Genomic DNA, 72,089 nt, shown 5'->3' with positions numbered 1-72,089 from the left:
TAATCACTGACTTGTACAGTATAGTAGAATAAATATAATTATTGCAACTAGTTACATTCATAAAGAATAAGTAAGTAGTACTTTATGTTATTCATGAGGTAATTGGTAACCAAAGCTAAACATCTGTCGCTTAGTTATCTCTGACTCGGAAAGGGTAACAGATACGGACATGACTTGTTTCTTTACATTAAGACTGAGGCTGACTGAGTAAAGCCTGAGGCATAGAAAGGGATTATAATTAGCAGCGGATCTCCTCTGGCGAGCGTGGGGTCAAGGGGGTATCTGTCCTCATTCCAGCTTGTTCATTTACTGACAAAGGTCACTGAGATGTCATTGCAGGAAAGATTTTGAAAGCAACAATATTTCCGCTGAAACAAATAATGAACGTATGATTGTACTTTTAAGGTGAAGACAATGAGATGTGATATAACTATGGAATATATTCGTTAACTTTGTCTGACTATTTTTATAAATTTTATATATTTTGTATCTATGTAAAGCATAAAATTTTTTTAGTTATTTTGTACTATAACAATTTGACCTTAATTAACAAAAGTGTCATCTTGCGTATTGTTTTGTCACGTTTGGTTTGTACCACCCAAACTGTAATTGAGAGCACATATATTAACTGTAACCTTATTAACATTTTACCTCCTACGTTGGATAGGTTAAAGATCTATTTTAGAAATTGTCCCCCATTACGCTAACTTATTTTCGAAAAATGTTCAAGGTATTGAAGAAACAGTACTTAAACTGTAAACATTACATAACATATAAGTGTATTTATTGCATATGAGTTTGGTTCATAATTACGTACCTATATTTATAAATGTGTCCAAAAATATCGTACAAAGTTATTTTAGATATTATTTTTGGATATTATACTGGGTGATATCAGATATAATTAATTATGATAAATAATTTAACTTTTTTATTGAACACGTGTAATGCTCTGTTTGTTTATTTTCAGACTCAATTTCACCGCGTAATACATGAGCAGTGTCCAACTGAGACGATCCCAAGAGGCAGTCAGACTATTAATGTTTATTATTTACTTCTAGGGATAGCAGGATTATTGCCGTTTGCAATTGTTAAGGCATGCAATAACACTTACCACTCAGCTATTTCTGTCATTACAGTATTTAATGATGGCAATTGTCCGTAATACTAAAAATCCCTACTAATAATCCATTGTGTGTAATGAATTGTAAACAAAGACTTTAAATTTGTTTGCGAAACTTGCTAGCTATCGAGAGTGAATTTTTAAACTATAGAGCGGGTTATTTATGAAGATAAATGCTGTTAAGAAGCTTTCGGGTAAAATCACTAGATATTTATACCTCTCAGACTCCTGCAGAAATGAGTCATAAAACAATACTCTTCGATCGATCCAATGAAGACAACTTATTCTAAATCCTACTACATGTTTGAAACCTTTACATTTAACTAAAGCTAACAAATATTTGATTTTTAAACAGGTTTGACGCATATCTCAAAATTTTGGAAGGTCTCGAGATACTTAATAGACTTAACAATAACACCAAATTTTCGGTTAAGTTCAAACAGTGTGTGATTGTGTCAGGACAAAATGAATTTTTTTAGGGAGAGGCAGGAAAAATGCAATTACGCACGCAGGTGGCCAGCCTGTAGTGTAGGACTCCCCTAAAAACGGGTTTACCCACTAAAAAACCTCCTCTACTCTTTAGGATTCTAACCTGGAATTGTTTGTCGCATTACGTCAGGCTAGGCCTAAATTTGGCTTAAGCCCGTGGGGCTCGCTCCCATAGATTACAATAAGAACAATTGGTTACCAATAGATTACAATTTGGTCTTATTGTAATCTATGCTCGCTTCCTTATCCAGCCGCTTGGTCAAGGGATCGAGTTTCTTTTCCAGGAGGATGCCTCTGTGTCAGGACAAAATGATTGGAGGCTTACACTATTATAATATTAAAAGTGGATATTATATCTTCTTTTAATCCGTAGACATTGTACACAGCTATCTAATACTTTTGTGAGGATTGGTCACATTATCACCAGATACGTTGCCTAGGTGGAAAGAATTTTGACTACTCAAAATATTTTCAGCATATCTCCAATATCTTAGACGAAATGTTCAACCGAATTCCATGAAACATAAACAAGGTTTAAATGAAGAAAGAATATTTAAAAACTATAGGTGTTTCAACTTGTAGCAATTGTTTTGTTTTTATATATTATAATTATTTAATTTAAGTATTGTTTGCAATTTCCGATTTAAAAAGATAGAGTTTTAGAGATATATTTAAGTGATTTATTATTGTTCTATTTTATGCATTGTTGTCTTTATTTATTACGTAAGTTTATCACCAAGCATATTTATTTATCACTATATGTGTACTATTATTTGTAGCGTATTATTGTGTAAAGCTCATGAGTGCAGTATAATAAGGGGCTTTATGACCATCAAGCGAATCATCTATACACATGATTATCAAATAATCGATGTTTATGAGTAAGGCATACTCGATATATATATATCGAAACAAAATTATGTTACAGGTATTAAAATATTAATGTATACTTCGGCTGTTTCATATCTTAAAAGGCAATAATTTGGCAATGAATAAATAGATATCTATGTTATAAACATGTATTTATAAAATGTAACAAACCAAACAATGTAACATTTAGGTACTTATTAAATTTTGAAGGATAAACGTGTTTGACACCTTGTGACACAAATAACACATGTACATTGACATTTTGCTTGCTACCGGCGGCCATTACTCTAATACCATACCTAATAAATAATTTGGAACAAAAATGTCAACCCGATTTACGTTATAGTCTATTAAGATTGTATTAAACAATAGTTTTTCTATAAAATAAAAACAGCTAACGATTATTAAATACGAATATCTATATTAATTAGTTTAGATATTTATAATCGATTGCGATTGTCGTGGTGGGCACCTGTTATACTGCAGCCTTTTGTTTTTAGGTTTTACTAAAACCCGGTATAATCGTTGTTACACTCTATAATTTGTAGTGGCGTAGCAAAGGGGGGGGGCGGGCCTTTTTTGGGGTGACACCCACCCGGTCTCTTAGCTTTAAGAACAATGTATAAATAAACGAACAAAAAATAAATCGCTAGCAGAAACATTTCTTTATCGAGGATTCCTCCACTAGCACTAGCTCAGCTCTATGTAGAATTCGGGGATTCCCGCAAAAGACCCGGACGTTGTCGTGGGGATTCCTGGTACCATAATCGCACTTTTTACTTTCGATGGGGTGACACCACCAACTTCCGGGGTGCCACCCAAGGTAGCTAAGCCACTGTTTCTATGTATACTTTTACACTTAAGACTCAATTTGTTAAATATTGCGTAGTTATTTCTTCTTATTATTATTCCGATCTCTGGCTTGAAACACTACTCACTTTAAACTATATGGCGTAGTACAATATAAAATAACTAGAATATAATAAAAACACCATATTTGTCATATTGAATACTTCATCGTATATAAATCATATCCCGAGATAACGGAGACAGATAACTAATTATAATTGAGTAAACATGTAAAGGACCAGAGGTTACCATATACTTTTAAAATGGAAAACGAAAGACAATACTAATGACTAAAGTATATATCACCATAACACTACTGACATATTCTCGTTGTGAAACATATATATATATATATATTGTACATAAAACTGCATTCTTCCCTGTAACCGGACAAATAAATATTACTCACGTTGGTACCTTATTTTTTCCAAAATTAATATATCCGATTTAAATAAGACGCTGTTGACTTCATTTCACAATTCATTAATTAGAAACTCTCAAAATACTAAAGCAATCCAAAAGTATCTAAAATCTCAACGGAAAGCCAATAAATTTCATGAATTTGTCTTCAAGAATATTTTTTATCATTATCCTCATTAATAACAAATATGGCATTATGTTGAAAATGTGTGGTTTTCAAACAATTATTTCGTATATTATCACTACAGTCTGGTAATAATCTTATAAAATAACGAAATTTAAATGTAGCTTTCAGCTTGGCATAAGCGCCATCATAAAGTTTATGGGAACAAAAGCGTTTCACGCTTGACGACCTGTTATATCTTGCCCACGTGTGTGAAGATCGTGCCCACGTGCCCATGCTCATCACATCCTTTCGTTGTGTATTCATACCGGCAAGCGCTTTACTGCTTCCACTCGTATACGTCATCACGTGAAATGTCCGTAACTGTAAATAAAGGTTTTAACATAATACGTCTAAATGGACTACCCTAAAGATGTCACAAATTGTAAGTTATTATCAAGGCTTGTCCAGCATAAGTCCACTAATAGATTTTTGTCCACATGAAATACTCTTTGATTGAGAGAATACAATTGTAATCGACTATAAGCTTTAAATATAAATATTTAATCCTATAAGATTACAAGAGTAATCAACTAATTAACAAAAGTAAGGGGACTTTTTTGTTTACATAGGATAAGAAGTACCATTTGCAGGATACGGCACTTAATCCTGTAGGGAAGGTAAGGTAAGGTTTTAGATCATGAAAGATAATATTGCAAGAGATTTGTGTATCTTACTCGAATTGTGAAGTCCAGAGCCAAAGCCGCAATGCCCGGAGTGGGTAAGAGCTTGTGGGTGTAGTCTCAGCACACGCAGCCACGCTCGTGAGATTCGTTATATTGGGTTAACGAGGGACCTCTCACCCTCTCACTTCATTCCGCCTCTCTAATTGGTTAACTTTTCCACTGAAGCTTAGCTTCTTTCATTTTGTGTTTCCATTTGGGAAATTCGAAACAAAGTGTAATCTTCCATTGATGATGCATACCATTTGAATGTAGTCAGTTCAATATTAAATTATTTAAAAATGAAATAAATATTTCGTGTTTAAGTGTTTATTACAATTGAAATCCGAGTCTCTATGGAACACGCAATTATAATGGAAACGCAGCTGCTGTCTGCTTGTTTGCCTAATATTAGTCACGATATTTATTCCAAGTGAAACCCGAGTCTCTATGGAACACTCAATTACAATGGAAACGCAGCTGCTCCTTACTTGTTTGTCTAATACCACTTCCAAACTACTTCATTGCTAACTTTGTTACGGATCTGGACTTCCTAAAATTTTCTTACAGAAACACACGATACTTGTTTGTTTCTACCATTACGTTCTAAGCAAAGGGTTATTAATTCCTTTCCTTATACGACTTATTAATAAATGTGCAATGAGTTTTTTTGTTTTACTGGAAAGTAAATTATTTTGTTTTAGTGCTTGGATAATGTATCAGAATTAAAATAAACAAAACCGTTAGTGTAGCATTATGTATTATAATGTAATCAATGATGAGAGCGTGTATTTAAACTTAATGACATTTATGATGCAGCATAGGTTTTATATTACTATCTTATTTTTTTAGTTCCCTTAACAAAATTAACAATATTAACAATTAATACATATATTGACGTTTCATAAGTAACATTTTCCTCCCAATTTCATAACCTTTAAACCATATAAATCTTGTAATCATTATTTATGATCAGTGTTTTTTAATTTGCAGATCTATCTGGAATTTTAGTTGTAATTGGATAATCAGTCGAAAAAAGTATAAATCCGATTGATTATGGTTAGTGGATACGGTATTGTGTTCCACCTCAGGCGCGTCAGAATATTGTTACGCTGAAGTAAACCTTAGCAAGTAAACTTTAGTCGTCAAGTAAATTTATCCGAAATTACTCGTGGTTCAAAATTATCAAGGCATCACCAAACGATCTGATCTCTTAGTTGTCAGATATGGCGACCACCCGTAAGGCTGTAGTTGCTAAAATTTAAGTTAAGATAATTGCCAATCACATTACTATTTTGGAATGTTGTAGTTAAATGAGAATTGCAAATTAACAAACAGGGTGTTCCATGAGAAATTGTCATATTAGCCTCCACATTGCAAAATGGCGTACAAATTATTAATTATAAATTGATTTTAAATTGTCACAAAAAGTGCTTGGAGTCCCTCATTGAAAATGTTTTAGAAAGTTTACTTATTTTTTAGATAACGATGGTAGCTCAGATTAACGCTGGTGGAACGAGTAGTAATTAAGTGTTTTAATAAAGTAGTAGGAGTCAAGAAATATATTCATTCGTTATAGTTCTTGAAGATGTTTATTGAATACTCATAGTTTATGTTAGTCATTTTTCGTCCACAGAAGATTCAATTTACAATACACATACAAAACTAGTCTAAACTGAAAATCTACAGATTTTCAGAATGGTTGGTTATAACCTTTTAGATTCCATACAAAATAATTAACGAAACGTATGTATAATGTTATATGAAGCGTCAAGTCACAGGAGATTTCACTTTCACAACGAGTTTTAGAGCTTGTATTATTCAGTGAAATCTATAATGAGATTCCGAAATTCGTACGCAACAACAGCATGAAGATTATGGAAATGTTTCTCGCGCTCAGCACAGACAGGATCTTTAGGGTCCAGTGAATCAGACGTCTGTGTATTCCTCTCACCAGCTAACTCTGCATAGAATGGAACGAAATATTGAATTGGTTGATCTTGCAGTAGGAGTCAGTAAACATTCTACAGATAAAAATATTTGAATTCGCCGTTTCAATACAGTTAATAATTAGATGCAATGCCAACAAATATACTTTAATTCAAAATACTAGTTACGTACTTTACACACTCTCGGTGCAAACAATTTATGTAACCGATTGTGAAAATTAATCATAAAAGGACCAGTAGCTCTAAAATAACGGGAGTTACTATAAAATTTCGTTTATTTCTCTGTTTAGGCGTATGAAGTTAAAATTATATGTCAATAAAAAAACGAAAAAGTTTCCGATTTTGGCGGTTTTATCAAAAACTGTAACTTTAAGAATGTATAACTTTATAATTTCAGATCCAATTAAGCCCAATATTAGTGAATATGATACAAATGCACGATTTTGCAGTATACAATTTTAGAATAATACGATTAATAAAGTTGTAATTAAATTACCAACTTAACTGTTGTTCTTTACTGAGTGGTTCCATCATTTGCTATTAATCTCGTTAAAAAAGTCTTAGTCATTACCTTTGGTCGTGTATTTTTTTAAACTAACATTTAAAACGTTTAATTTATGACAATGATGTAATTGGACAGGTTTTGTTAATTCGAGCAGTCGGTGATTGCTCATATGAGCGGGAAAACGCCTTCCGAGACAAACTGCTAGAATCGGTCATTTTTCTTCCTAAACAAATTTCTTTTAACTTCATGAAGGACCTGTACTATATCAGAAAAAAGAATAAATAAATATAGATTTTTCTGAAGAACTGTTTACAAAAATTTAAACAATTTGTTTGATGACCACAATGTCTAGCCTCGATCACACTACATCAGCTATCCTTAGCAAATAAATACATTGCTCAAACCAGAATTCGAACCTTGATCGCTGAAACGATGTTGTATCATAACAACAAATGTCATGTTACTGAGAGTGGGTTATTTTTATAGACGGCAATTTGCTAGAATATATTGCGAAATTTTACCCACTTATTTCACACCATATTGTATAAAAATATTAGTTTAAAAAATGTGTATGTTATATTTGTGTAACTTATCCATTGTAAAATTGCAATAGGAAATTTAATAAGCACGTGTTTACTTTGTTCATCGTTGATACAATTACAATTAATGGTAAACTGATAACGCTAATACAGCAGGCTCAGGTTTTGTGCACGTGGAACAAAGGTCACTTAGTGCTAAGTGATTTTCTGGATAACTGTTGCCGTTTGCACTACTCGTATTATCGGTTAACTCATTCCACATCGCTGCACATTTAACACTTCCGTCCATTTGTTGTCCGGAAATAAGTGAGTTTAAAAATAAATAAACAATAAAATAGTAAACTTCTTACACTGGTCTTCATCTGTATTAGTCCACACTGGTAGCTTGCAGGTTTTGCGTACAAACAAACCACAAGGGCTTGGGTTCGATTCTTATTTAAAAAAAGGCATTTTTACACAGTGACAACTAATCATAAGACCAAAAAGTGAAGTAATATAATATACGGTTTCAGCCTAGAATTTAAGATTACTCACAGAAACAATTAGTACATCACACAACATTACAAACAACAACATCCAACATCCTCATCCACAAACATCAGTGAAAAAAGTACACACTGTCATGTAAGGTTACGTTTTACTTGTCGGTAAACGTAAAACTGAACACTAAGGGAACTTTTACGAAAAGCACTATCGTGTTTTATGTATAAATGCTTCATTGGCTAAGCGTTTGCAAAGTATATCACTCGAGGGGCTGAACAAAATTTTTATTTCTGCCTTTATGCTTGTGTACAATATCTAGAGATCTAACTGAGCTATAGACATGAAAATTTGGATTAAGATTTATTCCTTTATTGAAAACATTGAATCCAATGTTAACGCATTTGGCTGAGCGTTAGTGAACATTTTTGCATTCGTCTTAGTTCAACCATGATGGAAATGGGAAAATCGCACTATATTAAATCCAATCTTAACCAAAACTGATTATAATCATATAACATTTTAACTTATTGTATAGTTGCCATCATTGTTACCTATAAGACCAACAAAAAAATATTTGCTAACGCTCAGCCAAATCCCATAGATTGACTTGAACCTTTAGCGAACTCAGCGTCGAGTATACAGAAATGAAGCTTTATATTTCAATTCTCGATATATCACGAATACAGAAACAGACGGACAGGATAGACAGGAATGAATAGACCGATAGACTTTGCTAAAGCTTAGGCCATTATTTATCAGTTATAATTAGTTTGGGGTTAATTTCAAGTTATGTTTTTATATACTGTATGTAAATCATTTGTAAAAATTGCCAAACCTACATTCCAAAGAAACGTTGTTCTTGACTCTAGAGGCTTCCATGGTAATATTTCATTCAGTAGGAAGGACTGTTTATACTGCAACATTGATTGATTGTTTTCAATCAGTTAACTTCAACCCATTAACTTTACGTCAGCCTTATTCATTCTAACTTGCCCACCATCTTTTACAGATTCGTGGAATCAGTGTAATCTGTAGTGGTTTATTTATTTTACAATGGCTTTGCCAATAACACAATTACTTTGATCATAATTTAATTACCATCGAATCGTTCCACGTAGAGTTCACGTTTTAATATCAGCAATATCACCATTGATAATGGTTAGAGGGGTTAGGTTATTACGGAAATAATTTTTGAGCTTTTAAGATATAATAAATATTCATACATGGAACACAATAGGTGATGTGACAAAGAGATTGTTATAAAATGAATGAATATACACACGTTTTACTCCTAGACAAAAGTTGTGGATAAACCTTATATGATGACCTAAATGTCTTAAAGGAAGCTTCTCTGGTGTTTATAGAGGATGAGCCCATCCCCTTCTCTACGTCCAGTACATAATCCCCTTAGATACCACAGTATAGTACAGTACCACAGGCATATAGGAGGTGCTTCTCCTAGGGCTAGCTTTTGTACTTCGTATCTTATTGTTTATATAATGCAAATTTGACTTCAAATACGTCATCCTATACCTCTATATAGCTTAACCTACTAACGTTTTTTTACCAAATATGCAACTGTACAATTGCCATACAAGTTTTATCGATTATACTAATTATAACAGCATAAAATAAAAATGCATGTAGTTTTTATAAACGAGGGATGAAGGAGCTTTTGAACACTTAAACAATAGCAGTGCTTAAATTTGAGTAAAAGTAAAAGGAACATAATGAAGAACTCACTGATGAAGAATAAATTCTTAACTATACGATTATAGAGAAAAGTGATGGTAACTACATTATGGGATGAATAGACTGCACTTCTTTGTTCAATGTTAGTTATTGATGATGGACTGTTTAAAGAGAGAAGAGGATTTCGAGCATTTTGTATAGTTATATGTTTTCAAAAATAGAACACCACGTTTCGAGGATTGGAAATCCATCCGCTACTCAGTCAAAATTCCATAGACATAGGTATGAGCATAAACAATAAAATAGTCTGCAATATGTGGCGATGAACTTGCTAGAGCCTAGTTTTTCAAAATACCAGTTGAATATAAACAAATCAATGAACATAGCTGCAAGTCCAGTCTGTTGAAAATTTACCGAAAGAATGTCACTAACAAGATCCAAGAGTACTTCACAAGAAAATTTAACTCATTACGAAGGAGAAAGATTAGGGAGAAACTCAATATCGGCACTTCCTGTGGAATCGAGGCACATCATGTGAAGCAAAGAGAACATGAAGACAATGGTCAGTACAGCTGTATGTCCAGTCTTTTGTAAATTATCGTAAACAACGTTACTGTTTAGAACAAAAAGTACTTCACAACACGTGTGGTACTCTTCACTGAGGGTGTAAGATTAGGGAGAAACTGAATATTGGCATTTCCTTTTGTAATACGGCATAATGTCACTATTCGGAACCAAGAGTACTAGTGACATATGACACAAATGTGGTACTCATTACGGAAAGTAAGATATTGAGGAAAAATTTAATATCGGCACTTCCTGTTGTATCGCGGCACAGTTTCACTGGTCGGAACCAAGAGAACTACACAACAAAATTGTACTCATTGCGGAAGGTGAGAGATTAGGGAGAAAATCAATATCGGCACTTCATGTGGTATCGCGGCACATCATCTGAAACAAAGAGAGCAGGAAGGCAATGGTCAGTAGGTGGTAACGGCACAAACGACAAACTCCTTAAGTTGTACGTTTTTGTATCGTTTATATTGGCTAACTTGGTACAGCATTGAATTCCAATATGGCGGCCGTTCAAGTCAAAACAAATATCCAACTCGTTATTTATGTACCTATAAAAAAGTAAACAGTGTTTTGGAATACATGTAGAATTTACTGTGCGTTTTGTTAAGCTGTGTATCTTAAACGATTTTCGAGGTCTGAATCACTTAAGATATTTTCGAGCTAGTAAGCATTAATGAAACAAGTGTTGAAAATATTTAAGTTATTACAATAACTTTTTAGACCAACTTTCACCAGATCACCAACTTATTACAAGTTCATTGCCCGATTTTGTACTTAATTTTGTTGCTGTTTAAACCAGAACAAATTTAAACTTCACTATTTATGTGCCTAGAGAAACATGTTTTTTAACTATGGTACAAATCCTGTATTTTGACAAAAAACTATATAAATATTCCATTTGTCAAAATTTTCTAACCAAGTTCTTATGACTATTTTAAGGACCTTTAAAATGTTCAATTAAATTTAGATTAAAATATCTAGAAGTTAATGCTTCTAAAATAATAAATTTCTAATACTTGTCGATCTAATTTTTTACAATTGAAATATATGCATTTATTTTGTTTAAAAATCATTACCGCTAAAAGTATTAAAACATATTAAGGTATGTAAGAGAAATGTCGTAAAATGCCGTACACTTTGACCAGTAAGGTCCTACCTTGACATTTCTCCATTTAGCCTAAACGGAGAACTTCTGAGGCCTCTTCACATCAAGATAAGTTAACGCTTCAGCGCACATCCACTTTCGCATGTCTGACTGATTCTTTACAGACAGTGAAATAGCTTTCCTGATTTCAAATGGATCTTTCGTATGCAAATACCGTACGCTTTTATTTATGGCTTACCAATTAATTTCAAACAATGCGTGTGTTTTACTCAATGTTTAAATTCTGATTGGAAATATCCTTTGTAAAAGTATTACTCCTTTCGTCTGGTAAATAAAATCTGAAATAAATTTTATTTCCCATCGGAGGGAAGGTGTACATTTATAACATTCTTGAATTTAAATAAACATTCAATAATTGTATTGATTTACGACATTTCCATGACTAGTTTTTAATATGCATAACTTTGAGCCCACTATTATATAAGTTCTTGAAATAAACTTTGTTTCTTAATTTGGACGCTGTAAATGTACATGCATGAATGATTAATAACGTATATTAAACCGAAACGGCCAATAAAATATGTTTATGCAGGGAGGTTTAAGGGGTAGTATTCTTTCTCTCAAAGCTTATATTATGAAGCAGTTTTTATAGCATGCTTATGACGTGTATCCAGATTTTAAACATGTATATTTCAGTATCATTTACCTGGCTACTAATAAAAAATGTTAACCAAGTGAACGTCTACACTACTGTATTCATTACAGTATATATACATATCGTGAATACAGTAGTGTAGACTGTTATATACATATAAGTTTTATACATATGTGTATATATATGTATATATATAATTTGTGTGTGTGTGTGTGTGTGTGTGTGTGTGTGTGTGTGTGTGTGTGTGCATGTGTATGTGTGCGCGCTTGCATGCGAGTATAATGTATCAACTTGCATTCTGACATATACAAATATTTAAGTATTTCTGAAAATAATTTCGATGGAATATGTAAGTGAAGTGTTAGAGAATTATTTGAACGACGATTATTCACATTGGAATAGAACTATACCCAACGATCAAATATGTGAATAAAACTGTATTTGACGATAAAAGAAAGTTTTGGACACGAGAAACGTTAGGAAATATTACTTGAGTAGCAAACAGAGCCGAGTGTATCAACTTTTTTTCTAGAGGATTAAGCAAACAAAAATCTCATCATAACTTCTAGCAGTAGCTGGTGTTTGTTCTGGCTTTGAAGAGAAACTATCACATAACTTTGTTCAGAATCGTGTACGTTTATATAAAGTATAATAAGTGCCATTAAATGGTGACAAAAATACTCATTAATTGTGTTGTAATACGCTTTTATCGCATTCACTGAAGTTATTTGTTTATGGAAGGAAGAGGATCGGTAACTCGGAGTCGCATAAAACTTGCAGCGTGATCGTGTTATGTAAATACAGGGAAAACTTGGAACATGTGGCGGAAAACACTGAAGTCGTAGGTAGAGTATATCAATGTTATTACGTTTATATTCATGCACTGAAATTGATACTTCAAGAAGCCATATTGAATTGAGTTTCTAAAAGATGATTAATGTCTCAGTTTAAATCATCACTTTAATACACACTATACTTCGTACGTATTAAATAGTATTTTAAGAAAGGGAGATCCGGTTAGGGTTCTGGTGGAACCTGGAACCTAACACATCGTTCCTAACAATTTATGATATTAAATTGCACCAATGCCAACATACAAAAATTATGAGCATAAATACACAAATATAGCAAAAAACATATTCAGAATATCATTTTTAGTTTTTTGTACAATTCCTTAAAATAATCATATTAGTTCGTTTATTGTTACGCAACAAACATAGTAGTCATAGGAATTCTATAGTAACAGTTCATTCGTCTGTATTATCCTGCCATATAATTTTATGTTATGTTTACAAAATCGTACATTGTCTATTAGTAAGGTTCCATACAGTAAAATAAAACATTCGGAAGAAGGTCTATAGCTAATTTCTCATAAAAAGAAATAAATTAATGACATAAAGTCAGATCAATAAATATAATAATAGTAAATTCGGACGTAATAAATTAAGAAGAGTAGTTAAACCTAACTAAATCTAATACAAAGGTCTAACAAATATTCATTCAATACAAACATCAAACCGTACATATGCCAGCCTCATCAGTATTGTTGTTGAAACTCATCCTCGAAGTTACAGAGGTTCATTCTTTGGTCTTGGAGGTCTATCTAATCCTTATTACCGAACCTTCTTCCGCTTACTCTAACCTGATTAAAGTGCATGTAACAATATATTATTTCTATAGCTTGTATAATCAATTATATTTAATAGCTAAACATTTGGAAAATATAAAAGGATTTTTATATTGCAAATGTTGTCCTCAACGCAAGGAAAAATATTTATATTTTAAAACAGGCGATACCTCTCTGTTACATGTAATAATGTAATGTAATAAACCTTTGTTGCTTTTTTATTTTTTTACCCATACTGTAATAGGAAGAGCCCTAGAAAAATTCATAAATCACCTGAGCTATTTATCATCCACATCATTATACATCCTAACCCATTTCAATTTAGACTCAGAAAATCGATAAGAGCCACCCCAAGGCCAGAAGTGCCTGCGTCTTCCTTCTTCCATCTTTACCAACACTGTCACCTCATGTTAGAACTTAACAAATAATTTTCAAGTGGATACCAATGTGCACCATTCTGTCATGAACGTGCCATGGTTACTGATAGAGGATCTTACATGTCCTGCATGGTTTGCTCTTCTCTGATGTATTCAGCTAAAATGTCTGTGAAGAGTTGTCAACTCTCATCGTTAGATGATTACTTTCCTGTCTTTTGTGTTTCACACTGAATATATAATTCGTAGTGTCAAATAATAATGAACAAGAAGACAGAAACATGTATGAAGCTAATGCTCTTAATTTTAAACTACAAAAAATTCAGACTCTATCAAAGTTACTTGTAGACAACATTTGTGAGGTATCTAACTAAACTTTCTAACTAACTTGTTGGAATAAAATTCAATTTCTTAATTATTAGTTATTTCTTTATGAGGTTAATAGTATAATGCGGTGATTTGAACAATGATATAGGTTGCAATAGTAAATATACGGGATGAATATTTAATTTAATTTTATCAAGTTTATTTCCCTGGAAAAACAATGCGGGGCTCCATGTCCAAGTCCCAGGTGAAGAATATATTACCGGTGGTGAGAGGGGCATCCTTACAACCTTCACGTATAAATTATTCAGTGCCATAAATATCTCTGCATTGCATCGGAAATACACGTGTGCGGTATTCTTACAGGACGACCGTATGTTTAGGTTAAAGTGAATTTCTCTCATGACAAGAAAAGACGAGATGGTTGTTGTGTTCATTGTTTTAATATATGTTATCTAATATGGAGAAAGGAGAAACATATTTCACACTCAGTGTTGGACACGTTAAATGGATCAATAATAACCAAGTAGTAGTCAATAGCTTCAAACGAATATAATTTTAAACACAGTCATCTGTACTTCGTAAATAGATTCGGACATAAGAATATTTATTTTCCAAGAGCCATAATTACTTCAGAAATATTTCGGCTGTACTATTTAATCCAAGTTGCAGAAATACAAAACTCTAAATATATTTAAATATCTGTTTAAACAACCACGGTTAATCTTACATGCAATTTTTATTAGTATAAAATTGATTCATAAAAAACAATAGAAGGTAATGGTTATACTACATTTATGAAATACATTTATGAACGTGTCAAAAGAGAAGCACAACCAAATTCGTGTTTAATGTTGAAGAAAGAAGAAAGTGCGATATCTAAGTCAATAATGAGCCTGAGGTTTGCGTACCAATATTGTAGCTCGGATGTGGATATTACGTTTTGTAAAATGACTTCGTCGTTGTGTTGTTAGCTTAAGTAATATACAGTAAAGAGTTGTCTTCCGTTATTTTACCTTGGAGGTAGAATACTCAATAACAGTTTGCTAAATACCTCTGACATTGCGTTCTTAGCTCAAGTATAAAATTGTTCCCTCAAAATGTTCAAATAGAGGTGTACTAAAAATACAATTTAAAATTATTATAAATATAAAAGATTAAAAAAATAAAATGTAGTCGAGACCTTATTATTCATAGAGTTCATCCAATTCCAAATCATGTTTTAATTCAGTACAAGGCTAAATAATAACTAGGATGTAAATTTAATTTCTTTACAATGGATCGAGGTTAACAAATTACATGTCCCAGATTTAATATATCATACATTTCTACCTGTTTAAATGAAATAAATTGGAAACATACAAATTTTATTATCTATAAAAATATACAGTTCAGTTCAGTGTGCCACTAGGTCTACATTGAATATTTTTTATAAAGAAAGGTCTATAAAGATTGCCTGCAAGGATTGATGAATCACTATTTTTGAAATTTGTTTGTGATTGATTATTGAAATTCTGTTTACAATGATGTGAGCGTATGCTCGCTGTATTCACTAAAGCGTCACAACTTATTACCTGGCATATGAGAAAGTATAATTAAGCTTGCAAATGAGGAGGCAATGGAATATGCCATTTTCTACAAAGGAATCTGTAATTGTTTTCCTGGAGATCTGCATTCCATCTACAGTCCGTGTATCACGAGTCAATCTCTGGGCCAGAGCGTAGTACAGTCGCGTATCGTACCGGAATGCTTTTTATTTTGAAGGCGTTTAAGTAACCACTATTGAAAAATACTATCTGAGTCGTAAAACAGGTTCAATATTTATTGTTATCAATAATGTTTAGACGATCTATAACAAATATTGACACAAATTTCCCATTCTTGAAATAAGTGTTACAGTTACAATTAACTGTCGTAGTTTTAGACTTTTAAAATTCCTAATTATATATTATACATTAACACGATCTACGCTGGTAATTTCTTTGTAATTATTTTATTAGTAATTTTTATAATGTAATGGAATAATTTTTTAACATTTTATAGTTAAATGTATAACGATTTATTAAATTTTGTTGAAGCCTAACGATCAGCTGCACCACGCCTTGTAATCTTGAAGTAGCGCCTGCAAATCCTGAATAGGCAATACGTAACTCAGGGATTATCTCGTGGGGCGTGGACAGTATAAGAGAAGCTAAAAAGTGCAATAGTGTGTTCAATGATCAATCGAGAAAACGTCAGTCCCATCGTGAGACCTAAAACCGGAATAAGAATCATGTTTCTCAATCAAATAATGGGAATGGGAAACTTAAATTAGTTTTATTATTGCTGTAAAATTACTTATTTTGTGTGATTACCTGGTAGCAACGTATAATATTTCAAACAACACCAATCCCGTATTTAATAGAGAAATGAATATAGAAACCCAAATTCATTGGTGTACATTCCAACACATCAAAGGAAGTGTTTTCCTAAAACAAATAAACAGGAAAGCTTGTTATTTTGTTCAATTTTAAAAGAGCTCGTGATGAATAAACTGCAATGCCTCTATGAATAATAATTACCTCATTAATAGTAATGACGTAAAAACTCATTGATATTTTAATTAAATTGAGGTAAAAATTTAATTCTGTTCAAATCGGGTTTACATCTAGTAATTTATTTTACAGACATGTCGATGTAAAAATTACTATAATTTACAATTAATATTAGTAAGTAGTACTCGCAATGCATCAAATTGTTTATCATGTAGGTTATACTTGATAATGGATTACGCAATTCCCTCAGGTTTTGTAAATATTTTTGAAGAATTTGTATCTCCTAATTACCAGTCCTGTTCAGCCAGAAAAATTTCGAGTCATCAAAATAACTTCAAACGTATTCACCTATCTCCATATGCCCTTGTCTGAGTATTTGTGTTAGGATTTTTAAATGGGTTTCAAACCAGAACGTGTCAGGCTAGTCTTTACGGACTTCGGTGCTTTTCGTGAGTTGCTGCTTAGAGGTGGTACTGTGCAGGGTTAGATGCTGAGAGGTGGTAATGTATGTGAGTTGCTGCTGAGAGGTGGTAATGTATGTGAGTTGCTGCTGAGAGGTGGTACTGTATGTGAGTTGCTGCTGAGAGGTGGTACTGTATGTGAGTTGCTGCTGAGAGGTGGTACAGTATGTGAGTTGCTGCTGAAAGGTGGTACAGTATGTGAGTTTGCTGCTTAGAGGTGGTACTGTGTAGGGTTTGCTGCTGAGAGGTGGTACTGTATGTGAGTTGCTGCTGAGAGGTGGTACAGTATGTGAGTTGCTGCTTAGAGGTGGTACTGTGTAGGGTTTGCTGCTGAGAGGTGGTACTGTATGTGAGTTGCTGCTGAGAGGTGGTACTGTACGTGAGTTGCTGCTGAGAGGTGGTACTGTATGTGAGTTGCTGCTGAGAGGTGGTACTGTGTAGGGTTTGCTGCTGAGAGGTGGTACTGTATGTGAGTTTGCTGCTGAGAGGTGGTATATTATGTGAGTTGCTGCTTAGAGGTGGTACTGTGTAGAGTTGCTGCTGAGAGGTGGTACTGTATGTGAGTTGAGTTGCTGCTTAGAGGTGGTACTGTGTAGGGTTTGCTGCTGAGAGATGGTACTTTATGTGAATTGCTGCTGAGAGGTGGTATATTATGTGAGTTGCTGCTTAGAGGTGGTACTGTGTAGGGTTTGCTGCTGAAACATGTTACTGTATGTGAGTTGCTGCTTAGAGGTGGTTCGTACTGTGTAGGGTTTGCTGCTGAGGGGTGGTTGTTTGGCCTATGATTGCTACATAATCTAGAATCACACGGCTACTGAAATTTTCTTGCCGATATAAATTTTCAGACTCTCAGATGATACGGTTTCTGAGTCAATCCAACAGTCCCTGAGGCAAAAATATTACAGTTACTGAACTGGAAATTATTAAAAAAACATAACATTGAATTTAAAAATTTTTAATATTCATGGTTGCACAAGGAAGTATAGTCAGTTAAGATTGCTTTCATGCAATATCGTTTGCAGAGTCGTTGGTGACAGTGGCATATGGTAAGTTGTAAAAACTGAATTCTTTGAAATGCAATCTATTCAATAATATAATGGAAAATTGACCCTACATTACGAAATAATTACATCTTTACTTTTGAACTACGAATTTAATTTCAGAAATGTACCCTCTCAATAGGGTATCTGATGAAATTAGAGCAATGTAAAATTAATCGGTTGAGAAACAATATATCCTCTCTAAACAAGTAAATTTCCATCATTCTTAGGGCGGAGTCAAAGGCATCCTCGATAAAACCTATGACATGCTCTTGAGCTTGGAAAAATAAATTTGTTATAGTTTAGGAAGTATTAAAATAACTGTTTACGAACAAATATTATGTTGTAAGGATGTATTGAGAATTTAAGGCGTTATTAATTAAAATTACATTATTATAATACTTTTGTCATACCACAAGAAGAAAAGCATACAGATAATTCTAATATCAGTTACAATCAGAGTATAAATTGATATTGTAAACAAGTCAAGAGATAAGCTACTTCCTCGTCCCTGACTTTTGTCTGGTGAGTCATTATTTTATCTTATAGGCTTCTTGCGTTTATTTTATTTTTTTACTTTCAGACCCATTAATACAGATTTTGAATCTTAGAAATTCATTACAATTTTTTCTAAGATTAGGACATATGCATCACAATTCAATCTTGTTCGAAGGTTAACTTTCGGAAAATTATTTCTACTACGCGATGATGAAAAAAACGAGAGTAAAGCTTACTATTGAAACTACATTGACTCAGCTGTGTAATACGCTATTATTACAGGTGGTAACACAGTTTATGAGAGAAATGAAGCGCCGGATTTTATCTTCAGTAAAATAAAGACACTTAAAGGGGGCTAAACTATCCTGAATTTCGTGCAGGAGAATAAGCTCCACTAGGTTGACACACATCTCTAATTCCATTACTAGAAATAGTAAACTGTTCTTTATTTCATCATAATATTTCTCAATGAAATCAAATTGTCAGAGATTGAGACGTATAATCAGCTTTTCACAGTTTATATGAAATAAGCTTAGCTGTGCGCCGCGGTCGGCTACGGTTGTGATGTGACGTTCGCCTACGTTTCTCTCCTTTACTTCCCAACCACCATCGGAAGTAATCCTTTTCTACTGTAGATTCTTGTCGGAAGACCGGATGTTATCCAATCGTAAAATTTTCCCTCCTCACTATGATTGTTGATCTGTTTATTATTTAGTTTAGTTGGTAGAAATGATTAAGATCGTATATTTAAAGGCTTAAATCAACAAGCTAACAGACTGTCAATTCTGAGTATCATGTAAAATTTAAAAATACTGTCTGCCACTATTACATCACACTTGCTATATAATGTGGTTTGTAGAAACGGTAAACGTCCGCAAAGAACTTCAAACCACTTGAAACTTGGTACATAAATAGATCTTATATATGGCTCTGCCGAGGCTTGGTTGGGATGCCATTTAATTTTAAAATGGCGGCTGCCTTTTTTTTAATAAAACAAGAACTGTTGGAATAAGCTATTATTTGTTTAATTTGACGGATTTTAAGTTACAAATTATATGTAATTCTCATAAGGAGATTACTACCACCAACCTGTCATTTAACATAAGTCTCATTCCGATTACCAAGCATTTTCTGTAACTGACTATAGGATGCTTATACAAGTTCCAGGTTGGTACAAAAATTGATCTTTCAAATACTTTGACTAAGTTCGTACACCAGCTTGGTACACTATTTTTTTCTATTAGGACGGTCGTTTCAACTTAAAAAATCACAACTCCATTATTTATGATCCTAGAGAGAAAACTGCTTTGTAATGCTTAGAACATATCATACACTTTTATTACAACTTCTTTGTGTTTCTCGAGCTACTGAGTATATTGTAATCTAAAAAAAAAAAAAAATAGTATTTCGCTAAGTACAATGCCCCATAACCTATCACTCTGTAATACATTATACTCCTACTATTTAATGAAATTATTCGTTCATCTTTCGTTTAAATGTAGGGGTATAATTATTAATAAATCTATATAACACTAACTCCCAGTTGCTTATGTATTTGCTTACGTTCATGATTAGCGTTGAGGTAATAAATTAATATAGATTAATTGGGAACATACTGGCTCAGGTAATTAATTTAATAACTCGTCACGCTATAATTGGTTAAACACGGCTTAGTGTACCTTAGTGTATTACATTGAACATTACATTACCGATTTTTGTTTAAAGCTCATCTGATAATTAAGTAAATTTCTTTCGACGGATTCTCGAATTATGAGCAAAGTGACTTAAAATTGACAATTAAATAATTTAAATATAATAAATAATTAATTATTTTCTCGGCTTTCAGAGCGTACTCAATTCTTATTGCCTCCTGAGTGACAAGTATACATATAACAAATAAGCTTGAACGTTTTCTGAAACATTCTTAATTCATTAGTCAATAGTTTTTTAGATACAAATATTGTATGCGAAATTCACGCAGATATCTAATAAAGAAAAAAAAATACGCAACACTGTTCAGGTGCAGTTGGAAAGTAAACCAATCTCTCGTTGAAAGTAATGGAACGGTGCTGTGATGCGAAAGTCAGCGGAGATTTGGTGGTTTGTATAAAGTCAAACACAGAAAGCTCAGGGGAGCTGTTTGTAGCAGTATCATTTGTACTCTCCAGACTTCATAATGTGATTGCCTCGTCTAATACAGATCGTGAGCGTAGTGATATTGAACTACTGAATCCTAATTCCTTTTTAAATCAGTTTCAATATGAAATTTAAATATTTATAGTATTATTTTCTGTACTATTACAGTAAAATGCAGAGGTTGACTTTGGATATTCGAGGAACCTTCGTCATAAGCAAAGTTTAGATATCTCAGTTCTTGTCACTGTTAATATAAAACTGGTATCGGAGGTTCACCATTAGAACCTTCAGCCAAGCCTGACTTATTCTCAGAATATTTAGTAAACAATTCTATACTCGTACGTACAGGTTCTACGAAATATTAACAGGAGGAATGAGATATTTTCAAACTTTAAAACAACTATTAAAATGTATATATTGCGTATATTACATTCAAACAGGACTATGGATGGTTGATATATAAAGGAACATTCAGGACCAATATAGCGTTGCATATGGAATTTGCTCAAGAATACATTTCAATGTGTGCAAAGAGACGTAATAACATTGTCTTACGCTACGACTCCAATGTTACCATCCACGACGCGCGAAGTTACTCTTACATTTACATAACATGATAACACTGCAAGTTTTATATGGCCTCGAGCTCCCGACCCTCTTGTTTTCATAAATATATAATATCCTTAGTTTTGTCTGGAAAATGGAGAATGTTGAAACAGGTCAATAACAACGACACGGGTCTTTAATAGTCCTGGGAGTGTTACATTCTAATGGCAGAAAACTAAACTTTGTCTGAAATTACAGTTTGATTTTGTTTAACTTTGTCTACGGTATCATTCCAAAGCCACAAATAAACATCAAGCACTGCAAAGGTGAAGTTATAATGAGATTTTTGTTTGCTTAATCCCACAGAATAAAAGTTGATACGTACTCTCAGTTCTGTTTGTTTCCAAATTACACTCTCATATTAAACGCTTGTGATGTTCTTTCTGTCACTATCGCAACACACTAGTTTTACATCAGAGTTAATTACGCATCATGTTGAAATATTGGGATTATAAAGCTTTCTGTGAATCCATTTAGTTTTACAGTATATATTTGCATCCTTCTGCCTTTTAAAAGTTAACATGAAACTAACGCTATGATATTTAAAAGCTTTAAAATTTAATACGAAATTAATATTTTATCATTCCTACCTTTATTGCTTTCAAAGCGTATTATTTATATGACATTTCTGTAATCCAATGTTCTGATTGCCTAATATTTTTATGAAATCATGTGGAAATCCTATGATATTTTTTCAAAATTTTAAACAGATACAGAATACTAGTAATTTTTGGAATAGGTGTACACAAAGAAATTTTGTCATTGACTTGAATACAGATTTCGTTCAAAATCTCATTTTATAAGTCTTTTTTTTATAAAAGAAGTATATTAAATATCATTTTAGAATATTAATCTTAATCTTGTTTTGGATCTTCTTGACACACAATAATTTAATTTACATTCTGATCCTCAAATTTGTTTTTCAAGTGGTTTATTAAAGACGGTTCTCAGAGTGGAACCGAAGCATCTTGAGATGTGAATTGTGTAAACAATGTTTGCAGTTATTGCACCCCCAAAAGCTTAAGAATCGTTATAACACTGGCCGTCTAAGAACAAGATGGCTGACATTAATAATGTTAATTATAGGTGAAGTAATGTCTTAGCTGCAATGTCTAGAGGAAAGAAGAAAGTTAAATCGGTTACTAGAGGAAATGTTGTAGGAAGATCCCCCAATACCTATAGAATGAAAGGTGATAGTTTTTCAAGTTAGAAGCATTTTCAGCTGACATCATGAGTGGGGGTCTCAAGAGAAGTAAGATGTTTGTCATCCCTAACCAGTGTAGCAAGACTAGGAGAGAAGTAGATTGAAGATCAAGTTCGTAATAAAATCGATGGGATTTGTGCATATTTCAATATTTATGAATATTCATAAATAAACTGGTATTCTATTCCATAACAAAAATACCATTCCACGCTGAATGTTAAAGCGGCTCTCATGAATTGCATTAGTTACACTGCATTAATTATAGTTTGGAGCTTAAAAGTACCAAAAATATAGTAATTGATGCTACTAGCAGTGTTTCGAGGTAAGGAATCAAACCATTATAATGACCGGCCTCAAAGGAATAATAATTAATTTAAAGAGTCCGATAAATATAACCAACTGTTCTGTGTAAACATTGTTTTATGACAGTACAAACATATGTTTAGTTAGTGTAACCACTATTTTAAATTTATTTACATTTATAGTCTTAAAAAGTATAGAGTAACAAAATTAATAGTAACAAAACTTCTTATTTTATCCTTTTCTGTAACTACCGTTGAGCACTGACAAAGAAAATATTCACATAAGACAATTAAAAGTAAAATTGTACTTTTAACTGTACATTTTAGAAAATATTTAGTATGCAGTAATTGATCAGTTCTGTAATGTACTTACCAAAGCCAAAGTTAGAACTTGAAATAAAGTATGTAGGCTTTGCATAAAGTTATATCTTGAAGATCCAGAAAAATTAGCCGATTGGGTACAACAAATTGCTTCGGATTTTCCTTTAATTTTATTTTCCTCAGCAAGATTTGCTGCATTGCAACGGTCCTGATTTTCATAAACTCCTTAATAGAATCATTAAATTCATCATTCAATCATCAAATTAAATAATTTAAGAATGGCGAAAAGAAAAACTGATAAAAATATTTATGCACCACCAAAATAAAATCCTCTAAAACACCCAAAATATCTCAATAAATAAAATTTAAATCCAGAAAGGATTGTTATTACTCATATAAACACTATTTAAATTGAGGTTGAATTTGAAATAAATTTAAATTTTGCAATTAAACGTGTTATAAGAGGATTCACGGGATCTCAATTTCTGACATCTATTGGCGGAAAAGTTCTCTTTTTTTAGATGTTAACATTTTCTCTTGAATTTTAAGTTGTAAGCGTTTGAAAACAACTGGTTTAACATGTGAAATATACATTTTTAATTAAATATATATTTTTATTATAATATAAATTATTTAATTAAATATATATTTTTTATTGTAATATAATTTTTTTTAATTAATGATACTGTTATAAATGGGCTCATCTTAACTTTAATTGCGAAAGCACAAATTTGATATTGTTTTTGCCATAATTATTCTTTTTATATGTCGGTTTTAAAAGAAACAAAAATAAAATTATTAATTTAAACTGTTCGTTTAGTAGGCTCACCCTATTAGAGAACAAAACTAAAAAAATGTGTGATATATCAATACATAGGCACTTTTGGCTAGAAGCATCCCCTAACGTTTAGTTTATTTATATATGTTGTAAAGATTTAATGATTACCCTTTTTAAACCTTTAAAGCGCGTGTATATTTAAACTGACTTGCGGTTTTATTTCAACAGTCGTTATCTCACTTGATGTATTCTTGGAATAACAATGCAAGGATGTATGTTCAAGTTCCAGGTGTAGAATATATAACCGGAAGAATATAAGAATATATAAAAGGGGATCCATCCATCCAACCTTCAGGTATAAATTATTCAAATCCATAAATATCTCTCCATTGCTTCGGAAATATGTGTGAGTGTTTTTCTTAGTTTTAAGGTAAAGTGGTCTTTTTCATAAAACATGATATGGGACCTACCGTGTTGTACTTTATGGCATGTTGGAAAAGTTATATATGAACAATTAAAAAATTTTCACTTAGGTGTCAAAATCTTGTAAGAAAATAGAAGACATCCTCTTTTGTTAGATTTTATTAACAAACAATGTTCACTAATTTAAAGAATCTTTAATACATAAAACATGTTATTATTTTAAAATAATGTAAAATACTTTTGGTTTTCTAATACAAATTAGATCATACAGTATTTATAATTGGGCCACACTTAAAATTTGAATTTATCATAGCAAATTTATTTAAATTTTGTTTAAATTTCGCAGATTATAAAACAGTTGGAAGGCGATGGGGATGATCTTGACAATAAAACGACAGTTATTCGATGGCTCCAATGTTCACAGATGGCAAAAGTTTATATGTTGATCATTTTTAAGTTAATGTCATGGTTAAAAATATTATTTTTTTAATTATCTTTTATAATTTTCTTTAATATTGAATTTTCATAAAACACGTCTTACAAGGTATTTTAAATACCACTTATTCCTGCCCCAATACTTCTTTAAAACCAACGGGCAACTGAATGGCTCTCTTTCTATCAAAGATTTAGTGAGATGAATGAACTGAAGATCCTATAGAATAATCAATTATGATTTCATTACAGTTTAACTTAGTTGTTAGAATAATAACTTTATTAAATGAGGTTCTGATATTATATGGCACATTTATGGTAATGTTGGCTACGGTAAAAGTAAAGTGTGGCTTTATTGTGAGGGAATTGATTTATTTATGGAGAATTTTCAATGAACATAAATTTGGACTGGAGTGATAACAACGAAAAAGCTACGGTAAAGCTTCAATAACAACACACCTCCCGGGCTCAAATAGCAATTTTGTTTCCTAAATACCAGCAATGTATTGGTTATAGGGGGCGAAATTTTTTTAATTAGTGGTCGGAAAGTTCACTACCGAACTATCTACATGAATCAGGTTATAAGTGTTAACATTCAGTTTAAAATCAAACCCCTCATCAATTATTGATCTGCACTTATAATATTCTATTGGTTTTTAAAATAAAGTTAGCTAATAATTTACAATTATACTATGCTAGCAGTTACCAGTGCCTTCGAACACAAATTCCTCTTGCAAAGCAGGGACAACATGGGCATATTCTTTGGAACTCACATACTAAGTACTCTCGAAAAAAGTCAATGTTAATGAAAGATATTCCAAACTCCTAATCACTTTTAGATTTAAACTTAATTAACAGTGTTTTGGGGCCTTAAGTCGGAGAGTGGAACAGTATTTTATAAGCACCCATGAAATAACTCTAATTTCGAGGGAATCCTAATGTAGGCGCTCACAGCTCTTTAATAATCCAAGATGAGAGGGTCTGTTTAGCTTTGAAATACAAGTACGCATTTTAGGAACATAATTATTATGTCAGTGCTCATGGTTTCAGGTGTAAATGTTATTGCCCATGCTTCTTATTGTAGCCTTTGCGTGTGTACGTTCACTTCTGGTACAAATCATTAGTTTCCAATGTCCAAAGTTCAGTTTTTCTTGTTGTCCTTATCAAGAAGATATGACAAAACGTGTATACTTATGTAGCTTATGTAGTGATTCTTGTGTATACATAGTTGAGTTTAAGTGTATACTTATATATGTAGTGATTCTTGTGTATACATAGTTGAGTTTAAGTGTATACTTATATATTTAGTGATTCTTGTGTATAAATAGTTTGAGTTTAAGTGTATACTTATATATGTAGTGATTCTTGTGTATACATAGTTGAGTTTAAGTGTATACTTACTTATATATCTAGTGATTCTTGTGTATACATAGTTGAGTTTAAGTGTATACTTACTTATATATGTAGTGAGTCTTGTGTATACATAGTTGAGTTTAAGTGTATACTACTTATATATTTAGTGATTCTTGTGTATAAATAGTTGAGTTTTAAGTGTATACTTATATATGTAGTGATTCTTGTGTATACATAGTTGAGTTTAAGTTTAAATACTTATCTTATATATCTAGTGATTCTTGTGTATACATAGTTGAGTTTAAGTGTATACTTACTTATATATCTAGTGATTCTTGTGTATACATAGTTGAGTTTAAGTGTATACTTATATATGTAGTGATTCTTGTGTATACATAGTTGAGTTTAAGTGTATACTTACTTATATATCTAGTGATTCTTGTGTATACATAGTTGAGTTTAAGTGTATACTTATATATCTAGTGATTCTTGTGTATACATAGTTGAGTTTAAGTGTATATACTTATATATGTAGTGATTCTTGTGTATATACATAGTTGAGTTTAAGTGTATACTTACTTATATATCTAGTGATTCTTGTGTATACATAGTTGAGTTTAAGTGTATACTTACTTATATATCTAGTGATTCTTGTGTATACATAGTTGAGTTTAAGTGTATACTTACTTATATATCTAGTGATTCTTGTGTATACATAGATGAGTTTAAGTGTATACTTATATATGTAGTGATTCTTGTGTATACATAGTTGAGTTTACCTTGCTTCCCTAAGAAAATATAAATACATATACCCAGGTATTAGAAGACTACTTCGGTAATAAGGCGTTTAGTTTAGGCTATTTCAGTTTACTTCCAGTGTAGGATATATCTGGTGCTACAATTACGTTCGCTTTATTGCTCTTATCTTAAGATATACATATCAGGACTCTAGACTTTTTCCTGTCAAAAACAACTATGGTGTCTTCTATGACTATGTAGAGTGAAACGCCGCGTACCGCATTAGAATATGACGATCCAGTCAGAAATGGCAGCGCATAATGTACTTCACAATGTGTACCTAAAACAACCCGCCATTTCTGATTGGATAAACCTTTTGAGATGCGGTTTGAGGCATTGAACTCTACTAAGTGAGCTCTTTCAAATGAGGTATCACTCGACCCATGCTTTCGTTTAAGATTTCCATGTTTTCTTCTGTGGGCCCTCCCCCCATGGTTGGCATGGCATGGTAATAGCAAGGAAAAATAGTTTACATAGCCATATGACACTGTGCAAAGTTTATAGATGTTATCTCCTATGGTTCTTAAAATATTAAGCCGTACCCATACTTTTCAAACACCTTGTATATATGAAAAGTTAGATGGTAATTTTGACTTTGATATCTGAATCACACTACTGATCGAGAACCATATACTTAATATTTGCTAAAGTGTTTAGATAAATCTGCTATTTGTATATGTATATACTATGAGTCATCAACGATTGCAAATATGTTTGAAATAAAATGTTTTTATTCTCAAGCTTACTCTGTGCATTCAAGACTATAAATGTAAACAAATTTATAATGGTGATTTAAATTACTTAAAAATATAGTTGTACTGTCATTTTACAATATGTAAAGAGAAAAGTTTATTATATTTTACAAGATTTTTCAATTAATAACAATAGTGTTTGCAGCAATGGATTTCTTAATGAAATTATCTCAGTTATATCAGAAGAAACCAGTGGGCCAGAGCCCTGATGTCGCGGAGAAAGATCCTCCCCAGTAGCCTACGCACCTGGAGCAAAGATAAATCTATGGACCAAATTTCTTTTCTTTATATTTCATGGTTTTTGCTGTGTATTGATGAATCAGTCAGTCAGTCACTCGGTATATAGGCATACTGTATGCAAACAATATGACATATTTTTACATTCAGTATACGTACGTGTAGCATTTTTAAAGCTACATTGGTTTATATTTTTTTTATTATAATTTAAATTAAATGAAAATTTTGGGATCGAAATATTGGGATTTAATTTTAGATTAGATTGTGAAAAGTCAGGGTAAAAACGAACATGTAATCCTTTGGCAAGTTAGTACTGGTAGTTTTAAATTGTTAGGAAGACAGGTTGACTGCCTTGAATTGATTAGAACTTGTTTTGTTGCGAGTATTGTTCTCCTTGTTTGATACAGCTGGACCAATGAGAGAACACCGCGGATGTCCAGCAAAGTTGATTGGAAAGGGAAGTATTTAAGCGCCCGCTCATAATTTTCGCCCTTCTTTTGGTTATTTTCGTGTATTAAGTTAATTACAGTGCGCCGTGTTTCTTAAATGTTTTTCCGCGAGGGATTTTGAGGGAAAATTAAATTCATAGAAACTACAGAGCAATCTGAATAACTTATTCTCGAGGAACAATAGATCATAATAGAATCATACAAGTTACATTTGCTTCATGCTTGCAAGAAAAGTGAATTAAAATTGAACTTTGTTAATAACTTTAATTGAGAGTTAGAAATTTAGTAATTTATTAATATTTAATTGGAACTGTTTAATTGTCAATTATTAATTGGAAATTAATTGAACAATTAATTGTTTGAGAGAGTTATAATCTGAATTGCAGAGAATTGAAAGTTAAGATTCAACTAGTGTAGAGAGAAGTTAAAATTTTTTTTTTGAATTTTGAGTGTGCTTAGAAGTGAAAATTTTTATTTTAGTGGTATTTGATTTTTATTTTAAAACTTTATTATTTTATTTTTGAAAGAGAGCTCTGATTTTTAGTTTGATATATTTGATTAATATTTTTATTTCTTGCCAAAGGAACTTTTAAATTTACTAAACGGTTTGTCAATTCTTTGTGGAAAATAGAGTGATGAAAATTCTGAAACGTTGAACTTATTAATTTGCCAGTTTAAAATAAATCCATTATTTTTATTTAGACCTGTGATTTTTATTTTAGGCAAACCAGATAATATTTAATAGTTAACAAATTTAGTAATAAATTATACTGAATATTCACTAGGAGCTTACTAATAAAAAAATATTTTATATCGTCTTGTATGTCTCATTGATAATTTAAATATTATTACTCTGGAATATTAATATCAACAATCCAAGTCGTTATAGTACTTTATAATCTTGTGTTAGTAAATATTGTATTTAAAAAAATAATATTTTAAAGATGGCATGATCAGTATTGACACAATTGTAATTAAATTGTATTTCTTCCCTTTAAAAACTGTGATGTGGGATAAATATTCTAAATACCTATGAATATGTTTTTTCGTTTGACTTATGTGTCTTCTTTATTACAATAGGCACATTAAATTATGCATATTTCTGGTTAATTTTGTTATATACAAGTCCATTAATTAGTTTATTTTTTATACTAAGGTCACAGTTTGTATCATTTCTATAGATTGTCCTCATAATTATAATCTTACTAGCTGTTTCCCGCGGCTTTGCACGCTTTTCGTAAGCTTTGCCCGTGTATGTGAACTTCTGGTTTAATTCAATTATATTTACAACGCCGATGTAGAGTTTGCCTTGTTGCCACGATCAAGACAAGATATTTATGTTTATAGCCATTGTGCACGTACACGTACTTTATTATGAAAGTGGTCTAACACTCAAACTTTAAGATCAATCAGAAAAGTATCTTAAAGACAAATATACATAATAACTTAGCGCCTTCAAATAGTGTTTGGCTATGTAATATACGTAACTGTCTCGTAATTGCAGTTTATAGTGTGCAGGCGCTTTGAAACCTTTTATCTTTTGCAGCGCCGCTTGGTGGTGAGTTACATCAATGGGCATAGCTTATAAACCTTCTCCGTGGAAAAATACGTATTCATACAAATTTTAATAATGGTCTGTCTAATATTTTGCGATTCCATAAAGGACAAACATACAAAAATTCATTTATATATATTTAGATTTTTTTTGTCTTTTATTAATAAAAGTGCAGTTTTTCACTTGCTTCATGTTTGATTTTGAGTTTCCAAACATTCATTTCAAAATTCCTTTCATATTCATACAAAATAATAGATTAGATATAAATATATATTTAAATCTCTCTTTTGGTAGGAGGAGGACTCACTAATCTAAAAATAATTAATTATTGTGCTCGGGGATTATTTAATTAGTTATATACTTTACCAAGCGATATGTATGGCGGTTTTTTTAAAAATATATACAACTCTAATCGCTTTCAGCCCTTAATAGCAGCCTGAGTTCCTCGCGCCGATGGTATTAGTTGATGAGGCCATAGCCAACTGCTGGGGTTAAATTGTATTTTAGATAACCTTTAAGTAATAAAAGTTAGTTTTTGTATCAAATTTGGAATATGTAACACTTGGATCAAATTAATTCATAATTAATGTAAAGTTTTTGAGGTTTGCAGATTTTTCTTTGTTTAAAGTTTGTTTTTAGAGTTAACCTTCATTATTAATTGTTAACATTCACATTTCTATTTTCAGTCCAAACTAGGTGAAAGCTAGTGAGTTAAATCAGTCATCTGAGTACAGTTGATCCAAACGTACTGTTACTATTTTTGTTTCAATTATTTGCGTTTCCGTTCTGGTTAAAAAATGCAAATGTTTCATAAAAACAACAAATAAAATTTCTTATGAAGTAATTTTTAAAATGATAATGGAAAACTACTAGTGGAAATGTTCGCAACAAACAAGATGAAGGATTATGAACCATCATTCCGTGTCTTTAGGAGTGATATAAGAGTTGAATTAGAAAAATGTTCAGTGAGGAGATGGTTTAGTGGTACTTTAATAATTTTCATGTATAGATAAATTAAATCCCATTTTTTTATAGCTAAATTAGCAAACAGCTGGTGCATCTTTTTCACTTTAAACGATACAAATGAGAGAGTATATTTAAAAAAAAACTCAAAATAGCATTACCTCTGAGTAATCATTAGTTTGTAATTTTGAAGTAATTATAAGTTTATTACAAATATTCGTCATGCTTATAACAAAAAACTTTTAACTTATAACACAGCTTGTAGTGCTTCGTTTAGACAGTATAGTGTAGCTGAGTACTTTAATTTCCCTCTTCTGATCCTAATTTCCCATTCTCACTGGAGGCTGTCCATTAGTGCTGGACAATCCATTAACTCACTGAAGCTTATTGGCATCCAATGTACTCCGCAAGTGCCCAGGCCCTTCCTCCATCCAATAGTGCTCGTTAGAAAACGAAACTGTAAACTACGCATTCTATTCGTTCGATAGCGACCACATGCTATTCAATAGCAATATAAAACTCTTTACTCTTCGTTCTCTGAGTTCAATATACCTTAAACGATTCAAAATCATTTTCTATTATATTGGCTGTTGCAGAGAGAATGTCATTATCACCAATCATGGCCTTTTAGTGGTGTAGCTATGTTGTATAGTAACATTATTTTGTAATCATATTAGTATGTAAGAACATGTGGCCATGATTGTATGTATTATTTAATGTGTATCAATAACTGGAATAGTGTTAGCGTGAGAAGAGTAGACGTTAGATAAGTAATAGATATACAACATTATCATTAACAAATTGTCACTGCTCAAACAGCAATCTTCAGATCATTAGCACTTTGGACAATGATATGTACAGAGCGATAATCGCTCTTAATGGGTTGTGTTATTTAAGCCCTGCGAGGCGCAACAGTAGTCATCAGTCCCGCAGACTGCACAGCGAGGAACCGGTCGCGGAAGTAGGCAGAATAGTTAGATGTTGGAATTATGAAACACAAGTACCACAAAGTATAGTGTTAATAGTTCATTCTCAGTAGTAATTTTATACAGGTATTTTCATTTTACATGTTGTGAACAGAGTTGTGCCAAGTGACTATTTCCAATAAACTTATTTTTAACCCGATGTACCGAGTCATCTCTTGAGTTCCTACTCTTCAAGGTGAACATTGTTACGGGTTATCTTGCCACTCGGGTAGCCCGCTAACCGTCCCCGCAACAGCGAGGGTCTGGAATTTGGGGGGGGAGGAGATGAATATGACTGAAGACAATACCAAATAGGAGTTGTGCATAAATTTGAGTTAAACTAAATTTTAATAAACCAGATAGGTTGAGTTCAAATTTAAACATATAAATACTGTATTTCAAACTTATTGGACAGCTGCTTTATGAATATTTATTTATTTTCAGTGCTTTTACGGGGGGGATTTGTATTCCTGTAACCCCCCCATTAGTTACAACTCTGAGGACGCTAGGAAACGGAAACGAATAGGAAATCAATAGGAATGGTATTGCAGAACGTCAGAAGGTAAACCATTCGAGGACAGGCGTACAAAGGTTAGGTTATAAGTTGTATTATATTACAGTGACTACTGGAACTGACTGAAGAGACTCTGGAGGCGATTACCAAGCGGTTCTGGGATTTTAGGAGAAACCTGAGAACATAATGTACTTTTATTTGGTTGGATAACAGTAGAGGACAGGTTTTTAGCACGGACATAACTATTTTGAAATGCAACTAGTACGTACTCTGTTTACTCCAACAAACACAAATGTGATTGAAGTGCAGGATTAAATGCGTTTCATTTTAGCTATAGACATTAACGCTGAGTTATGATGTGCAAATATTTATACCATGAAATCAAAATAATCAGTAAAGTGGCAGATTTCTTGTTAGTTTTTGTTTGACTATCCGAATATTGCATGTTATCAACATTGAATTGCAATAAGTATAGTTACATGGTGGTCAGGAAGTAGATAGTCTTATTAAATGACACTAAAGGACACTAGCGTTTATTCGATAGAACAATAAATTGGTTAATATTTGACCATCTAGCAGTTACCCGCGGTCTCGCACGTAATTTCGTAGGTTTCGCACCTGTGAGCACTTTTGATTCGAGTGAATTATATTTCCAAAGCCAATGTTGAGTGTGCCTTCTTCCCACGATCAAGAAAATATGTTAAAGTTCTTAGTATTTTGTTCTAAAGCTGATTTTGCTTCTCTTCTGTTCAAGAAAATACACATACATACACAGCTTTAAGAAACTTACATTTGTCAAAAGAGATAAAGATGTGTTTTATATAATTCTTTAAATTTAAAATAAGTTTTTTTATAAAGCATTACGTTTATAAGTAGCTGTTGTTAAAAAATAAAATACTGTGAAATTTAAAATAGAATAGTTCTTGTATACTGCTTCGGAGTCATTTTCCTTTTTTTTTGTTTTTTTTTTGTTCTTTTAGGACAAGAAGCTTAAAAAATTCCACTTAGTCCTGTAAGAACCTTTGCGCTGCTTGCTTCCGGAGTGACAGGATATTCAGGATAGGCAAGGTTAGGGAGTAGGGGCCGCCTCCTGTTGAGATCCATGAGGAAGAATTAGGGCACTACATCTCAAAGTCATGTCTCCCCGGAAGAAGGGGAGGCCAGCTCTGAACCAGCCTCTCCAGTCAAAGTAGGCAGGAGGTGGCACACTCTAGTTGAGGTTAACAGGAACCTCTGAGGTTAGGGAACAAACCCCACTAACTCCAACAGTCATCTCCCACAGTAGACTAGACCTATCGAATTGCCCATGAACCCCAGAATCTCTACATTTGCGGTTAGTGATGTGCCATAAGGTTGCCCAGATTGAAGTGGCACATCGGTTTTTGCTGTGCCCAGTGGTGGGTTCAACTGGTAGGTATAAACCATCCAGAAGTGATCCCTGCTGGGTTGTCATTTTCCTTACCTAATCGCTGAAATCTAAAAAAAGGTAAATTTAGACAATATTTAGAGATAACAGTTGATTAAATTTGACAGGATAATTTAATTAATGTTGCACAACTTTAGAGACCAAGATGGGAGTTTTCGCCTCTTTAAAGACCAGTGGAGCGTACCCCGGAGGGATTTTTGAAATAATGATAGGTCAATATTCATCGCAGGAACCGTAAGAATGTCCATGTAAAATTTCAGTACGATCGATTGAGTCGTTTACTCGTAAAATAAAACAAATAAACAAAGGCACTTTAGCATTTATTCATATTGTTAGGATGGAATATAATTTATTGTAAGTTATAGAAATACGTATAAAATTTATTTATTATAACGAATGTTGTAAATATCATAATGAAATCCTTTCATATCCACGCAGTATGATTAAAACTCCAACAAAAAAGATACATTTTTTAAACAATTAAGTTCAAAATCTAGTGTCTTGCAGTAATGAAATTAAACATATTACAAAGTATTATTGTTTAACAGCGGCTATACTCGATATTTGCACAGTTGGAATTTAAATCACCCTTTGGCTATCAATCCTCGAGTATGTGGTGTTTTGCAATTGTATCCTCTTTCTTTACAACCACACTTTTCTGATCATAAATATGTAGATTAATAAGATGAAAATATATGTAAATAATTTTAAAACTTTTGAAGCTGACACGGTACACTTCCACAATAGGATATTTCACAGAAGACCGCGTGTGTTGATGTTTCTTGCCGCAAGCTCTCTGACGACGACGGATCGGAGCTGCTATGACAATTTTAAACGTCGAGTAGACATTTTTATACTGTACGAGTTAAATAATGTTTTTACGTCTATGATAAATATGACTTTTGGCATTTGACAGGGTTTACATTTGTAAATATAAAGGTTTCACAGCATAGTGTTTTCATGCTGCATCTCACTGTAGACTGTAAAAGTGTTAACCTTTAGCACGAAAGAGTTTTAAGATAAAAGTAAAAACTATATGCTTAAGCTAAATGGTTTAATCATGTAGCGGTTTTACATTTCAACGATCATATGATCATAGTTTTGATGGCTTACTTTTCCAATTTAAATTCTTAATTTTTTGATGTACTATTATTGAGAACCAAGTATTTTACATGTTGAGATTTATATATCACAGCCTATTGGTAAATTTTCAGCAAATATTTATTCAGTGACTCAAATATTTATTCAGTGACTCAAATTATTATGATTATATTATCACATTGGGTCTCTTACTCGCTTTTGGCTCTAAATGACTTTTGAGTTCCTTGGGATCTGAGTATAACTTTTAATCTATACCGAGTTGAGAGATGTGACTATTTCATTTTTTTATTAAAGACGTGTTTAGTCGAGAAGTTAGTCTATTTACCAACCAAAATATAAGTATACATAAAATACTCATATTTGTGCCGTTTGAAATATATTAAGCCTAACAATTTGGGTCTTTATAATGTATTAAAAATAAATAAACTGTTTTGATATCTGAATGAAGTTGAGGAATTAAAGTGTGTGGAATTAGCTTTCTTTTATATATCACGCTACACTGAGTTATTTACTCTTATTTTGGATAACAGGCAACATTCTATCAGTAAACACATCGTGTGGTACGTATATAATTTCTGATAAAAGGCGAATAATATTGTAAATCATAGTTGTTCACTTTATATAAAATAAGCGTCTAAGTGAAAATTGTATCTTTGTTCAAGCGTTGCTCATTTTGGATAGTGTTTTCAGACATTAGTTATCTGGTTGTGTTAGCTTTCTCCTATCAATAACTTTTCAACGGTTAACAAAGCTCTGCAACTTCCTTTTTACAGGGGGGTAATTGAAAGTATATGAAAAACATCCCCAGTGAAATCATTGTATCACGATGTATTAATTCACAAAAGGGATTTGAACAATTTAATGCGGTACGCAGAGGAACTTTTGGAAGGGTGTGAAATTATGAAAAGAAAGATACATAGACCATACTATATATAATAATCAACTGAAAAAGTAAAGTACAACCAAGAAAATCATAACAATTTGAGTCGCTAACTGGAAACCATTCATTTAGTGACCAAGAAATAACTATGCAACTTAATAAAAAATATAGCGTGGGTTTCATAATTGAAATCGATTATACAAATACAACAAATTAAATTGATAATGGCCATTATTAATAAACTTGTATCACTCTACTCAAAAGTACGTTTGTGACAGAATGAGTATATATTATTTACTACAATTATAATTCCTAATAATATAGAAGGCAGATTATATACAAAAAAGCGTTCATGCATTGTTTTATTTAACAAAGCTGACAATAATTTAGATAAGCGCAAAGTAAAACACCCAACCAGAAATTCTAGATTGTTACCAGCGTCACTTGTATTGGAAATCGTCTCTTTCACGTGAACTCAGGCCTGCCCTGCGGTTACATACATAATTCAGTACAAGCTATCAGCCACTGCATTAGTTCTCACGGCTTATTTACATTAATGTCGACTGGAAACTGTGACGGGTCATCAACATTAACATTCACCTTTTTCTTGTAGTTAACCTCAGTATGTGCTGACTATACCTCTCACGTGTACGCAGGCCTGCCCTGCGGTTACATACATAATTCAGTACAAGCTATCAGACACTGCATTAGTTCTCACGGCTTATTTACATTAATGTCGACTGGAAACTGTGACGGGTCATCAACATTAACATTCACCTTTTTCTTGTAGTTAACCTCAGTATGTGCGGACTATATCTCTCATGTGAAATGGAATTGCCCTGCGGTTACATCTTTAATTTAGTTCATCAGAGCTGAACACTTCTCTAGTTTTCACGCTTCATTTAAGATAGCGTGGACTGGAAATGATACAGACATAGACTCATTATCGGAGTCTTACTCTTCTCATAATAGGCAGACTGTCTCTTTCACGTGTACGTATAACTACTCTGCAGTTACAGTCATTATACAGTTCATTCTCACATAGTAGTCATGGTTCGTTTACAGTGGCGAGGGCTGGAAATGATGCAAAGACACGCCCATTATCGGAGCGTTATTTCCTATCGTTATACTCATAATAGGTAGACTGCCTTTTTCACGTGAAAGTAGAACTAATCTGTAATAATGTGGCCTTAAAACGATACAGAGATCGCTGATATAATTTTCTTTACAAAACATGTAAAGACATATGGATAGATTTATTTTTAACTGTTAGCAAAACTTGATATATATATATATATATATATATATATATATATATATATATATAGTACCAATAAAATGTAGGATTGGAGTTTCGTATCGTTATATATACCACTTTCAATCAATTATACCACTTACATCAAATTATAAATAAAAATGCGTAGTAATTTTAAGTAGCACAACAAATCTAATTTGAATTACCCTTTTTATTTACTCTAAATATATGTCACATTAATATGTTTTTCTTCCACAATTCCACTATTTCCTCACATTGCCTCCTTCATAAAGAAAATCACAGACTGCATTACACAAAGTGGGGGTCTGGTAATTATTAACACAGCGATAATCTTAGTGACCTGCAGCAGCAGTGGGCAATAGAAATTCAGTAAGGGTTGGCCTGACATCTTAGAATAGCTGCGATTGTGGTTGCACAAAGCAGGACGCCCTCCAAGGCAGCCTGAAGTTACTACTGTCTGAAGAGAGTCCTATTAAAAGGGCAGAGGGAAAGAGGAGACAAAATAGTCTCAAATATACAACTTACCACTAAACTATTCTTCAACAAATATTAAACATTAGCAATAAGGTATCCAAATTTACTTGTATGAGTAAATTAAAATTATGATTATATTTACCAGTGTAAAATAGTTAAAATAAAACTATTCAAATTACTCCCCTAAGTGTTTAATGTTGTTTGTGTAAGCTAAAAGAAGTTAATAGTTATAATAATAGATCTATATTAATCCTAAGAACCATAAGAATGTCCAAGTAAACTTTCAGTACAATCGGTTGAATAGTTTACGCGTGAAAACAATGCAAACAAGCAAAGGTCACTTTTATTAATATTATTAGGATGGACATATAATTTATTGTAAGCGGTAGAAATACGTATAACACATATTTATTATAACATATGTCGTAAACATTATAATGAATTCCTTTCATATCCACGCAATATAATTAAAACTCCAATAAAATGTCTTCTAAAAAAGGTAACTTTTAAAAACAAGTACAAAATCTAGTACCATGTAGTAATGAAATTAAATATATTACAAAATATTATTTTTTTACAGCACCAATACTAGATTATACATATAAGCTATTATTTTAAATTGTTAACCGCCTGAAAATACTGGTCAGTATGAATTTTGATTTCAAACAAGCGAAATACAGTTAATTATAAAAATGTAAATACTAATCTAATACATCATACTAATCTGTACGACGTAAGCCTGTCTCCTGGACCCGCGACTTCTTGAGACTAGCCCGAGCCATTTCCAGGAACTCTCAGCCGCCCGCACCTAATGATTCACTTTGATTCATTTCCCTAACGATTCACCTACTAGCTTCCCCACTATATACTCTAAGTATTTTAACAGAATAAGAATTTTCCAAATTAGAACAAATATTTAAAAAGTATATAAGATATAAGATAACATATTCTAAACAAGGAGAAATTAAAAAAAAAAACAATAGAGAGCTAATCTTGTTAAAATATGTAACAATAAAAATTTATGGTAGGAAGTGTGAGACAGCGTCAGGTAGCAGATGCTGGAAAAAAAGGAAGGTGAACTGGAGCTAAACTCAAAATTCAAAAGAAAAGTTATTAGACACACCGTAAATTTGCTGACTTAGTTCGTCTTAAGTAAGATACGTCATGTAAGATAATAAAGCTACAAACCGAGCTTTTACCAACCAGACTGCAGTGTTTGGCAGTTGGCAACTACATAACTGCAGTTGGCTTGACAGGTTATATCATATCGGTGTGTATTACATGCCATACATAGTTACACTGTATACAGTATACCGACATTGGCACATCTGAACCCCTGTGGGCGAACGTTAATGTGAACTGATAACTGTGTCTGACGACCTAGTCCCACATTAGGTGTTATAGACGTAACTATAGCTTCATTGGTAGATTTGTTCTGTATCATCTAAGTGATGAACCTATTACAGAATAATACAACCCTCCATAACAGGTTTAAGTTATATATTTACATTGTTTTATAAAATAAATGTATTGCAATAATAGTTAAAACAAAGGTATCTAGTAACATAAGGTACAATTGACTTCAGTATGTCGATTTGAAGCCAAAATTCAATTTTCGAAAAGTAATTATTATTCTTTTCAAATTGAAACAGCTGATTACTAAACACACGTGTCACTCATGCAGGTATTTTTTATTTCACTGACCAATTTAATGCCAGCTGATTCGTTTCAACTTAAATTCTACATGGAAATATGTTAAAATTAGTTTTTATTTAGTGTGTAGCATAAATTTTGAATTAAGTAAAGTAATATAAACGTAGCTTTTGTTCCTATAAAAAACAAAGTTAACAGCTTATTTTCGACCTATTACAGCTATGTTTAGCTTATATAGTTGTAAATTAAGATTAACTGACCCTTTAAAAACTATAGGCGTGTTAACGCATAAATTTACATACACACATTTAAAAGGGGCACCAAAATATTATTTTCAGCATTGTAATCATATAAAGTTAGATAATTATCGAAGCGGTTAACTGGTTTTGAAATTGTAGTATTATGAAATTCTGCCGCCTGAGACTTCAACCAGGTAGTCACATCCTCTCGCAGTTCTAATCCATCAAAGCAATACCATTCACGTGTTTTATGTACCATTCACCCAAGTCTCGTTTCCTATAGTAATTTCAATGTGCAGCGAGGCACCATTATTGTTTATGTGTCCAAAAATTCCAATGAAGCAGCAATACGCTGATTTTTACGGGTTTCTGTTAAGATTTTCGGTACGCATTTTTGTGTTATCGTAGCTGAGTGAGACAGTCGAGGCACGGCCAGCGATGAGCGTTCAATATCAGCTCGCGGATCGTCGTGCTGTAGCAACAACTGCTTATACATCGAATAAAAACGGTTAATGTAAGTAAAAAAAAAATGAAATATTTATATTTTACTGTTCTAAATTCACCTCATCTTACAACAAAGATATGTTTTAATTATCTAATTGTGAATTCTCATAAAAATTGTCTTGTATCTTGAATGACATCATACTCTAAAAACAAATCATAAAACTGTCACACAAACAACAAATGCTTAATAAAATGCGGTTAGACACGAGCTAACATTTTTATTCAAAATGTTCTCTGGACATAATAGCAAAGTTGTAAGTAAACCTGCTTGAGACACTTGTCAAGCAGTGTTTCAGTTGTCGTAGTACTGGCAATAGTCAGAGGGCAGTCAATGCTTTGTAAGCAGGCGGAAATAAAGATCCGTGTCTAAAAACGTTTCAACACGTCAGTAGCAGTGAGGTCACTACGCATGGGAACGTGTAAACACGCAGTTACGTTGAAGACGCTCGACTCACAGTATTGTTCAGCAGTTAAGGGGTTAATTATTAATAATTTTATCCATTTTGTGGTGGCCGACTTTTTTCCAGATACGTTTGGCTAACGCTGGCTGCTTGCTAGTCAAGGTCATTATAAAAAGTTATTGAGGATTGTAATTTTATGTTCCCAGTGACAGCGTGGATTTTAATAGCCATGAAATAAAACAGTGCTTTCTATTTTGTAGTTTGAGTATTGAAGTTCAATAGGAGCATTAAAGATTGAGGAAAAGTGTAAATTCTGGAAGAAGCTATCCTGAAAACAATCCCAAATCATTGGGGGTTGTTTGAAGGGGTTTTTTACATAGTGGAGTTTATTTGTTTCTTCTCAATATCATCCTGTAGGAAATTACTAGGAGTCTCCAAAAATTTAATTATAAAAAACTAGAGTGGAGCTATAGATTTTTATTTAGTTATATAATCCCTTACACATTTTCTGGATTAAAATTTACTTAAAACTATTCATAGAATAAGGGATTAATTAGGAGTTTGAAGACAGTCAGTAACTTAGAAATCCAAATGCCCTGAAGGAGCATTTACAATAATTAATTTTTTCCTTAAAATTTTAAATTGTGAAGAGGATTGGCAACAACTTGGCAATTCACCTAGCGCAACCTGCATAAGCTTACCCATTAACTTACTTTACATTCAGTCAGTAAGAACAGTTCTAGTACAATTAACCAGAGGCTCCTTACAATGAGCTTACTTTTTGAGTTATGTATTCTTTTACTAATACTCTACTCTAAATTAGAATAAAAGATATCAGAAGTAAAAAATTTGTATTAAGTGCAAAAACACATAATATAGTATCTTACAAAAATCCTACTAATTATAACTGCGGAAACATTTTCTCCTTTGCAAAGATAGTAAACAAGAAATACCAAGCAGGTCATATTACACACATATAAATTAAAATATTACTGTATGATGTATAAGTTATACTGTTTGTAGTTTGATATCAGTGAACATGCATTTAATTTTATTTATTTATAGAAACGTCATTTCGTTTAAATTATTATCAGACATGTATATATTTTTAGATGTTCTTGTAGATAAAAGGAAAGTAAAGCTAATATTATATAATTAACTAACAATTAGTCATTATAATATTTTTCACACAACTTATAAATTTTTGATCGCTTAGGCTATACAGGGTGTATATTATGTCCTGGAAACACCCAAATATATCCTTAATAATTTAAATTATAAATTTAAAAACCTCTTACATTCGTGATAGAGATTGGGCATCTACTTTTTGAACAATAGTTTTGTTATGTCACACCAACGGGGACGTCCCCTGCCGAGGGTATCGTGAATATTCCTTTTAATGGAAAGCCTAACCCTTGTGATACATAAGTGTTAAAGGTAATAGCTTACTGAATGTGAATGCCACAAACCCGCATCTCAGGGAATTATTCTATCAGAAAATAGAGCATTTTTTAGTATTGAAAATTTACTGATGTTCCAACAAATACTTTTAAGAAGACAAGGTATTTGCCAGCCAAATGTGTTACACTAATTTTTTAGCATTTGTTTTAAATGTTCATTAAATAAAACAAAATATTCATTTTAAGCTGGTTCTATTAGCACAAATTTGCCAGTTTTTTAATTACAGTACAATTATGGAAGATACTTATGTTTATTGATTTCCTTTATGTACAAATAAAAAATTATGTATGCGTTAGAAAAGTCTTACAACAAACGTATTATTACCTGCATTTGGTGTCAAAGCAAATGTTCGAACTGTGTTCCTTCTACGGTTTTGACGAGGGGGGGGGGAGCCAATCTTGTGTAAAATGATTCGACAGAGTGCCTAACATGTCTTCAGATTATCAAAGCAATCTCCTCTATAATCCTGTTTTCTTAGGTCTTCCAAATTATGAGGCTTTTCTTTCTATAAACATTGGATTTAAAATGACCCCAGTAGGAAATAATCGATAGGTGACAAATCCGGAGATCTTGGAGGCCATTCGATTTCTCCTCCTTTGGCCAATCCAATTTATGAGGAAACCTAGAAATTCCAAATGACTCTCTTACCTGTCCCCTCCCATAATGGGGTGGAGCACCCATCCTGCTGAAACCATATTATCAAAGTAAATCTCCTGATGCAATTTTGAATATCTGGATTATTTCATTTTGGAGCATATAGTAGTAAAGTTTCGGCAATTAAATTTCCATTGAATGACAAAAAGGGTCCAACAATTTTTACCTAAAATGTCCACAACCATACGTTCAGATTTTGTGGTTGCTGTGAATGTGACTCAGTATTCACAGATGTTGGTTTTCACTAGCCCAGTAACGGCAATTGGCCTGTTAACATTAGCCATTTATGAAAAAAGTTGCCTTCTTCATAAAATAGTATTTGGTCATAAATCTCTATTGTCATCAAACATTGCGCATCACAAGTTCAACAACACTCATACACCTTCTGTCGTAAAACATCCCTCACTTGAACTGTTTGAGACTTAAATGAAATTTAAATGGTTTGTATTTATTAATTTCAAAAAATCTTTACACACCAGACATGAGTGTGCATATCATGTTGCTGGGTGGGGCAGCTTTTCTGAGCGATGTAGATGGTGGGTCTTGCAATATTTGTTTGCAAAACATCTAGTGCATGTTCGACAAAATCTGTTGCAGATTGTATCCAACCCACCGACTTTGGCGCCTATTACGTACACTCGCCTGTCATTTCAAAACGCTCAATAGTTTTGATATATGTTGAAAGACATCTTATAGTGATTCGCTTTCAGGGAAAGGTGTCATTAAACAAAATTACAAAACTTCCCGAAAAGATCTTTGACGATCGCCAAATCCTATCATTCATCAACTAGAGTATTCGTTTCTCTTTCCCGACAATTTCCATTAAAATAAATGCCAAAATAAAAACTGAACCACTGTAATTAGATAACTTGTTGCAGCAATGCTTTCAAGACACTGATTAAAACCTCGAGCAGAATGATATGAACCTTTGTCTCATTTGTAATTCCCAAGCTTAGAACCTTCTAGTGAAAAGAGCTCCATGAGCTCAAATCAAACATGAAAAAAAACCCTCTTAGACCCGCAAGGATGATTAATAAACACAATAATGTTGTTCTGTATCTTCTCATTCCCGATAGGGCTAGATATATTAGAATTGAAACCTTTGTACTCTTTAACGTCTCTTTAATTAAAAAAAAAAAAATAGAGATATACAATACAAAAAAAAAAAAAAAAAAAAAAAAAAAAAAAAAAAGATTTAAGAAATCTCTCCTCATCTCCCTCTTTAAAAAAAAAAGTAAAAATAAAAAAAAAAAAATCTTCTCTTTTAAAACTCTTCTTTTGAAAAAAAATAAGTAAAAAAAAAAAATTAAAAAAAAAAAAAAAAAAAAAAAAAAAAAAAAAAAAAAAAAAAAAAAAAAAAAAAAAAAAAAAAAGAATTAAAAAAAAAAAAATAAAAATAAAAATTTAAAAAAATTAAAATAAAAAAAAAGGAAAAAAAAAACCTTCTCCAGCTGACCTTGGTAAAACAACCCGAAACCAAGTACAGAATTCATTCATTTAAGTAATCCAAGGAAAGTAGCCTTCCTAAGTTGAAATTTACATTTAAATCACCAAAACTGGTAAAATAATTTTGTAGTACAAACTGCAACCGATAACATAACCAAAATAATAGTATATAGATTATTTTTAAATTATCAAATTAAATTTCCCATAGTTAAAAACATTGTTGGGTCTTAAAAAAAAAATTAGGTGTAAACCACACCATGATAATATGTTTGCAAGAAAAGCCGCCACCAGATGTAACCCCGAACCCCAATCCCCAAGTAAATCCCCCCTTCCCCCCAAGCCCCACCGACCCATAAAATTTGACCTTCCCCCCTCCCGACCCAAAATCCCGATTAAATACCCCAACCAATATACTAAAAATGCTCTATTTTCTGATAGAATAATTCCCTTGAGATGCGATTAAGGAATTCAAATCAGTAATCTATTACCCTTTAAAATATGTAATCACACAAAGAGAGGTATAGGCATCCATTAAGAATTTTCACGATACCCCTCGCCGGACGGCGTTCCCCCGTTGGTTGTGACAAAACAAAACATTGTCCAAAAAGTAGATGCCCAATCTCTATCACGATTGTAAATAGTTTCCAAATTTAAATTTAAATTATAAAAGGGAGGAAATTTGGGGTGTTTCCAGACATAATATACACCCTGTAATAATAGACACCATAGATTATATTATAATAACCTCTTTATTACATACTTCAATACTTGTCTCACCACATAGTTTGAATATGTTTTTCATAAACATAAAATAAAGTAAGTATTTGTCCCTTTCATCTTCCACTAATACTAGAAGAGCAAATTACTCAGAAGTACTCACAAACTTAGTAAAAACGAAACAAAACAAACCAAACAGAATACATTACCAAAAGATGTTAACTTCAACTTGAAACTGTTTACTTATTTTTCGACTGCGTCTTAAAATAGTTTTCAGTGTGGAGAAAAGTAAAACCCAAAGCTAACGTGGCGAGGAAGCAGGCAACACAAGTGATCACGTCGAGATAATGTTTTGTGCGTATAATTGTGTTCAAGGTTGTAATCACTGTTGTCAGGAGGAACAGAGCAGTACCGACAATGAGGAATGACCTCAGGATTATTCTTTTAGGAATATCATTTAGAAGGAAAAGTAATTCGATGCCAGACAGCACAACTAAATAGCCCGGTACTGTCAGTAGGAAAATGTTCATCTGCACGCGGTTACACAAAGGAAGCCTTACGTATCCAGTCCTTGCCGCCCACAGAGTTACACAAATCGCTGCCAACAAGAAGGGCACGAACAGGAGTCCGAACAACTTGTTTCGTGCCCGGTGCGGTATCTTCGTAATATGCGAACCTATTTCACGTAAGAAATCCATGTCGTGTGCTTAGTTCAACTATACACGTGTTGCGGTTAGCTTGTTTGTTTGTTTACATTATCAATTCCAACAAAAGCAGATGCAGTCTTCTAGTTCTGGGTGACCTGCTGATTCGCGACAAAAGAATTGTTTGAACAGCTGGTATTAGTGATAATAATCTACAAATTTCTGACCCATTCGAGCCTACACATTACTCTTCACAAAACAATTTTCATCCAAACATACTCGACATCGCGTTATATAAAAATTCCACAGCTCCGAAATTAAAGTTTAATTCGCACCACAAGATTCAGCGCGGCTGCGAATAAAAGTACCAGGATATATATCTAACTCCCGGAAAGTCTGATCACAATGCCTTCGGCCAAGAATGTGAGCACCACACTCCAGGAGGTATTAACCATCAAGTAGCAGGATAAAATTATTTCCGTGGAATTAAAGACAAATGATTCAGGCATTTCGAATAGTATATTCCAAATAAAAGTTTTTAATATAAGGAAATTCTTTCTGTATTTTAACGTTAACTCTTACCGCATTTAGACAACAACTAAGTAACTTTAAATTGGTTTCCTCCTAGCAATTTGTTTCAGTACAGAAGAATCTAGTCTTTCCGTGACTCTCCTGAGAATATAACTTGCATCCTTATGAGAAATTTGCTCTTTTAGGTACGCGTGGAAGCGCTACTATACTAATTATTTCGTTTATCTTTTAGTAATCCAATATAGTTATAATCCAATATGTTTACAGTCATAAAAACAATATCACGGGTTTAATTTTAGTTCTGAAATTTCTATTGTTGTCACAGTTTGTACATTACGTTTGTATAATGTATACCATTATATTATTCAAATCTTTCAATACTATCGCTGGTCATAGTAAAAAACGAGGTAATCCCGTAATGATTAGCCTAAAATGTTGTACGGCAAAAGCTTACAACTTTACGTTTGGCCTGAAATCCTCCCCAAATACTGGCCTAATACATTATTGTCCTGGATTTTAACTTTAGTGCCGCTGGTTAAATGGACCTTGAGCTGGATTTAGTCTTTGAATACGTTCCTCGCTTAGTGCATTCTGGAAAAGTCTACACATAGCATTTAAGAGAGTCAAAGGTTCATATATATTAAACAAAACCATGTAACAAAGCAGTCGAGTTTAGCAAGGATGAGTAAAGGATAATGCTACTATAAGGACGCTTTATATACGGGTCCTTAAAGTCCAATGACGACTCCTAGTCCTCCATAGTCATTAACCCCTGTTATAACCTAAACTAACCCACGAGCAACGTTCTTTGAGTAACGATACAATATCAGTAGATATAGGCATTCCTTCCACTTGTCACCTTTTACCTCAGAGATGCTATGGAATATTTAGCTTTCAATACTTACGTTCCGAATTAAATCCTTGCAGGAGACAATGTGGGATCCATTCGAAGCAGTCCAGATTAGAGTTTAGAAACTTGGAATTATCTAAATCGTTATACCTCTCCTTAAAAACGGCAGAAAAACCAATAATACTGTTGTTTTCTAATCTAACTATTTACACATATGCATTGTATATTATACAGCATTACAAGGGATAACTTCAATTTTTAATTTGAAAAAGGAGTTCCCTTCTCGTTTATGAAAATTTGGCAATGTCGTAAATATGACGTATATAAACGAATATATTAAGTAAAATATACAATAAATTATTTATGGTTATATAAATGTAACGTGTGTCACAATTTGAATTGAAAGTTTTAATTTTTGGCTGAGATGTTTTATGTTTACATAATTTGATTTTGTGGTGTTTAAGCTTCATCAAAATTTCTCCAGGTTAATTAGAAAAGAAAGTTATACATTTCCAGCAAAATATTAAACCCTTTAGGAATAAATTTCTCTGATATAATGAGCTTTGAATCACCGTATAAAATAGATTTTTAACGAGATATATTTTATGTTTTTGTTCATTTTATTTGTCCATCCCGGCGGTGTATGTACTTTTCTGTGATTCAGTGTTTATTGAAATTAAATTATTATGTTAAATATACGTAAAAATGGGTTTAAATCGATAGCTGAGATACACTATATTTGGTATTTAGTTTCGATTTCAGCTGTTTATAGAAAGTGTATGAGTACCGAGATTTGATTACATTATAACTCGTGCTGTCAGTTATTGAAATTTCACACACGCGACCAGCCGCGCGTATGTATCATCACTGACATTAACAGTCACAATTGCGTTTTGAAATTTAGCTTTAATTGGCAACCAGACCACATTGACATGTCCCACTTGCTGAATGTTCAAATACTGCTCTTTTGACACTGCCCTTGTTGAATGGGTCATTTTTTTCGTTCATTCATAAAGGCTAATTTGTGTGTGTAGAATTAAAGCCTCGAAAATAAATCCAACCTGATGATATACGTTTAAAATCAAATAAATATACAGAGGCGCATATTCAGTTCATGTGTCAAAATATTTACAAGTTGCATTGTAAACTCTGTTTGTCTCTCTATACCTCTGTAACTAATTGATCAAATAGTTCACTTGGTTCGCAAACAACATTCATGTGACATCAAAGCCAACACTTAAGTTAACTATGCTATGCTACTCTCAACTACAAATGGAGTTTTTCATTTATTTCTACAATCGTGTTTTTGAGTTGACAATAATTATACTCACGTTATTGTTAGGATAATAACTTCCTATATTTTAATCGTGTTTTCTTTGATCGTACATTGGCCAGTAAATAGGTCTCAGATAAGGATTGAGACGCTTTCGTCACCTGCGAATTGGAAGAGGTACCAATTATAGAGGTAGGAGTCAGTCATGAATGAAATTGGTGGAGCCAAGCAAAAGCCTACCTGGAGGTCAAAGTAAATGTGTAACTTAAGCTCGCACATTTCGTAGCAATCTAAAGGTGATTTGTAATGGTATTGTGGTAATAACTTGGAACTTCAATAACATTAAGTCTGCAGTTGCAAAGTATTGAATTGAATACTACTCGAATATGACGCATGAAAGAAACACTGTAATAAGATAAAATGTGAAATAGAATCGATTAAAAAAATATTCCTTACTTGTTTAATGTAGTACGCACATTTGATTCTTATTGTGACAGATTTAATAAAAGAAAAAATTAATAAGTTGGAGTGAGAAGAGGATAAAACCCTTGACGATTGCATTCCAAGGAAAGATCGTATTTAAAGACAGGGAAATATACAAGTGGATATTATTTTTCTCATAACAATATTGATATTTTATGGAACTGTTCTGAGATTCTCTAATGAATTCGATATAATATGCGCAATTTAACAAAAAAACTATAGTGAATTAAAGAAAAGTAAATTGAATGTTGATTATCCTAAAAAATTAAAAATATAATTCTTTTCCAATTATATTTTTAATTCTTTCAAGTGAGCAAGTAATCAAGTGAATCAACTCTACACTTTTTGATCGCAGAAAATGCAAAATCAAACTAAACAAATGGGATACTCATTTTTTGAGTTATTATACAGTATCAGTAAGTAAAGACATTCCTTCCAACTATCACCATTCACCTCGGAGATGCTATGGAATATTTCGCTTTATATACTAACTTTCCGATTTAAATCCGTATAAGTGGCATTGTGCAATCCACCCTGAAGGTGTCCAAGTTAGGGTTTAGAAATTTGGAATTATCTACATTTTCATGTCTCTCCCTTATAATGGCACGAAAACCAATAATACAGTTGACTTCTAATCTAACTATGTACACATTTTATACATTGTATATTATACAAACGTTCAAGGGATAAAATTTAATGTTTTCATTTAAAAAAGGAGTTCTCTTTTCGTTTTTGATAATTTGACTATGACGTATATAAACGAATATATAACGTAAAATATACAATTTTCAGTACCTAATGGTTACATAAATGCAACATGTGTTAAAATCTGCACCGCTTCAGAACTAAACTATTATCCTTACAAGCATTTCAGATCATTTATTCTAAATAAGACCATATAATACAGTATTCATACAATTTATTTTAATGTAATTTGTAAAGTTATAGCTGCTAAAGGCAGTAGTATTGGTTTATAAACACAACAAAGCAGGCGCTATAATAGCACATTAAAGAACGTCCAATTTGGACGTTCAATTATCTAATAAAAAGAATAAAATCCAAATCGAATAATTCGGTGTCAACAAAAACTTTTACAAACCACAAATCTTCAGTGTTAAAAGGCATAATAAGAATTGAGGCCATTTTAAAAAGATTAGGGAATATTGGCGAGCTCTCAAGAATTCTATACGGATCTTTTATAATTTGCCTTTTTACAAAACTAATAGAACGATTTAATTTTTGACTGTAGCTCAACCAAAGACTGAGATGTTTTATATTTTCATAGTTTGATTTTGTGGTTTTAAAACTTCTCCAAATTTGTACACGTCAATTAGTTTAGAAAGTTATACATTTCCACTAGAATAGTATAGTAAACCCTTTAGATATAAACTTCTGTATGTATGTATGTAAAATAGATTTTTTGCGCAGAAATATGTTATGCGTGCATGTGATGCATGTACAGTTTTGTTGATTAAAGTTTTATTAAAATTAAATATATTATGTAAAATATCCAATAATTTACGTGGAAGTTTTTAAAAAGATATTTTCTACTTAATATAGTTAAGATTCCATTTTGGATCCAGCTGTTTATAGAAAATGTGTCAGTACCAAACTTGGATTAAATTATAAACCGTACTGTCAATTAAAAATTGAAGTTTTGCACACGTGACCAGCCGCGCGTATGTATCATCACTGACATTACAAGTCACAATTGCGTTTTGAAATTTGGCTTTAATTGGCAACCAGACCACATTGAAATGTCTCACTTGCTGAATGTTCAAATGTTGCTCTTTTGACACTGCACTAGTTGAATCGGTCGTTTTGTTCGTTCATCATAAAGGCTAATTTGTGTTTAGAATTAAATTCATGAAAATTTAGTCAACCTCACTATATGTATGCGTAAAATGAAATAACATATAGAGAGGTGCATATTCAATTCAAGTGTCAACATATTCGTGGATTGCAATATCAACTGTATCTCTCTGTACCTCTCTAATTGATGAAATAGTTCACTTGGTTCGCAAACAACATTCATGTAACATCAAAGTCAGCACTTAAGTATACAGGAGTTAACTATGTCATACTACTCTCACCCATAAATGAAGTTTCTACCTACAAACATATTTTTAAGTTGATAATTATTGTACTCCTGTTATCATTAGAATATAAAAAAACCTCTTATTTGTCAATCGTGAGTCCTATGACGTATATTTGCCAGTAAAAAGGTCTCAGATAAGGGTTGAAGGAATTGAAATGCAAGAGGTACCAATGACAAATGTAGGATTCAGTCATGAATGAAATTGGTTGAGCCAAATAAAAACCTACGTAGAGGTTAACGTAAAGGTGTAACTTAAGATCACAGATTTCATGGAACTATGAAGGTGATTTGTAATGGTATTGTATTACTAATTTTAATATGTATATCGAAGAAATTATGTAATAAGATCAGACAATAAATAGAGTCACTTTTGCAAATGTTTTTAACTTATTTAGTATGTAAATTTTATTCGTATTGTGAAAGAGTTAATAAAAGAAACATTTAATATGTTGAAGTTAGAAGGGGATAAAATCCTTGAAGATTTCATTCAGGGAAACATCACATTTAAAGACCGGAAAATATGAAAGAGGATCTTATTTTTCTCATAAGAATTTTGAAATTTTATGGAATCATTGTAGATTTTCTAATGAATTAAATATGTTTTGTGAAATTTAATGAAAACACTAAAACAAATTAATGAATCATTAAATAAACGTTGATGATCTTAAAAGATATCTAAAAATACTAAACAATTATTAGTTTTACCCTATTGTATTATTTTTGGAAAAAATGGTTCAACTGTACACTTTTTGATCGTTGAAAATGCAAAATGAAAATAATCAAATGTGATAAACAAATAACATGAAAAATAATATATCATTTTCACATAATATATTGTAATTAAATAGTATAAAATTTTATTAGGCTTGCAATGAATATAAAAACTTATTCTTTCAGTCAGTATTTAGTCAGTTAAAGTAGTCCAATCAGTTTACATTATTTCTGTTATCTGCTGATAACGATAATCTTATTGGAGTGTACTTTGCTAGGGACAACAAATGTTTTTATTGCTGCTATGTATATTACTCTCATAGTATTATAAATGCGGAAGTGCCTTCGTTTGTTTATTTTGCTTTCACGCGTAAACTATATAACCGATTCTACTGAAATTTTATATGCACATTCATGAATATACCTCGCATAAATATATGCCTATTCTTATTTCCAAAATCTCTCCGCCTACGCCCCACGTGTCTTGAGAGTAGGACAAAATCCTATCTTAATTTCATAAGTTGAGAAATATTAATCGAAAGAGCCGGTTAATAATTATGAACTCTGCTGTGTAAATATTGTTTATGGTAGCATAAAAAATGTTTTAAATTATGTTTACCACCATGTAGTAAAATTATAAATTTAATGGTACATTGTAGCAAATATTACAAAAACACAAATAAGGTTAGAATTATGATGACTATGATTTAAAGAAAACATAGAAACTTTGACACTGTGTATAAAATATAAGAAGGTTTTTAAGTTTAATAAATGGACAAAAAGAAAGAAAAAATGTAAATATACTAGAAAATGTCTAATAGATTCTGAAAATAATGAATTTTGGTTATGAGAACCGTGAAATAATATTTTAGAGGCTCGATTAAGAAGGACCACTTCACACTAGGCAGTGAAGACGCCGAACACACTGATTTTAACAAGAGTTCACTAGGTTACACATAATGAGTTTATGAACAGTGCATATTCAAATAAAGTGCAGAAAATAAACAGTTACCTTTGTTTTCATGAGAGGTACCTAACCGTAGTCTGCTGTTGTTGAGGGCCAGGTTGTGCTCAGAAAGTGTGGAAATAGGCTGCTGTCTTGTCGGCAGGCGTGAAGACGGAAGATGTCCTTCACGGATTCACTCACGCACAATACGACCGCAAACGAATAGTTCATAACACTGTGGCCAGTCCTGTAGAGTACGGTAGACGCGGGTGTCCGGGAGCAGAGACGTTCTGGTAGAGATTGCCAATCCAGAGCACTGACTTTAATGTTAATGTAAATGTACAACAAATAGAGATAAACTAATATTTTCAGTGAGAGAGTAACACATGGGGGAGAGAGTAAGTATGGTAAGCAGTGGCTAGAGTGTACATAAGTGTCCCAGGCGGGACCGAGAGTATAACGAGCAAGCGTGCCTACGCTTGCAAGGTGGGCAATTGATAAGTCAACCGTTGTGATTGGTTGGTGAGTGTACAGTAAACAGCTGATTCGGGAAACAATGGTTCATTGGTCTGTCGCTGTACGTGAATATTTTAATCCAGTAAGGAAAGGTATTGTAGGCACTAGGCCGCAGAAAGAGATATAGAATTAATGCAGTATATACAGTTTAGTAAAATAAAGGCAAATATAGAGTATAAATTGCCCCAAAAAATATATACATAATTAAATATATACATAATTATTGTTCAATAAAAGTAGCCTTTTCATATTAGGCAATAAAAAACAAGTTATTTAATGCAATAATACTTAACAGATTCTTTCTACTGCAATAACCAACATACATAAGAAAAACGAAAAGATATGTTCATAAAAGGTACGTAGAATATTTATCCCACATCACAGTTTGTTGAAGAAAGAATTTTCAGTAAAATATTGTCAATTCTGGGAATGCCATTTCCAAAAATATTAGTTATTTAAATAAAATATTTACAAATACAAAATTATAATGTACGTTTATTGAATTTAAAAATATTTTATATTGTTTACATACAGTACGTCTATATACTGAGTAAATGACTGATTCATCAACGTACAACAAAAACATGAAATATGGAGAAAAGGAATTTGGAAGGTAAGCTTATCTTATGCTCTAGGGACGCACTAGGTAGGATTTTTCCATCCGACAACTTGGGTCCGCCCCATTGCCTTCTGAACCCTTTGCACTCCCCGTCCGCATGACAGTACTTGTGATTTTCACTCCTCTGGCCACCTCTTATGGCCCAAGGTCATATCCTCTACAACACTGAATATTTTGTTGTGAGCCGTGTCGTTGCACTCCTCTGTCCATGTGTAGTGGCCGATGCTAAAATGCTCCTAAACTCCTCTGGCCACCTCTTATGGACAGTGACATTTAACTATATTACATTTTTGTAAATAATTCTGTTATATGTATAATGTTCTGCCATATCTTGGCTGATTCTAAACTATATAATCAACAAGATTATACAATTTTTGGAGGGAAATGTTATTTATCTGTTTCTTAAAATACAAAATAAAATAACCCTTTCTATTGATGACTAGACTATAGATGAATAAAATATTTTTTAAATAGTTTTATTAATTTTTATGCCACTTATTTAATGTAAAACAGCAGTAATAAATATGAAATAATATTTTTGAAGTCTGTTTTGTAAGATGATTGCTTTTTGAGAAATTCAGAAATAATTTTAGTTTTGTGAACTAATCTCTACATTAAATCAATATCTCCATATGATATACATTTTCAGATTGATTATTTTTATTTTTTAAATTTATTTCTACATAGCTATGTTGAAAAGTAGACCAGAAATTTTATAAAACAAAATTGATAGTTATTTTATTAAAATGGTAAAAAACAAACTGAATTACTGTCACTGAATGTCCTTTTAAAATACCTCTTTAAAATCACCTGTTGTTGTGATTGTGAATAACATGTCAGAGTGGAACAGACATCTGGCACCATCTATATTCAGTGTAGTAGAGGAAATGACCTTGGGCCATAAGAAGTGGACTGAGGAGTGTACGGACACAGCTGCGCCGAGAATTCACAGAGTGCAACAGGTAAAGCACCATGTCCACCTCTTAGGGACTGAGGAGTGCAAAGGGTTAAGCTGAGATAATTCCATCAAGCAACCCATTATGTTTAATTGATAAAGTTTGTAAAAGACAATCAACTGTTATATGTAAAAAAATTAAAATTACAAAAAATCCATATTTTTAAGTAATTGAAGTAATCATTTTAACTATATAAAAGTTGATAGACTTTCAGGCATAGAGTAAGCTAGACTGCAAAATATACGGATAATACAATTAAAGGATTAATTGAAAAAATATTCTTTTAATTCATTAGCAAATATTAAATATGCAATATAGATTAACGTAAGTCATAAAAGACACCATAGTTGTTTTTGACAGAAATATGTTTCTGAGACCTGATATTTATATCTTATAGAGCTACAAAGCAAATATAACTGTGCCGCCAGAAATATCTTAGACTAAAAGGTAAATTAAAATGGCTGAAGGAAGACGCCTTATGACCGAAGTAGTAATCTAATAACTGTGGATGTATAAAATGAAAAAAAAATGAAATGAAATGAAAAATGTCATTATTTACAGAGGCGAAGTTAGGACTTAAAAGTCCTCTCTACCACTTAACCTCCAAAGGTTAAGTTGTAGGTTGTAAGGTTAAGGTTGTATACATATATAACATTGATGGGCAAACAAGACAAATTCAACTTTATATTCAAAAAATCACTACACACATAAATATACATTTCTATCCTTTCTTGATCGGGTCAACAATGAAAACCTAATTTTGCCATCGTGAATTAATTATTTTAAATCAGATTTGCACATACACACGCAAAGACTACAATAAGCGTCGTAAGCAATTTCCCTTAACTTAAGAAGCTGTAAACCATGAACACTTACATGATATGTGCCTAAAATATGCCTTCTTACGTCTCTAAACTGTTCCACTCTCCGACTTCCGGCCCCAAAACACTGTTCTTTACTTAAAGCTAAAATGGATCAGAAGATTGGAATATCTTTCACTGTAACTTTCTCAGAAGTGTTATAATGTGATTTAAAAAGAATAAGGTCATGGTGTCTCTGCTTTACAACAGGAAGTTGCTTTCGAAGCCACAGGTAAATATATAGTTATATTATAGTTATCACCTGCGAAATGTAACGAGTTTTTAAACAAATGTGCGCTGTGTTTACAATTAGATTTTAAGTGTGGCGTATTTATATGTAGAAAATCAATGTTAGACGTAACTTTAAAATAATATGTTTAACTTTTAAATATTATATTCAACAATTCAGTAGTAACATTTCTTTTATTTGAGAAAACGGTTTCTTAATACAATGAACCAAAAGCGGTTTTATTTTCGTGTTTTCTATTATATTTCAACTCCTGGATGATTTTTATTTAGTTCATTTATAAGTTTCACAACTTGTCATAAAATACAATACGGTAGGTCCGACCCATATTATTGTTTTATGACAAAGAAAACTAAAAAAATAAAACACTAAAAAACACTCAAGTGTATTTCCGATGCAATGGAGAGATATTTATGGTATTGAATAATTTATACTTGAAGGTTCGGTGGATGGATGCTCTTTTCACCACTGGTAATATATTCTTCACCTGGAGATTGAACATACATCCTTGCACTGTTATTCCTAGAGAACATAAAATGAAATGAAAACAAAACTGCAAGAGTGTTGAAATACATACGCGGTTCACAGTTGTAACATCATATCCCCTCAGTATGCTAATTTTTAACAACTACCTATATAAATAAACTAAAAGACTGGGGATGCTGTAAATAGTGCCTATTTTTGACTATTACACATTTTTGGCTATTTTCATCAGGATGGGTGGCCTACAACTCAAAAATTACCAATTGTATTTGTGGCTCTTTAAAAGCTATATATGAAATATATAATTTTGGCACAATCAATGTCACTTTTTCCTTTTGTAATTAAACTTAGAATGGACCCATAAACATCAGTTTTATTAAGTAAAAACTCTGAAATAATATATATTGCTTATGAATGTTTTTTTTGTTTTGCTTACTACTTGAAAATGCAGGAATACCTGTTAAAATCTATGAGAAAGAAATTTTCTGCCAATATTTGTTTAAAATGTTAATCTAATGAATCCCCTTATAACATGTATAATTTCAAAATTCATAAAAATACTGTCTTCTGTCTGTTTGTGTGAGTCACAACCGTCCTATTGGGATTCAAATATAATTTCAGTGAGATCTTGTGGTGTTTCATGTGGATTTTATTGGGGTTTTGACGCTACCGCTTCCACAAATGATACTAGCAGTTTTTCTTTAGGCTATTCATGAGTTCGTCAATGGATGAATTTAATCATACTGAAGTCCTAAGTTAAGGAGTTTATAAAAATCAAAGCCGATTCAATGCAGCGAGTCTTCCTAAAGAAAAATATTAATGTAAAAACCTTTTTGTCATAGCTAGAGTAATTTGGCGTACCCACCTAGCTAACTTTTATTGGTTTTCAAATACTAACGTTATTTCAAGCGTGCATATCAAGATACTCCTGGAACACTGATTTGTTACAGAAGGTGTTTTTGTGGCAGATCAGAGTTCTATTGCTTTATAGAGATACATTTTTACTATTATAATGATACTAGCAGTTCCCTGCTTACACAGGTGTGAGAAGTCTACTTCGTTCAAATCAACTAAAATGGGTATTATAACAGTTTTCAAATTGATAGTAAAATTTTAATGTAATTTTTAATTTGATATCGGTATTGTAGCACTGATCCATCAAGCACTGCATACTTAATATTTGGTAAAATGAACAGTTAAAAGTATAGTTTTACTTAAAATTAGATTTTCTAATCTAGAATTTTCCTTTCTCTGGGCCGACAATTGACGAAAAGACAGATATAGACAGTGTTGTTACTATTAAGCTTGCTCTGTGCATTCAAGACTAAAAATTTAAACATATTGAAATACTTGTAAAATTAATTAAACTATATGGTTGAGCTGTCGTAAAGCAATGTCTACTACACAGAACAGTTCATTACATTTACAGGGCTCTTCAAATTAATAATATTTTTGTGTTGTAACGCTACTTTACATACCAGTGGGGCGTAGCCCGGAGTGATATTCAAAATTATAATAGGGCTATCAGTTAGCCCAGGCATCCTACAAATGTGCATGTAAACTTTCATTACAACCCGTCGAGTAGTTGTACGTGATTGAGTAACAAACAAACGAACAATTCACTTTCGAATTAATGATATTGGTTGGGATAGTGGAGGTGATACACTTGAGTAAGCAGTATACAAACTTCCTTAATCTATTCAAGGCCAGAGTAGTTTTTAGATTACTAACTAACTACTCAGATACATTTTCTTACTTGACAGATACTCTATACAGCATTCTCTCTCTTCCAAAGTTATTGATGTATCTACTTTTATAATCCTAGATAAAATCATTATTTACCTAGCTGATAGGAAATAGTAATACAACTCCATTAAGGTGTTGGCTTAATCGCTATAGACGAAAACCCATTTTCTTTTGTGAGGTCTGTCGTTGAATTTTCCTTCAGTGCCAAACGTAAAATTCATGTTCCCAGACTCAATATAAAATGTTATCTTGCAGTCACCTCTTTTATTCAGTTATGATTATTTATGATTATCATGAGTGGAAAACCTTTTACCATGGAGCGTGAACATGGTATATTCTTTTTCAGGGAATAGCACATCAGTTTATCTATGAATATTCATAAATGTTGAAATCTGCCCCAATTCCATAGATTTTGAACTTAATTCTGTAATTTTCATTCAGTAGTTGTTGGGATCTTACTTCCAGGTTCCCTCCAGTACTGGACTGATGTCACTCTATTCTTTCCTCTCGATATTGAAGCTAATAAACTTAGATTCCAACTGTCATGATTAATGACATCCATCATGTTCTTAAATTTAACGGTCTGTGTCATAAGGTTTTTTAAGTCTTCGGGGTTTAAAGCCTGGAAACTCTATTAACATTACGAAAGATCTTAAATTTCACTGTGAATAACAGTCTTTGAAGCAATATATAACTTAGGATCAGAATGTCATTACAATTTTTGTGCGTCAAAATAAAATGGAGAAGGTCCAAAATTGATTTTTCTCTGTTTCTGTTATAAGAAAACCGATTTGTAAAAAGAGATGTGATACGAAATCGGTATTCAAGTTACTTAAAATTTGAAGAAATCTTTGAGACCAGTCAATGACAAAATTTGTTTGTGTACAACTATTCCAAAAGTTCCTTGTATTTTGGATCAGTTTAAATTAGAATACACATAATTTGACATCCACATGATTTCGTAAATATATTAGGAAAACAAAACCTTGGAATATAGAAATACCAGCTAAATAATACGCTTCCAAAACGTAAGAATGTTAACAGATTAATCCCGCATTATTTTTTTAATATAAGTATAAAAATTGTAGATTTCATAGTGTAAGTTTCACGTCAGTTTTTTTAAACAGATGCAATTAAATCCTGTGATATTAAATAAATTCATAGAGAGCTTATTAAGCCAAATATTTAAGTACGATGCACAATTAACTCTGATGTAAAACTAATGTGTTGAAATTGTAACAGAGAGAACATCAAAAGCGTTTAATATGAGAGTGTAGTTTGGAAACAAACGGGACCGAGAGTACGTATCAACTTTTATTCTGCGGGATTAAGCAAACAAAAATCTCATTATAACTTCACCTTTGCAGTGCTTGATGTTTATTTCTGGCTTTGCAGGGATACCGTCAGACTAAGTTGAACAAAATCAAGCTGTAATTTCAGACAAAATTTAGTTTTCAGCCATTGGAATGTAACACTTCCAGGACTATTAAAGACCCGTGTCGTTGTTATTGACCTGTTTCAATATTCTCCATTTTCCAGACAAAACTAAAGATATTATATATTTATGAAAACAAGAGGGTCGGGAGCTCGGGGCCATATAAAACTTGCAGTGTTATCATGTTATGTAAATGTAAGAGTAACTTCGCGCGTCGTGGATGGTAACATTGGAGTCGTAGCGTAAGGCAATGTTATTACGTCTCTTTGCATACACTGAAATGTATTCTTGAGCCAATTCCATATTTAACGCTCTATTGGTCTTCAATTTTCCCTTATATATCAGCCATCTATTGACCTGTTTGAATTTAATATATACCATTTAATAGTTGTGTTAATGTTTTAAAATATCTCATTCCTCCTGTTTTTATCTCGTGGAACCTGTACGTATATAATTGTTTACTAAATATTCTGAGAATATTTCAGGCATAACTGAAAGTTCTAATGGTGAACCTCCGATGCGAGTTTTATATTAACAGTGACAAGATCTGAGATATCCAAACTTTGCTTATGAGGAACGTTCCTCGAATATCCAAAGTCGACCTCTGCGTTTTACTGTAATAGTAAAGAAATTAATAATATAAATATTTAAATTTCATATTGAAACTGATTTAAAAAGGAAATAGGATTCAGTAGTTTATTATCACTATGTACACGATGTGTATTAAGTGAGGCAATCACATTATGAAGTCTGGAGAGTATAAATGATACTGCTACAAACAGCTCCCCTGAACATTCTGTGTTTGACTTTATACAAACCACCAAATCTCCGCTGACTTTCGCATCACAGCACCGTTCCATTACTTTGAACGAGAGATTTTGTTTTTTCACCACCTGCACCCGAACAATGTTGTATATTTTGTTCTGTATTACATATCTGCGTGGATTTCAGATCTAATATTCTTATCTACAACACTATTGACTAATAAATTACAAATATTCCACAAAAGATCGAACTTTATTAGCTTATTTATATACTTATAACTCTGGAGCCAATACGAATTCAGTACGCCTTGAAAGGCGAGAACAGATTTATTTATTATCTTTGAATGATTTAATTGTCAATTCTAAGTCAATTTGCTAGCGATCGTAATTCGATAAAAACAATTTACTCAATTATCAGATGAGCTTTAAACAACAATCGGTAATGTAATTTTCAGTGTAATACACTAAGGTACACTATGCCGTATTTAACCAATTATAGCGTGTTGGGTTATTAAATTAATTACCTGAGCCAATACGTTCTTAATTAAACTATAATGATTTATTGCCTCACTGCTAATCATGAACGCAAGCAAATATATAAGCAACTGGGAGTTGGCGTTATATAGATTTTATAATAATTAAACCCCGAGATTTATATGACAGATAAATGAAAAATTTCAATAAATAGTAGTAGTATAATGTACTACAGAGTATTAAATTTTTAGCATTGTATTTAGCGAAATATTATTATTTTCTTTGGAATTAAATTTACTCAATACTTGATAAGATATTGAAGAAGATACACAAAAAAGTTGTTAAAAAGAGAATGATATGTTCTAAGCATTACACAACAGAATTTTTCTCTATGGAGTTGTGAACTTTTTAAGTGAAAACGCCCGTCCTAATAGTAAAAGATGGTGTACCATGCTGGTCTACGAACTTATGAAAGCTGGACCTTGTTTGAGCATCCTTTAGCCAGTTACAGAAAATTCTTGGTAATAGAAAAGAAAGTTGTGTTAAATAACATGTTGGTGGTAGTAGTCTCCTTATGAGAAGTACATATAGGCTATGAGTAATTTATAACTTAAAATCCGTCAAAGAAATAAAATAATAACTTATTACAAAAGTACTGGGTTTAGTAAGAATAAACGGCAGTTATATTGAAACGAAATGCCCCACCAACCTAGACTCGGCAGAGACTGTACAAGTATAAGATCTATTTTTGTACCAAATTTAAACTTGTTTGGACTTATTTTGGGACGTTTGTCGTTTCTACAAGCTACGTTATTTAGCATGTGTGCTATAATAGTGGTTGACAATATTTTAAACGTTTATGATACTCAGAATTGACTGTCTGTTAGCTTGTTTATTTCAGCCTTCAAAATACACGGTCTTAACCATTTCGACCAACTTAAATTTTACATTGTTCTAATTCAGATATCGATGGAGATGGATCATAAGATGACTAGGCTTTAGCTTTTGACAATTTACCGTGAGACTTCTATAAAACCCTTACAAAATACTTTCATTATATCAAAAATGGCACCAGAGACCTTTGTAAGATGGTACACTTCTGAAATTATATTCACAGTTGAAGAGTAAAGATGTATTTATTTCGTAATTCAATATTGATTTCCATTTTTATTATTGAATTAATTGCATTGCAAATTATTCACATTCTTTTTAAAAATTGCCATATGCCACTGTCAACAACAAATCAACCATCTGATATTCAGTGAAAGCAAGATGAACTGATCTAATACTTCCTTGTGAGACCAAAAATATTTAAAATGTCCAAAATCAAAGTTACACATTCTAAAAATAATTTTTAGAAACTGTAACATTTTGTGAATAAGCTTCAAATCAATGAATGAAACACCCTGAATATTTTTGCTTTAGGGACTGTTGGATTGAGTCAGAAACCATATCCTCCGAGAGTTTGGAAAGTTATATTGGCTAGAAACATTCAACAGCCGTATAATTGTAGAGTATGTAGCAATCATAGGCCGAATAACCACCTCTCACCATCAAATCACATACAGTGCCATTTATGAGCAGCAAAAAATACAATACACACCACTCAGCAACAACGCACATAGAGCACTACTTCACAGCATCAACACATGCTGTCCCACCTCTCAGTAGAAACTACCGAACATTACTACCATTAAGCAGAAACTACCGTATAGTACCACCTCTCAGCGGAACATACTGTACAGTACCACCTGTTAGCAGTAAATCCCACATACTACCAAATCTAGACAGCATATCCAATATAGTACTATTTCTCAACAGCAACAAATACAGTACCACCTCTCAGCAGTAACTCTCATACAGTACCACCTCTTAGCAGCAAATCACGTACAGTACCACCTCTCAGCAGCAGCTCACATACAGTACCACCTCTCAGCAGGAATTCACATACTGTGCAACCTCTCAGCAGCAACTTACATACTGTACCACCTCTCAGCAGGAATTCACATACAGTACCACCTCTCAGCAGCAGCTCACATACAGTTCCACCTCTCAGCAGCAACTTACATACTGTACCACCTCTCAGCAGGAATTCACATACAGTACCACCTCTCAGCAGCAGCTCACATACAGTTCCACCTCTCAGTAGCAACTCACATACAGTACCACCTCTCAGCAGCAACTCACATACAGTACCACATCTCAGCAGCAACTCACATACAGTACCACCTCTCAGTAGCAACTCACATACAGTACCACATCTCAGCAGGAACTCACATACAGTACCACCTCTCAGCAGCAACTCATATACAGTACCACCTCTCAGTAGCAACTCACATACAGTACCACCTCTCAGCAGCAACTCACATACAGTACCACCTCTCAGCAGCAACTCACATACAGTACCACATCTCAGCAGCAACTCACATACAGTACCACCTCTCAGTAGCAACTCACATACAGTACCACATCTCAGCAGGAATTCACATACAGTACCACCTCTCAGCAGCAACTCACATACAGTACCACCTCTCAGTAGCAACTCATATACAGTACCACTTCTTAGCGGCAACTCACATACCACCAACTGTACCGCCTTGAATAGCGTCGAAGTCCGAAAGCCTGACACGTTCTGGCTTGAAACCCATTTAAAAATCTAAACACATACTTATACTTGTACAATTACTGAGACAAGAGCGTATGGAGATAGGTGAATATGTTAGAAGTAGTGTCTGTAAGTCGAAGTTTGCTCCCTGAACAGGATTGGTAATTAAACAATACAAGATTTCTTGAAATATTTACAAACAAGAAGAAATTGCATGATGATTTATCAAGTATAACCTATATGATAAAATTGTATTCATTGAAAGTACTCCTTACTAATATTATGTTTTATATCAGTGAAAATTAAAGTAAATTATATATTGACATGTCTGTAAAATAAATTACTACATGCAAAACCCGTTTGAACAGAGTTAAATGTTTACCTCCAAGTAATTAAAATATCAGTGAGTATTCACGTCATTACCATGAATGAGGTCATTATTATTCATAGAGGCATTGCAGTTTACTCATCACAAGCTCTTTTATAATTGAACAATATACAAAGCTTTCCTGTTTATTTGTTTTAGGTAAACACTTCCTTTGATGTGTTGGAATGTACACCAATGAATTTGGGTTTCTATATGCACTTCTCTATTTAATACTGAATTAGTGTTGTTCGAAATGTTATACGTTGCTACCAGGTAATCACACAAAATAAGTAGTTTTACATCAAAATAAACTTCATTGTACCATTCCTAATATTTGATTGTGAAACAAGATTTATACTCCGGTTTCAGTTCTCACGAAGGGATTGATGTTTCCGTTCATAGACCTTTGGAAACTAAAAGATAATCAAGTACGCTATTGTGCTTATTAGCTTCTCTTATACTGTCCGCGCTCCACGAGATAATCACTGGGTTACGTATGGCCTATTCTGGAGTTGCAGGCGCTACTTCAAGGTTACAAGGCGTAGTGCGGCTGAGCGTTAGAATTAAATGAAATTTAAGAAATCCTTCTACTTTTAACTATAAAATGTTACAAAATTATTGTACTAATTTATTACTACTAAGTAATTACGAGCGTAGATCGTGTTAAAATAAAGTATATATTTAGGAATTTCAAAATCTAAAACTACGACAGTTAATTGTAACTGTAAGACTCATTTCAAGAATGGGAAATTTGTGCAAATATTTGCTATAGATAGTCTAAAATTATTGATAACAATAAATATTGAACCTATTTTACGATTCAGATAGTATTTTTCAATAGTGGTAAACGCCTTCAAAATAAAAGCATTCCGGTCCGATACACGACTTTACTACGCTCTGGCCCAGAGGTTGACTCGTGATGCACGGACTGTAGATGGAATGTAGATCTCCAGGAAAAGAATAATATTACAGATTCCTTTGTAGAAAATGTCATATTCCCTTTCGTCCTCCTTTGCAAGCTTAATTATACTTTCCCATATGCCAGGTAATATGTTGTGCCGCTTTATTGACTACAGCGTGCATATGCTCACATCATTGTAAACGGAATTTCAATATTCAATCACAAACAAATTTCAAAAATAGTGATTCATCAATCCTTGCAGGCAATCTTTATAAACCTTTCTTTATAGAAAATATTCAATACAGGTATATTTTCATTTAAACAGGTAGAAATGTATGATATATTAAATCTGCTACATGTAATTTTTTAACCTCGATCCATTGTAAAGAAATGGAATTTATATCGTAGTTATTACTTAGCCTTGTACTGAATTAAAACATGGTTTGGAATTGGATGAACTCTATGAATAATAACGTGTCGACTACATTTTATTATTTTAAATTTTTTATATTTATATTAATTTTAAATTGTATTTTTAGTACACCTCTATTTGAACATTTTGAGGGAGCAATTTTACTTGAGCTAAGAACACAATGTCAGAGGTATTTACCAAACTGTTATTGAGTATTCTACCTCCAAGGTAAAATAACGGAAGACAACTCTTTACTGTTGTATAAGCTAAAAGAACTATAACGAAGTCACTTTACAAAATGTAATATCCACATCCAAGCTATAATATTAGTATGCAAACTTCAGCCTCATTAATGACTTATACATCGTACTTTCTTCTTTCTGCAGCATTAAATACGAATTCGGTTGCGATTCTTTTGTGTTTTCACATGTTGGTTTTCAAAATCGGAGCAATAAATTTATTTAATAAATGTAATATAACCATTAATACTTAGTGTTTTTTATGAATATACTAGCCTAAACCCGCGGCTCCGCTCGCGTGGCAGTAGAGAGGGCTACATCAATCAAACATTATATATGTTTACAAAGAACAGCTGATTAAAAATTTGAAAAGACTCTTTTACTTAATAACATATGTTTGCTGCAATGCATTTCTTACGGGTATTTCTGTAACCAGTGGGGCGGAATCCTGAATCGGGAAAGGGATAAAAAGTATCCTATAACCTTCTACAGATCAAGACGAACAAATTAAAAAAAAATTAGGCGAATCCGTCCAGCCGTTTGTGAGTGATGCTGTTACACACGAACAGTTTCATTTATATATATAGATTTGTTATTAACAAAAATAGCATAAAAGATAAAGTGTAGTTGCTTAAAAAGATATTTAATTATATTTAAAAGTTTTCCAAGTGTTTATGCAACTTGAACGAAATACTACAGTCAAAATATTCTTGAAGTAATTATGGCTATTGGAAAATATTATCATATACGAATCTACTAATGAATAACAGATAATTGTGTTTAAAAACAATATTCTTATGTAGCTTTGACTACGACTTGGTTGTTATTGATCCATAGAACATGTCCAAGACTAAGTATTACACACATAAATATTTCCCTATAGCACGTTTCCATCACTGAATATCAAATATCTTTCTCCTTTCTCCATATTAGATAACATTAAAACAATAAACACTACAACCATCTCGTCTTTTCTTGTTATGACAGAAATTCACTTTAACCTAAACATACGGTCGTCCTGTAAGAATACCGCACACGTGTATTTCCGATGCAATGCAGAGATATTTATGGCACTGAATAATTTATACGTGAAGGTTGTAAGGATGCCCCTCTCACCACCGGTAATATATTCTTCACCTGGGACTTGGACATGGACCCCCGCATTGTTTTTCCAGGGAAATAAACTTGATAAAATTATATGAAATATTCTTCACGTTTATTTGCTATTGCAACCTAGATCGTAGTTCCAGTCACTGAATTAATACGTGTAACTTGGTAACGAAATAACTACTAATTATAAAATCGACTTTTATTATGACAACTATTTACTTGGATTACTCATTAATATCATCTCCAAATACCTTTGATACAATCTGAATGTTGTAAAATTTCAAATTAAGTGCATTAGTTCTAAGCATGTTTGGGTCTTCTTGTACGTTATTGTTTAACATTAAAAATTATATATTTAGTGAAAAACACAAAATACAGGAAAGGAATCATCTAAAGTGATGAGTTGACAATTCTTTATAGTAATTTTAGCTGAACACATCAGATAAGAGCAAACCTTGCAGGACATGTTAGGTCCTCTGTTCGTAACCATATTATGTGTACATGACAGAATAGTATACATTGGTATCCACTTGAAAATTATTTTTCAATTTCTACCATTTCTGTTATTTAAGGGTTAAGTGATGACAATGGATAGTAAAGATAACATGAAGACAAAAATTAAAGTAGAAAATTTAAGAAATATATCCATATAACTCCAATTTGTACCCTTCAAGACGTTTAATACATCTGTTGTAAGAATATTAATAGAACTACTTATCAGTAAGGTTGAAGAGTAATAATGGCTCATTATATAATTTTTAAATAGAATTTATATTACAATTAATTGTTATAATTATATAAATAATATGAAATTATCATCTTTAACAGCTTGTTTGAAAGTCCATTCCGAAACTATGCTAAATAATTTAAGTAAACTATTTTCCATACGATTAATTTCAGACACAATATCTTAACATTATCATATTCTCATTTATGTGCGAGGAGATTTATGGAAAGTCCCCGATTTGTTATAAGTGAAGAGCTATCAAACGCCTGATCACAAAAGCCATGAAGCGGCTCACTGGCGACCTTCTGACAGCGCGATCTAACAGCCACGTCTAGTATACTATAATTTACATGACCTGCGTAATACTAATGAATACTCTTCACTGTTCGTCACCAAGTACTAAATATTGTATTATTTGTATTTAAAGGTATACAGGTTGATTCAAATGTACAGTAAGTTGAACCCCTTTTAAACTAATTTTATTTGCGGCATTCCTACTAGCTACAAAGGGCTACGTTAATAATGATAGTTTTTACATTTTTGACTATCAGATGAAAGGTGGTTGGGTGTAACACAAATTTTCAATCAGCACCTATAGTTTTTTAACATATCGTTTAAAGGTCTTGGTTAGTAACAGTAATACACTTAAAAATTGAAATCAGACCACTCTACAAGAAATAGCAGCTCCAAACGTACCTGAGCTTTATTATGATTCATGATGTTGTGAATAATATTTAATTTTACAAATCATGATAAATCAATTAAAACAACTCTTTGGGTAGTTCCAGATAAGGATTATGTTATAGTGGTGGAAGAAGTTGGAAATTTTTGTTGTTTATTTAATACTTATACATGTTATCTAATCAGAATATAAGAGATATTCACAAATTTCTAACAATTCGCTTCAAAGGTCTGGCTTATTCAGTTACCAAATACTTAGTGCCTAGTGAGTGTAGTTTCAGTTTTTATTCAGAGTAGTGAGTAAACTTTTAATATTTGAGTTTATTGTATACGACCTGGTTAGTTGTAGGTGGTTGGTCGGTGAATGCAGACCTATTGTGACCTTTATTCTTTATTTCAGTTTTAGAAATTAGGTTCGTGTTTAGATCTGTAATAAATGCATGTTTTAGAGTTAGTAAAGTTGACACACAACATGGTGGTTGTGTTTTCTGACTTACGCTTTTCACAACGCTCTGGTGTAATTTGTTTATTTTAATCTAGTTTGTAATTATGTGTTAGGTTAGTATTTACCTGAAGAAGAGATCCGGTTTAAGATCTCGAAACATAGTGTTACTAATTTTTTTATATCACTGATCGATGGCAAATGTATGGTGGCACTGTGTTTAATATTATAAAATGTAAGGAACCATGTGTTTGGTTCCAGGTTCCACCAGGACCCAACCAGATCTCTTTATCTTAAAATCCTGTTTAATATGTACGGATTATAATGTGTATTAAAGTGATGATTTAAACTGAGACATTAATCATTTTTTAGAAATTCAATTAAATATGGCTTCTTGAAGTATAAATTTCAATGTATGAATATAAGCGTAATAACAATGCTATACTCTACGACTTCAATGTCTTCCTCCACATGTTCCAAGTTTTCCCTGTATTTACATAACACGATCTCACTGCAAGTTTTATGCGACTCTGAGTTCCCGATCCTCCTCTATCCATAAATAAATAACTTCAGTTATGCCAAATACGTGTATTACAACACAATTAGCGGAAATGTTTGTCACCATTTAATGGCACGTATTATACTTTATATAAAGATATAGGATTCTGTACAAAGTTATGTGATAGTTTCCATTTAAAGCCAGAACAAACACCAGCTACTGCTAGAAGTTATGATGAGATTTTTGTTTGCTTAATCCTCTAGAATAAAAGTTGATACGTACACTCGGCTCTGTTTGCTCCTCAAGTATTATTTCCTAACGTTTCTCGTGTCCAAAACTTTCTTTTATCGTCAAATTCAGTTTTATTCATATATTTCATTGTTGGATTTAGTTCTCTTTCACTAATAATAATTGCTCACAACAATTTCCTTAGATATTAATTAGCTATCCCTTCAGAAGAATTTGCTATTGCAGTCATCCTACAATAGTGAAATATTCGTATACTCGAGAATGTGTGCTCATTGCTGTGAAAAATACGCAAGAAGCATATTTATACCTAATGAAACAGGTACAGCATAAAATTATGATCTGGAATGTAGTTCATGTAAATTGGTCGGAAATTAATATTTGTCTAGCATTTACCTTGAACATTGTACTTTAAAAGTTTCCTGGTAACGCTTTAAATGGATTTAATCATTCATGCATGTACAGCGTCTAAGGTAAAAACACAGCTTATTTCTGAAACTTATACAAGACTCTAAGTTGTGAATATTAAAAACTAGTCATGGAAACGTCATAAATCAGAAAAGGTTTATTTACAGTGAAGAATTTTATAAATGTACAACTTCCCTCCGAAGGTAAATAAATTTACTGGTGATTTTATTTACCAGACGAAAGGAGTAATACTTTTTCAAAGGGTATTTCCAATCAGAATTTGAACATCGAGAACAACAGACGCATTGTTACAATTAATTGGTAAGCTATAAGTAAAAGCGTACGATATTTGCATAAGAAAGATCCATTTGAAATCAGGAAAGGTATTTCACTGTCTGTAAAGAATCAGTCAGACATGCGAAAGTGGATGTGCGCCGAAGCGTGAACTTATCTTGATGTGAAGAGGCCTCAGAAGTTCTCCGTTTAAACTACATAGAGAAATTTCATGGCAGGACCTTACTAATCAAAGTACACGGCATTCTACAACGTATCTGTTTTATACTTGTCTTATCTTTTAATACTTTTAACAGTCAATATTTGTATGTTTCATATCTTTTTTCATTTCATATCTTTCACATATTTTAATTTAAAAAATCAGATCAATAAGTATTATATTATTTTAAAAGCATTAACTTCTATGTATTTTAATCTAAACTTGCATCAAACGAGAACTATTTGTCTACTAAATATATAAAATCTTTGAAACATTCATTGAACACTTTAAATTTAACTTTATAGTCCTTAAGAGAGTCTTAAGAACTTAGTTAGAGTTTTTACAACTTTAAAATTTATTTGGTTTTTTTCAAAATACAGGATTCTTACCGTAGAATTTTACAATAGTATTTTTCTCTAAGGCCATAAATAGTGAAGTTTTAAAATTTTCATGTTTAAACTAGAACAGAATGGAGTACTACATAGGCAAATGAACTAGTTAGTAATCTGGCAAGAGTTACCTTAAAAAGTGTTTGTAATAATTTAAACATTTTCAACACTTATTTTGTTAATTCTTAGAAGCTTGAAATTATCTTATGTGATTTAAACGTGATTCAGATTTCAAAAATCTTTTAAGATACAGAACTATACAAAACATTTAGTAAATACCACATGCATTCCAAAACAGTTAGGCCTATTACTTTTTTGTTGGTACATAAATAACGATTTAGATATTTGTTTTTACTTGATATTGCAATGATGTTTTGATGTACCAAGTTAGCCAGTGAACTTAGCCGATATAGTTAACATCAATTTTTATACCAAGTTTAAACTTTTTTAAGCATATCCTACAAAAACGTAAGACCTAGAGTGTTTATTATTTGTGCCGCTATCCCCTACTGACCATTGCCCACCTGTTCTCTTTGTTTCAGATGATGTGCCGCGATACCACAGGAAATGCCGATACTGAGTTTCTCCACAGTCTCTTACGACCGTAGTGAGTATAATGTTTGTTGTGTAGTATTCGTGGTTCTCACCAGTAACATTGTTTGGGTTCATTTTTAACAGACTGGACTTAACCTGTGTACTTTGATTTGTTGACATTCAACTTGTGTTGTCAAGTTAGGCTCTAGACTATTCACCGCCAGTTATTTTATACTTCATTCTTTGTGTGTGCTTAATCTTATTTTAAGGAGTTTTGATTCCTGAAGTAGAAGATATTTCGAATCTTCAAAACATCTTGTTCTATCTTTATAACATATAAACATATCAACTGCCCGAAATCCTTTTATTTTTTACAAACAATTCATAATTACATAATTGTGAAGTTTTTCTTCATCAGTGTGATTACTTAAAGTTTATTTTACTATTCCTCAAGTTAAAGCGCCTCGTTTGTTGAAGTGTTCGGGAACTTCTTTATCCTTCTTTCTAAAATATACATGCATCTTATAGTGTACTGCTGTTGTAGATAGTATTATCATGATAAAACTTATGTACCAATTTGACAGTTTTTTTTTCTTAAGAAAGTTATCAGGTTAAGCAAATACAGATATAGCATGATGTCTTTTATGCCAAATTTGCATAATATAAACAATGAGATACGAAGTACAAAAGCTAGCCCCAGAAGAAGCATCTATGGATATACTTGTGGAAGGGGACCAGCTATTAGTCATGCACTCTTAGAAAAACTGACGTCAAGATTAAACCTTCTTCTAGGAGTAAAGCATGTGGATATTCATTATTTTTATGACAATCGTTTTTCCACATCATCTAAATGCTCTTTTTGTCACATCACATAAAATTTGTTCCATGGCTGACTATTTTCCGTCAGAATTCTATCTTCACATGCTCAACAAGTATTTGTGTAGCCCGTGTTGCAACCTAACCCCTCTAACCATTAGCAATGGAGATATTGCTGATATGAAAAAGTCTCTTCACGTACATTTCGAAGGTAAATACGAGATTAAGGTAATATTATTAGGAAAACCGTCATTAAATCAATAGAGCAATACAGATATTATTGATTTCACGAAAATCTAAAGGATATTAAACCAGTTAGAATGAAAATTACCATCCTGATGTCATGTTAATGTATTGAAGTACACTGTTTGGAAAAAGTAAACAATTTTCCATTATAAATAGTCCTACTAGATGAAATATTGCCATGGTAGCCTCTAGAGCCCAGTTTTCTTTGTACTGAAGGTTTGATTATTTTGACAACTGATATAACAGACAGTATATAAAAAATTACTTGAAATAAACTTTATGTAATATCAACTAGTAGATAATAGAAAAAGTCTTAGTGTAGTTGATCAGTCAAGGTGCTAGATAAATTTATTTTCTGTCTATCCCCCATCTCGTAAACG

The 72,089-nt window shown here is 32.3% G+C and overlaps 2 protein-coding genes across 2 annotated transcripts; one reads left to right on the top strand and one right to left on the bottom strand.

Moving 5' to 3' along the window:
- Positions 1-17,360: 17,360 nt before the first annotated feature.
- Positions 17,361-42,836, bottom strand: LOC124361348 (protein TRACHEARY ELEMENT DIFFERENTIATION-RELATED 7A-like). Its single transcript, XM_046815398.1, has 3 exons — positions 42,790-42,836; positions 17,926-18,095; positions 17,361-17,878 (listed from the first exon to the last, which is right to left on the bottom strand). Exons 1-3 carry the CDS (start codon positions 42,834-42,836, stop codon positions 17,361-17,363), a joined length of 735 nt encoding a protein of 244 aa, XP_046671354.1.
- Positions 42,837-54,462: 11,626 nt separating this feature from the next.
- LOC124361347 lies at positions 54,463-63,195 on the top strand. The gene is made up of 2 exons (XM_046815397.1): positions 54,463-54,591; positions 62,416-63,195. The coding sequence occupies exons 1-2, from the start codon at positions 54,463-54,465 to the stop codon at positions 63,193-63,195; spliced, it is 909 nt and encodes a 302-aa protein (XP_046671353.1).
- Positions 63,196-72,089: the final 8,894 nt, after the last annotated feature.

This window comes from Homalodisca vitripennis, chromosome 4 (assembly GCF_021130785.1).
Source record: "Homalodisca vitripennis isolate AUS2020 chromosome 4, UT_GWSS_2.1, whole genome shotgun sequence".
Lineage (NCBI taxonomy): Eukaryota > Metazoa > Arthropoda > Insecta > Hemiptera > Cicadellidae > Homalodisca > Homalodisca vitripennis.
This window is presented reverse-complemented; position numbering and strand designations above follow the sequence as displayed.

What these genes read in the sequence shown, in the direction of transcription:
- LOC124361347 (XM_046815397.1), top strand. Translation starts at nt 54,463, where the DNA reads ATGTCAGAGTGGAACAGACATCTGGCACCATCTATATTCAGTGTAGTA. An exon ending in GAATTCACAGAGTGCAACAG is followed by an intron (nt 54,592 to 62,415) that starts GTAAAGCACCAT and finishes ATTTCTCAACAG; the next exon opens with CAACAAATACAGTACCACCT.
- LOC124361348 (XM_046815398.1), bottom strand. Translation starts at nt 42,836, where the DNA reads ATGGTTTCAGCAGGATGGGTGCTCCACCCCATTATGGGAGGGGACAG. An exon ending in CCCATTATGGGAGGGGACAG is followed by an intron (nt 18,096 to 42,789) that starts GTAAGAGAGTCA and finishes AACATGTTTCAG; the next exon opens with CAGCAAACCCTACACAGTAC. An exon ending in CTCAGCAGCAACTCTACACA is followed by an intron (nt 17,879 to 17,925) that starts GTACCACCTCTA and finishes ACCTCTCAGCAG; the next exon opens with CAAACTCACATACAGTACCA.